The 71,045-nt window shown below is 43.3% G+C and overlaps 2 protein-coding genes and 3 long non-coding RNA genes across 21 annotated transcripts; 3 read left to right on the top strand and 2 right to left on the bottom strand.

The window, feature by feature from the left end:
* Nucleotides 1-20,840: 20,840 nt before the first annotated feature.
* LOC308458682 lies at nucleotides 20,841-24,217 on the bottom strand. The gene is made up of 2 exons (XR_013977619.1): nucleotides 24,025-24,217; nucleotides 20,841-21,207 (listed from the first exon to the last, which is right to left on the bottom strand). It is a non-coding gene; the product is annotated as an uncharacterized lncRNA (long non-coding RNA).
* On the top strand, nucleotides 24,209-44,478 carry HNRNPA3 (heterogeneous nuclear ribonucleoprotein A3). Of its 17 annotated transcripts, XM_080971618.1 has the most exons (16): nucleotides 24,209-24,441; nucleotides 28,522-28,621; nucleotides 33,991-34,113; nucleotides 34,283-34,429; nucleotides 34,587-34,797; nucleotides 36,020-36,109; nucleotides 36,191-36,283; nucleotides 36,379-36,462; nucleotides 37,897-38,046; nucleotides 39,425-39,550; nucleotides 39,635-39,709; nucleotides 39,796-42,566; nucleotides 42,651-42,715; nucleotides 43,467-43,530; nucleotides 43,993-44,064; nucleotides 44,337-44,478. In XM_080971618.1, the coding sequence occupies exons 1-11, from the start codon at nucleotides 24,224-24,226 to the stop codon at nucleotides 39,688-39,690; spliced, it is 1,398 nt and encodes a 465-aa protein (XP_080827744.1). In that variant the 5' UTR covers nucleotides 24,209-24,223; the 3' UTR covers nucleotides 39,691-39,709; nucleotides 39,796-42,566; nucleotides 42,651-42,715; nucleotides 43,467-43,530; nucleotides 43,993-44,064; nucleotides 44,337-44,478. The 17 variants fall into 17 exon arrangements, with proteins under 17 accessions (XP_080827744.1, XP_080827733.1, XP_080827747.1 ...); XM_080971607.1 differs by lacking the exon at nucleotides 39,796-42,566; XM_080971621.1 differs by lacking the exon at nucleotides 43,993-44,064.
* A 1,559-nt stretch (nucleotides 44,479-46,037) lies between these two features.
* NFE2L2 (NFE2 like bZIP transcription factor 2) lies at nucleotides 46,038-70,450 on the bottom strand. Its single transcript, XM_080971160.1, has 5 exons — nucleotides 70,221-70,450; nucleotides 52,046-52,315; nucleotides 51,384-51,476; nucleotides 50,397-50,594; nucleotides 46,038-47,930 (listed from the first exon to the last, which is right to left on the bottom strand). The coding sequence occupies exons 1-5, from the start codon at nucleotides 70,239-70,241 to the stop codon at nucleotides 46,734-46,736; spliced, it is 1,779 nt and encodes a 592-aa protein (XP_080827286.1). The 5' UTR covers nucleotides 70,242-70,450; the 3' UTR covers nucleotides 46,038-46,733.
* On the top strand, nucleotides 47,937-50,068 carry LOC308458667. The gene is made up of 3 exons (XR_013977616.1): nucleotides 47,937-49,063; nucleotides 49,157-49,800; nucleotides 50,012-50,068. It is a non-coding gene; the product is annotated as an uncharacterized lncRNA (long non-coding RNA).
* LOC308458709 lies at nucleotides 64,835-65,742 on the top strand. The gene is made up of 2 exons (XR_013977627.1): nucleotides 64,835-65,375; nucleotides 65,620-65,742. It is a non-coding gene; the product is annotated as an uncharacterized lncRNA (long non-coding RNA).
* Nucleotides 70,451-71,045: the final 595 nt, after the last annotated feature.

Genomic DNA, 71,045 nt, shown 5'->3' with positions numbered 1-71,045 from the left:
CAAGTCCCAGGTTGAATCCCTGACATGTATCCTGCCCCTCCTTTGAAGACTTCCAGCAGTATGGATGAGAATCATCCCATTTTATCCTCGTCACAATCCTTTGAGGTGGGAGGGAGTGACAAGGCCACCAGCCACTGAACGGGTATCATAGCTAATCAGAGATTCGAACCCAGATTTCTTATATTCCAAGGGCAGCTCTAACATACAGAATAACCCCCATAATCTATAGCAGGGATGGGAGGAACCTGTGGCCCTCTGGTTGACTGGCCATATATGGTGGCCCAGCAGGGGATCAGTAAACATGCTTCTTTTGCTTGCTTGGGACTGCAAAACCAAGGGGTTGCCAAGCCACAGTGCATCTCTGGAAGTCAACAGTCACTTCCTGGAGGTCAGCGTTTCGTGGGAGAGATTCAAGCAAAAACCAGAAAATAAGGAAATTAATGTGGGTTAAAGTGCTATGTGGGGATGCGGGTGGCGCTGTGGGTTAAACCACAGAGCCTAGGACTTGCCGATCAGAAGGTTGGTGGTTCGAATCCCTGCCGTGGGGTGAGCTCCCGTTGCTCAGTCCCTGCTTCTGCCAACCTAGCAGTTCAAAAGCATGTCAAAGTGCAAGTAGATAAAGAGGTACCGCTCCAGCAGGAAAGTAAATGGCGTTTCCGTGTGCTGCTCTGGTTGGCCAGAAGCGGCTTAGTCATGCTGGCCACATGACCCGGAAGCTGTATGCCGGCTCCCTCGGCCAATAAAGCGAGATGAGCACCGCAACCCCAGAATCGGTCACGACTGGACCTAACGGTCAGGGGTTCCTTTACCTTTACCTTAAAGTGCTCTGTGAACCTACAGAACTAATCCACTGAGGTAGGTTAGCCTTTAAATGCAAAGTATTTCTCCCCCATCGTTTGACGGCAATGCTGGTGACTTCTTTTATAATAAAAACTTCTATGTTGGTACAAGTCTATGTAAGAGCCCAGTTAACATATTACTTCCCCTCTGGCAAAAAAATGAATGGCATTGACAGCTAATTCAGCCATTACTTTTTAATGGTTTAATTTTTATAATCACTCCCATAATACAACACCTTAGTCACAAACCCTTAAAAGGGAAATTAAAATGGAAATGGCCTGCGTTGTAACATTCACCCCTTTTTGCAGCCCACAGAATATTGTTGGATTCCAGTTTTCCCATCCACCCCAACCAACATGGCCACTTGTCAAGTGTGGTGGGATATGAAGACCCACAACTTCTAGAAGGCCATAAGTTTCCCACCTATGAACTGTTGTATAGTCTTCTAACAAAGAGGCTGACTTATTTCTGACCTTCACACTCAAAGCAATATAAAGGCTGCAAAGCGCCACATGTTGTTGAATTTCAAGGTGCCCCATCTGTATTGGCCTTCCATCAACTTTTGAAAATGCACCCGTTTGCACAGGGGGTGGCGCTGTTGTCTAAACCACTGAGCCTCTTGGGCTTGCCAGTGGGAAGGTCAGCAGTTCAAATCCCCGCAATGGAATGAGCTCCCATTGCTCTGTCCCAGCTCCTGCCAACCTAGCAGTTCGAAAGCATGCCAGTGCAAATAGATAAATAGGTACCGCTGCGACGGGAAGGTAAACGGCGTTTCCGTGCACTCTGGTTTCTGTCACAGTGTCCTGTTGTGCCAGCAGTGGTTTAGTCATGCTGGTCACATGACCTGGAAAGCTGTCTGTAGACAAACACCGGCTCCCTCAGCATACAAATTAATATAGCTATCTTGACCCAATGAGCCCCTCCCTGCTCTCACACCTCACACACATGCTTACAAAACTCACTGCAGCCAAAGGAAATCAACCAACCAATCAACCTGGACTCGCCAACCTCTCTCACCACCAATGAAAACATATAAATGAAAAGAAAGAGAACTTAGCCACGTGACGCTTATACAGAAACCTTGCACACACACTGTGTAAAAAATGAAAGGATACTACCCCAACCTTCTCTCTCACAGACACACTTTTGAACTCTCAACCTAAGTTCCCAGTTTTAATTGCTGTGATATTTTATTGTGTATTTTCATTACGGATGTTCATATCTTAATGTCTGTCTAATCATTTGTAAACCACTTAGAAATCTCTTTTAGCATTTAGCAGTTTAGAAATTAAGAAATAGTAGTAGTAATCATAGTAATAGTAATAGTAATTATTATTATTATTATTATTATTATTATTATTATTCCAAAATTCCTAGTCACTTGCATCGGAGGGCATGTTTGTTATCGGAAATCCAGCACGTCCAGTAGATTAAGAGCTGCCTTTTAAATGTGTGTTCATGTCATGTGCTGATATCCTACAATATATAAATTCTCCCACCCAGCCATTATAGGATGCTATGTTCAGCATGGTGCAAATGCACCAATGGGAGTGGCAGGTTGGCTCTGCTGTCACATTTGCACCATGCCAACCTTTGTTGCCACCTGTCAGGGACCGGCTGGACGATGAGGAGTGGTGGGAGGTTCCAGCTAGAGAACCCCCTAGGGAAGCTTCAGAAGAGGAAGGCTCAGGGCCAGGGGAGTGGTGGTGGGACACAGAAGACACGTCAGAGGATGATGAGGGTGGGCAGACTGGTTGGACGCTGAACAAGGCTTAAGTGAAAGGAAGAAGAGGCAGAAAGCACTGCAGATGCAGGACAGGCCGTTGAAAAGGGGGTGGGGGCTGAGGCTGCAACAGGTTCATAGGAGCCAGCTGGTCCTACTGTATTCAGCTGCCCTCCTCTCTTGTCTTCAAGGGCACAGAGCAAAGAGTATGTAGCAGAGCAAGGAGTACAGAGAGCCCCTCCCGGATGGAGTTTAAGACTGCTGGGAAAACAGCAGGCCGGGGAGGCCCAAATCATCAGTTCTGGCCACTACTTCACCAGGGCCAGTCTTGCCCATAGGTTCCTCTGTTTGTATTCTGTTTCCTTGAATAAAAATATCAACTTTGCTGCTCCTCTCTGAGTCTCCATCCTGAGCTGCTGTTGAACCAGCCCTGACACCACCTCATTTCTACCTCCCGGCACGCAGCGGCAGTGACTTGACTGACGGGAGGTCAGGGGAATGCAACCCCCACACCATCCACTGCTGGTTTAGTCACATGTCGTAGCTGACTTGTTGGAGTGGAAAACAAAATAAAGCTTCCCTTCTCTTATTTTCAGACATGGCCTATAGCAGGGGTCTGCAAGGTTTACCTTGCCTGGGCCAGTTCACTCTAGTGGAGATTCCTCTGTAGGCTGGATCGTGTGCACGCCTGTGATTTTCGGCATCTGTGCAGGCGCAGGCACAATTTCCAGCGCCGCAGAAGCAAGTCCCCACGCTTCTGCGCTGTGCTGGTTTAGCGCAGCACACAGACTCACCGAGTGGGTGGCTCAGTTCTGGGGTGGCTCATGGGCCGGTTAAACAACCCCTGTGGGCCACGTGTGGCCCATGGGCCTTAGGTGGCCGACCCCTGGTCTATAGTTTCCTATATGCAGCCACCTTTCAGTAACGCAAACACTGGTTCTGATCACTCCAGAAATTAGAAACCAAAAGGCAAAGGGAAATATTCCCAAACCCTACCAAAGCTGGGGAAGCTTTTGAACCCCAGTCTCCTCAAGTGACATTCCCATGCAAATGCCATTTGTTCTCCCTGACAGAACTCAGGATATACAAAATGGAAATATTTTCGTTTCCGCTTGTTGCAAGCTGGAAATAAATAGGGCAGCGGGTCAGCCAACCCACTAAAGCAGAATAATAGCTGATTGAGCTCTATTAAAGTCAATGAGACTTAGACTGGTTTAAACCCAAGTATTTCAGCTTAATTGGGTTGCGAACTGGACTGATAGTTGTTTGGTGTGCGTGTTCCTAGTGATGTGATATCATCACCGGCCTGTGAAATGTCGAAAAAGCAGCTGCTTCTGGGTTTGGACCCCTGTTTTGTGGCCTGAAAGCAGGATATGGCGAAAATAGGGCAGGTGGGTACCAGAATGGGTCACAGAGAAATGATGCAGGATAGATTTCCCAGTCATTCAAGCCAGCACCGCTACCCGCTCAAAGCTGAATTTAAGTCAAGAAGCACTTTTGCTCACATAAGGAATTAAAAGCAGGGTTTTTAAGGAATAGCTGCCTATTTCCCCCGTCAACACTTTTCTTTTGATGCCTGTTAGAGGAAGGGTTGTCATATTAAAAACGCATTAACTAAACCAGCTAAAACCATAAGGCTTTGTATTTGATGGGACTCCATAAGAATACACACACACACACACACACACACATACAATGAAAACTTATTAGGCATCAGAAGAAATCTGTCAAGCCTTCCCCTCCTCCTGCACGGGGCCATGTACATCAGTTATACGGCACATGTAAATTAATTCTAGTTCTATTACAGCTTTCAAAAAGGAAGGAAGACTCCGTTCTCCCTTCTTTGCTTTCTAGCTCTACATAACATTTCTTGCTTCTTAATGCAGGTTTTGCTGAAAAATACTGTGCCATCTTTACAGAGAACAGGTGCTTTTTCAAATCCTATTTAACATAACATTCAGTGCTCTTTTTCAGCTCAACAAGGTGGCAGAGAGGAGGAAACACTATTGTCCAAGAAATTTGGGATTTCCTTTTAAAAAAAAAATGTACCAGGGCAATGTGGAATTCTGGGAGGGAACATGTGGTATTCTCTCAGTTGAGACTTTGTTACCAATTTGGAAGCATCCATTGTATTACTACAGCAGTGTTATTGAGCTAGTTTTATTAAGGCAAATTTATAGCAATGTTAGAAATTAATACCACTCTTATTTCCACCACAGCCTGGCTTTATTGAATGCCATGGGGCATATTAATCAGTAAAGCCAAGCAGTGCATGAAATAAAAGTATAAATTAACCTGTAACATGAATGTAAAAATGGGGTTTAATAAAAGAGAAATAAATAACACTTTAATGATAATTAAGCAGCCTGGCCTAACCATGCGTAGAGTGTAATAATGCTGAAAACAACCCACTGATACACATTTAAAATGAAGTTTAAAGCCATGACACAAACAAAAAAAAAAATAAGAATGAAATCCAAAGTTCAGAAAAAGGTTTGAATCATTTCACATTCAACCACTGAGGCATATAAAAGAAAATATGCCCTCCATGTTCAGGAGCAACATGTACGGTAGTACTTCAGATTGCGGGTCTTCCTTCTATGACTACCGGTCAGTAACAGAATTGACCGGGAGTATTCTGAGCTATTCCCACAAATAAAAGACCAATCATGGAATATTTCCTCATGGCTTTCTTAAGGCACCTCTATCCCGCTTTTCATCTGCAGCTCACAAAATACGTTTTTTAAAACTTCATCCTATATAAACCTGCCTGGGATGGTGCTTTATGGATCTTTTTCAAAGGCCCTTTTACGTATTTTTCCACCTTTGGAAGTAAAACAAGACCAGGTGAGAGACTAGGGAAATACCTTTCCCTGTAGCGGCATCTTAGCTATGGAACGCCATCCTCAGGAATGTTTACCTGGCACCAGGTTTGCGCACTAAGTGGAAGCACTTCTTTCCCCAGTTTTAGTGCTCCTGCTGCTTTTATGGAATTTTATTAATCTGCAGAGGTTTGTTTGTTTATTTATTTATTTAGAACTTTTATAATCCACCCTTCATCTGAAGGTCCCAGGGCGGAGAATACATACACATTAAAACTAATTAATTCACTGCAAAGGATATTTCAACGGCAGTATAACCAGTGCTATTTTTCTAGGAAATGAGGTGCCAGAACTCGCCATGACTGCCCTCCCTTGTTCTCTTAGAATGTCAAAGGTGCCCACCTGAAAGGTGCTGGAACCAAGTTCCGGTGAGTTCCACCTAAAAAAAAAAAAAGCCCATCATAAAAATCACAAAATATATTGTAAATATTTACTTGAATCTGATTTTAGAGTGCCTTAACTGTTTTCCAGATGTGTAGCTACCTTAGTCTGTTCTAGGAAAAACAAAAAGTCTTGTGGCCCCTTAACTACTAAGAAATGCACTATGCTCTCCAGATGTTTTTGGCCTACAACTCCCATGATCCCTAGCTAGCATGACCAGTGGTCAGGGATGATGGGAATTGTAGTCTCAAAACATCTGGTGGGCCGAGGTTGAGGAAGCCTGGCTGTGATCCACAAACTCTTATGCCATAGTTAATTTGGGCACTTCCGGAGATTGGGACTTAATATTTCAAACAGGACGTTCTAGATAGTGCAAGCAAGTTGTTGGCAACAGTTTGCCTAGGCGTGAGATATAGGCCATGATTACGGTTGCTATATTTCAAGAAGTAAAAATCCGGACCCCCCCCCCCCCAATTTTGGGGAAAGCCCAAAATTCTATGGACATATGACGTATATTGGTTTCTTCAGCATTTTCACAATATGCACACAGTCGGAATATTCTGGACAAATTTAAAATAAGTTGGGATGGGCCTGGGGGCTGCTGAGTGACTGTCCATGTGCGTGCGAATTGGGGTGGAGTGGGGTTCCTTTATACCCTGCAGAGATCTCTCCACCTGTCATATGGTGCTTGTGAAGAGAAGAATCACACTCTACATTTTTAATGGCTTCAATCTGTTTCTTAAATTTATCAGGTGCAAAAACATGTATGCCAAGCACACAGAATATAAAGGGATGTGTGTGTGTGTTTGTGTAGCAATAACTACAATCTCTTCAAAGCCATTTGTACCTATAATTGAGATACCATTTTTTAAAGCGCATTTTGTTTGTTTGGATCAGCTCTTTTAGATAAATGCCTATTTATTTCTATGGCCCCGTTGAAACTAATTAAAGTATCACCTTCGTAATTCTTAATAAGGCAATCAGGGCCTAAATTTCAAGGCTTGCCTTTAGGTACGGGTTGTAAAGTTGCTGCTGACAGGTATCTTAAGGCTTGTTTTTAAAATGCAGCCGTCATATATTCCAAGTCTGAACGCAAACAAAAGCCCAGTGCGTGAACATTTGACCCAAACCTTCCGTTATAAAACAACATGTGAGCTCCCTCTTCTGGACTCCCAGGAGAAGTTGAGTGACAAAAATCCCAACAAAACAATTTTCACTTGCCTGCTCATCGCAAACAAAAAGTGTAGTGTAAAGATGATGAGCAGCCAGTACCTGCTGAATTCTGGCTGTGTTAAAAAGCTTGAAGTCTTCCTCTAAAAAAAGAAGCTAAAATGCTACTCCGAAACAACCGTACAATTATTAATGGCACTATTGTGAGGAAAAAAGTATAGACGCTTTTAAAAAGGGAATTAAAAGATAGTGCAGCAAGTTGTATCTTGGGCTGTTATAAAGGTAACGTACTCGTGCTGTTTAAGTTCGCCATGTCTGCTACTTTTGATGGAGCTGTGTTACCTCATGACTGGCTTTTCAAAGTACATCTTGGGTTCCGTGGAAGCCGTTCAGGATCTGACTCCAGAGAAAATGTAATGATACTAAACAGGAGGCAGCCTTCACATTTAGTCAAGTGAGGTCCCAGTACTCTTTGATGCTGTTCACTGGGAGTTCTGTCAGCTAATGAGTCAAGCCATCTGCAGCTATTTCCTGACAGATGTGGCAAACCATACCGAGTTGCATCTCTTAATGGGGAACGCCGCAAAAAAAACCTCCAGCTCTTCCCTCCAGATTATAGGGCAGGCTATTTAACCATCAGATGAAGCAGTTTTCCCTAGTGCACAGTTTATTAGGCTTTTTGTGTGTGTCACAAAGTCTTCCCCACTCAGAATTCCTGGTACCATCACTGTCAAGGCCATCCACCGAGTGGTAGAAGGATCAAAGGATCGGAATGTGTGTTTTACCTGTGTGTGGCACCAAACCTACTATCCACCAACAACAGACAACAAACTGGTCTAGGAAGCTGAAATATACGAAGAGTCGAGTAGTAATTTCATGTTCTTTATTTCAGCTCATAGGAACAGTGATTACATTTTCCCCCAAACCTCAGGCTTTATATACATTATTTACACAATGAGTACCGTCTGATTGGTTGATTATGTTTCCCTCCTGGAGCCTGATTGGGCTGCCAGTTGTTGAATCCTAGTATCCTACTGGCCTAATAGGCTGATTAACTTCCTCCTGCTCCTGCAGGCCAATCAGGTTGTTGCATTCTAGGATCCTACCTGCCTATTGTTCTAGGATCCAAGCTTAGTACATAACAGAAGTCCTCCTCAGCCGGCATCTGGATGAGCAAATTGCTACCTGCCATCCGCAGTCTGTGAAATGGGAACAATGCAGGCAAACACAGGTTTCGTTGTTGTTTACGAAAATAAAAGCAACACCGTCTGAAAAGCGCTTAAGCTGCCGTTCACATCTTCATGGAAGCCAATGAAAATGCTGATTTTCATGGCTGCAAAATGAGTGCTTTGCACACCGAAGGAGTTGGGGCTATCATGAATGATAACCAGCCTCAATTATTCTCATAGCAGACCCACTGAAATCAATGGCCACACTATAATTAGAGTAGGTGATGTTCTCTGGAGCGTTGCTTAGGCAGTGTTCGTGTGATCATTGTTTGAATACATGAATACATGAGCTACAATCCATATCTATCCTGTAGTTTCTTGAGAGACACCACTGTTCACTGTTTCTCCAACCAGCTTCCATCTGTTTGAGAAACATCAGATGCATTCACTTTGCTGTGAAACAGAGGAGTGCGCATTTGAGGCAGCCACTGTGCATGCGTGGACGACAGCACATGCGCGGACGACAGCTTTGTGAATAGGAGTTGAGAGGGTTGCAGATGCAGGGAAACCAAACAGGCAAGGTGCATTAGGTGAAGACATCCACACCCCTTCTCCGGTGTGTACAATATGAGTTGAAACACAGTGGGGGGAATGATACTGCTGCATTTTAAGTCGTGTGCCTCCTCCATGTGCGGTCCGGAGGGTGGCAACACAAGGGCCTTCTCTGTAGTGGCTGCCTGTTTGTGGAATGAAGAAGATGAAGAAGAAGGAGAAGAGTTTGGATTTTATATCCCGCTTTATCACTACCCTAAGGAGTCTCAAAGCCACTAACAGTCTCTTTTCCCTTCCTCCACCACAACAAACACTCTGTGAGGTGAGTGAGGCTGGGAAACTTCAGAGAAGTGTGACTGGCCCAAGGTCACCCAGCAGCTGCATGTGGAGGAGCGGGGAAGCGAACCCAGTTCACCAGATTACAAGTCCACTGCTCTTAACCACTACACCACACTGACTTTCCCCAGGAAGGTTCACCCTGCTGCCTTCACTCTCTGCTTTTAGGCACCAGGCAAAAAAGTTCCTCTTCAACCAGGCCTTGGGCTGATTAATATTCTACAGCCTTTTAAATGTGTCTGTGGGAAGGGGGAGGGGGTATTGTTTTGCTGTTTTGTTTTACTTATTTACTTGCTTTTATCCTGTATTTTATTCAGTGAACCGCTCTGAGATCTTATGAGGAAGGGCAGCAGGGCAGTATAGAAAACAAACAAACAAACAAACAAACAAACAGATTGTACATAGTCTTATCTTGCTTTACCAACCATAGCAAGATGTTTAAAACATTTAAAAGCATTGTGTGAAAACTCCAAACAATGCAATGTGCTTCGTGAAGTGTAAATGACCGGACTTCCTTCAGCGCAAAGAATTTTATCCCTTACAAATATCTGTCTCCTGGTATCTGAAATCTCATCAAGGGCCCTAGGGGATCCAAGCTTTGCTCCTCATCTACCCCACCAAAGGGGGGGAAACCCTCAACAGCAACCATTGTTTTATTTTAATTTTTTTAATACCCCGGAATAATGCCGCGCATCCTCGTGTGTTTTCTCTTCGTCTCATTGAACCAGCGAAAAGACTGCGCCAGCTCTGCTTGCTGCTGGTAGCTGTCACTAACACTCAATCTGTCTTCACAAAATGTTATTGCAAGTGCGTTCATCTGGGGTGTCCTTATTCGCGACAGCTGACCTTCATAGGTACATGTGACATTTAAAGAAAAGTTCTGCTTTACAGCCTTCCCTGTGCTTTTGGTTATAAATTACTTGTAGAGTATCAGTAATAATAATTGATTCCAGCCAGTAAGTAATAGAGTTATAAACAGCTCCCACTATTTAACGAAAGTAATGCCTCAGTCCCTGGCCTTATTTATTAGTATTCGGGAGCTCACCACAGCTCCTCTAAAATCAGTTATTGCTTAATTAAACTAGAAAAGATGACCTGCCGATGACTCTTTGTTCTTTCCGCAAAATACCAGCAGTGTAATTTCAGTTTTTCCTGCATGTTTATTTTTCAAGCACGACCCAAATACAGTACTGAAGTGTAAACAAACGTCAGGTAGATGAGAAAAGTGTGTATTTTCCCCCTTTGAAGCTTTAGATCTTTATTTCCACTCAATGTACTATCTGTTTAAAAAAAAAAAAATAGCCACTGCAGACATTTCCATTTTATTAGCTACTTTATAGCTCTCCTTATGTTCACAAGTGAATCAGTTCGAGAGATGGGATAGATACACTCTCAAAGAGGAAATATTCTCAATGACTTTTTAAAAAGCACCATGTTAAAACTTACTGCATTTCACCGGAAATGCAATATATCTCGTGAAGTGCTACAGTAGTTACATGTTTGGAATATACAGCAAGCAATGTCCACAGACATAAAACCAGAAATGAAAAGACCTCACCAGTAAATGCTCTGATGTATGAGGCAATCTCTCCATCAAATAACGGCATGAAGATTTCAAATAAATAATCCCCAATTAAATCCTATCACAAGAGAAAAAGGAAAAGGATGGCAGGCACCAGATTTCGCTCCGCTCTCCCCCACCCCACCCTCTGGTACAATGTAGTGATAACTGACAAATAAAACTTAATGCCACATTATCATGATGCAAATAAAAACGTACTGTATTCTTATATAAATGTCAAGGTTGTGATTGTAGCTCTGTATATCATTTCTCCGCCACTAGCTGGCACCCTCGCTTTAAAAATGCCATACACTTCCTTGAATCCGCTTTTGGATTTTACTAATTAGGAAGCAAGAGACAGTGTTTTGTGGAGGCAACAGACAGTCAAGAAAACATCTGGGGTGAAACAAGCTGAAAGTTTATATTCGTGGGGTTGGCTGCTAAGCAAAGGGGCCTAGTGTCTAATGGGCCGTGTTCATTAATCAGAATCCAAGTGTTCTGGAAAATATTAGGACTTAATCCTTGGTGGATCAGGAAGCCGTGCATATAGCAACCAGGGAATGTAGACAATACTGATATGGAATCAAATTATTACTATCACAAATTATACACAGACAGTGAATGTTTTATATTTACTGAAAGGGGGGGGGGCTGATTTAACAAACATTCTCTCTCTCTCTCTCTCTCTCTCTCTCTCTCTCGTGTGTGTGTGTGTGTGTGTGTGTGAGAGAGAGAGAGAGAGAGAGAGAGAGAGAGAGAGAGAGAGAGAGAAATTTTGCTCTGCTAATTGCTACCTGGCTACCTTTGTTCCCTGGAGCCCAGGTGACAGCTGCCCCAAGAGGCTATTCTGTTGCTCCTCTTTTCCCCAGGCTACATTTTGTTGCCATCAACTGGCTCAGGTAGGATTGCACAGCTGTGCTTTCCAATGCTTGTTCCAGAACCTTCTCTAAAGCACAAGCCATGTAGGGTTCAGAGAAATCAGCCAGAGCAAGGACATCATTCAGCCATTCCCTTAAAAGAGTCGTCGACAAAATAGATCCAAATCGTGACAAATTGCACGTTGATCATGTTGGGACAATGAAAGCACAAGAAATGACACCAACTGGCCCGAAATTCCACTGAAACGAAATTGTCGTGCATTTAAGGGCAAAATCACTCTGTCCCGTGTGGCAACGTCAAGATTTCCGCATTGTGTTGTAAGGTCAGCAATACACCTTGAGATGCTCTTTTGGTACCTAGGAGTTATTTATTAATCTAAAAGCTTTTGGTAGAATGTTCCAAAGCAGAATTTAAAACTTATATTGGTCATCATGCAATATAAAAAACATACATTTAAATAATACTTGCTTCTTCTCATATTGCCTATGTCTACAGCCACTAATTAGTGCATGAAGATATTGAGTTGGATCCAGACTTCCCGCGACTCAAATTTGGAAAAAGCTGCTTCTTTCTTCTTCTTTTTTCAAGTTAGCTTTCTTCACAGTTTGGCTTTGACCTGTCAGCTGCATAGAGAACAGCTAGCCCTAAAAAGGTTGCTTGAAATACAAGTGTGGGGCTCTTTGTTTTTCCTTTGCTTCAGTTCAGATTCCAGGCACCGTACCCATTTCGTTTCCAATACAAACTGCCCATTTAATTGCACTGTGAGTTTTACGATATGTGCCCCAGGCAGCATTCTTTATAGGAAGTGCCTCTGTGTTTATATAGACATGCGGGGTGTGCTCACACAAAGCAAAGCCAGAAAAATCTTCCTTGAAGAGCGATAAGTTTTTTCACAGCTATATCATTTCAGAAATGCTGATAGGCCAGAGGAGCAGAGGTGTGGTTGTCTTTTTGTTTCAATCAAATCAATATACAGTGGTACCTCAGGTTAAGAACTTAATTCATTCTGGAGGTCCGTTCTTAACCTGAAACTGTTCTTAACCTGAGGTACCACTTTAGCTAATGTGGCCTCCTGCTGCCACCAGCGCACAATTTCTGTTCTCATCCTGAGGTAAAGTTCTTAACTCGAGGTACTACTTCTGAGTTAGTGGAGTTTGTAACCTGAAGCGTCTGTAACCTGAAGCATCTGTAACCCGAGGTACCACTGTAGCTTGGTTGGTTAGAACGTGGCGCGGATAACGCCAAGGTTGAAGGTTTGATCCCCGTATGGGACAACAGCATATTCCTGCATTGCAGAGGGTTGGACTAGATGATCCTCAGGGTCCCTTCCAACTCGACAATCCTACACAAGGTTTTTCCCCCTTTAGGCTCCTTGAGTTCCCCTTCCCTCCTTTCGTACTACAAATGTGTACACAGTGCCAACTTAAAAGGCTGGTGGGTCGTTCTTCTACTCAATTTGGATTGAAGCTGGGGAGGGTGGGGCAGGACGTGCATTGAAACACACTATTTCCTAATAAAGAATGGGGGAAATCTATAAGTTACCTTGGAGACCACTGTAAACCATTGAGCTCCTTAGCAGGATTTAAATAACACTTGTAATGTAACAAGAACTAGGAGTAAATGGGACATTTTTAAAAAATTGTTGTTGTTTAGTCGTTTAGTCGTGTCCGACTCTTCGTGACCCCATGGACCAGAGCACGCCAGGCACTTCTGTCTTCCACTGCCTCCCGCAGTTTGGTCAAACTCATGTTGGTAGCTTTGAGAACACTGTCCAACCATCTCGTCCTCTGTCGTCCCCTTCTCCTTGTGCCCTCCATCTTTCCCAACATCAGGGTCTTTTCCAGGGAGTCTTCTCTTCTCATGAGGTGGCCAAAGTATTGGAGCCTCAGCTTCAGGATCTGTCCTTCCAGGGCTGAAAGTAAAATCTCTCACTGCCTCCATTTCTTCCCCTTCTATTTGCCAGGAGGTGATGGGACCAGTGGCCCTGATTGGAGTGACTTAAAATATGCAGCAGAAAAGGATTAGTGAGGGAACCCGTGGAGGGGAAGTCCAGAGATTTGGTTGATTCTTTGCTTGTTTATATTTTTATTATTGATGATTTTGAATGCAAATTTTAATTTGTAAAACTAAATAAAAATTATTTTTAAAAAAACACCTCTGGAGAACTGCCACTAGTCGTTATCAACAGGACTGGACTAAATTAGGGTTGCCATATTTCAAAAAGTGAAAATCTGGCCACAAAAATTGTTGAGCTTCTCGGGGGGAGGGGGTTGTTGAGCTTTTTCATTTTACAATTTGCCAGAAAAATCTACACTTCTGACATGGGTTGCACCCGGGTTTTCCCGGACATTTTTGCTAATTTCCGGAAATTCCGCCTGGATTCTATTTCCGGCGGACGAATCCCGGCTATGTCCAGGGAATTCCAGATGCATGCCAGCCCTAGTTAAATGAACCGCCATGGCTCTGACTCCATTTAAAGCAGCTGCCTGTGTTCTTAGGCCTAGGAGGCTTTGGGAGGCTTTGAGTAGATTCAATATCAGGAAATACTGGTGGTGCTAGAGGTCTCCCTAATCTGAATTAAAGGACTGAGGGAGATCCCAGGTAGGAGGAGCGTGTTCCAACTGGACTTCATTCAGTGCTAAAGTTCCAGTGATGCTGATAAACCACAACAAAGGGGTGAGAAGACAGGAGACTCCTGAGCACACAGGAGAGGGTGGTGACAAGTTCTGGTCTGATGCCACATCTCACAGCGGCATCACAAATAGCTCCAAGGGAGCATCTGATTGGCCACTGTGTGAGAACAGGATGCTGGACTAGCTGGGCCACTGGAGAGATCCAGTGTGGTGTAGTGGTTAAGAGCGGTGGACTTGTAATCTGGTGAACCAAGTTCGCGTCTCTTCTCCTCCACATGCAGCTGCTGGGTGACCTTGGGCCAGTCACACTTCTCTGAAGTCTCTCAGCCCCACTCACCTCACAGAGTGTTTGTTGTGGGGGAGGAAGGGAAAGGAGAATGTTAGCCGCTTTGAGACTCCTTCGGATAGTGATAAAGCAGGATATCAAATCCAAACTACTCTTTTTCTTCTTCTTCTTCTTCTTCTTCTTCTTCTTCTTCTTCTTCTTCTCCTCCTCCTCCTCCTGTTCTGGCATTCTTAGCTTGCTCCAAACAAAGGTTGTGCAAGGCTGCGCATGGAACAGTTGTGGGTTGTTTCTTCTGCCAAGGAACCTAGGCTGAACTTTTCAGGGCAACAGATAAGAACTCATTCATTCATTAACTAGCTACTTGTTTGATCCTGCCTTTCTTCATCGAGTAGCCTTTACATGTCAGGTAAAAGGTAAAGGACGCCTGGGCGGTTAAGTCCTGTCAAAGGCGACTGTGGGGTTGTGGCGCTCATCTTGCTTTCAGTCCGAGGGAGCCAGCGTTTGTCCACAGACAGCATTCCGGGTCATGTGGCAAGCAGGACTAAACTGCTTCTGGTGTGACGGAAACCAGTGCGCACGGAAATGCCATTTACCTTCCCACCACTGCAGTGCCCATTTATCTACTTGCATGGTATGCTTTCAAACTGCTAGGTTGGTAAAAGCTGGGACAGTGCAACGGTTGCTCACCCCTTGCGTGCGCATGTTCAAACCGCCAACCTTTGGATCGGCAAGCCCAAGAGGCTCAGTGGTTTAGACCACAGAGTCATCCGCGTCAATGTCTCCTCTTAAGCAATAAGGTTCACGCAATATTCAGAGTTAAAACCACGGTGTATCAATTGCATTAACCTTGCAGTTCAGCTCTCCCACAGAAAGGCAAATTAAAATGAACTTCCCAAAATGGAAAACAATTTTTAAAATGGGGAAAAAACACCTTTGTTTTGCTTCCTGCTTTGTGGCTCCCATTGGCAGTGTCGGACTTTGGGCTTTAAAATTTCAGTGGCGCCCTGTGTGACACCCAAACTCAGACCCCCACCCAGCCTCTCACCTTCATTTTTACAGCACCCTCTGCAGCACCCTCTTGGCTTGACGCCTAGTGCAGGCAAACCAATCACGCTCCCCTAAATCCACCTCTGTTGTTGATGGAGCAATGCCAGCAGTCAGAGTTCAACTTTATTCACTGGTGCAATTGGCAAACACAGTTGAGGATCAGTTGGTTGAACTCATTGTTAATGAAGGGTTACAGCTCTGTTTGCTTCTAAAACAAGCAAGGCAAGTCCATTTTCCTGTGCCTGGCAGCAACCATCAGAGGCACTGACCTGCTGGGCAGGATACAATGAGCTTCTGCTTTCCCACTCTGCCAAACCAGAATTATGGCATCAGTGACCTGGACTTCTGCTCTCAACTCAGGGTTCGTCCACACTTCCACTTGTTCTGTGCCTAGAAAGCACAGGGCTGAGTGGTTTTCTGCTTAAACTATGCTTTCTTGGCAAGTGTCCAAGTGGTTTTGCCTCTCCTCCACTGCTTTCTCCTGGAAAACGTCAATCCAGAGAAAACCCAGCAGACATTTGCTCCGATTCAGCAGTCAATAGCAGGGGTGGGGGGTTTCCCAGAGGAAAGCAGCAGTGTGGATGAGTCCTCAAGCAGGCTGATGCTCATTGGAACTGATAGGGTGGGAGGCAGGGAGCCCAACAGTAGGTGGCGCCAGAGCCAATGATAGGCAGTGCCAGCTATCTCTAGCTTTGTCTCCAACCTACTCCCAACAGTGTGACAACACTGAGACTAAGGAGGAGGAAGCTGACAGGCTGTGCTGTCCCATGAACTGTTTGTAAGAAATGGAGCAGGCAGGTGGTGTGGGGCTGAGAGAGGGCAGACTGGGGTTGGGGGGCAGTGCCCCATTTGTCCCAATGCACCAGGCCCCTTTTACTCCAACTGATGTAGCTGGAGAAAGACGATACTTTTAAAGAGAGCTGGAGGAAGTATGAGAGGGACTTCATATTGCATGGGGAGCCCACAGGTTTCTTTTGCCCCACTGTTACTTCTAGCCTTTTCCTGAAATACCAAGAAAAACAGCCAAGAAATTTTAGCAGAAGGGAACGTAGGGTGAATGTACACACTGCGCATGACATTCCAGTGTGGTGTAGTGGTTAAGAGCGGTAGACTCGTAATCTGGGGAACCGGGTTCACTTCCCTGCTCCTCCACATGCAGCTGCTGGGTGACCTTGGGCCAGTCACACTTCTCTGAAGTCTCTCAGCCCCACTCACCTCACAGAGTGTTTGTTGTGGGGGAGGAAGGGAAAGGAGAGTGTTGTCCACTTTGAGACTCCTTCAGGTAGTGATAAAGCGGGATATCAAATCCAAACTCTTCTTCTTTTTCATTCAAACCACTTTCAAGACACAGGGTGAGGGGAAAATGGGTTGGATCCACAGGTGGAAGTGGTTTTTATTCAGCAGAAGCACCTATGAAGGTGAGAAAGGAGGAGAGACCATGGGGTTGCGGCACTCATCTCACTTTCAGGCCGAGGGTGCAGGCGTTTGTCCACAGACAGCTTTCCGGGTCATGTGGCCAGTATGACTAAACTAATTCTGTCACAACAGGACGCCGTGACGGAAACCAGAGTGCATGGAAATGCCATTTACCTTCCCACTGCAGCGATACCTATTTATCTACTTGCACTGGTGTGCTTTCGAACTGCTAAGAGCTGAGACAGAACGACGGAAGCTCACCATCATCGAGCAGATTCAAACTGCTGACCTTCTGATCAGCAAGCCCAAGAGACTCAGTGGTTTAGACCACAGCGCCACCCACGTCCCCATGTATACCTAAGTGGACTTTTTGCTGGTATGCTTCAGCCCCTGCCTGACCACCAAAGTGACTCTCGGACCCCCAAAGGCTAGCCTTCAACAAAGGATTAACCTTCATTACAGATCTGTAGTTTGAATCAAGCAAAGCTTACCTTGAACCTGAACTTTTCAGGGGTATTTTCACTTTCTCCAAGATCCCTCCCAACTCAAACACTATGTGCTTGCAATGGAACTCTTTATCCTGGGTTTCCCCATGTTCGGCAGACACTTTTGAGAGGTTTCATTTGGTATGGGACCTCTATGTTTGACAGCACTTCAACAAGGATTGTCATGCCAGTCAAAGGACTCAATTCAGCCATGGATTCAATTCCATCTAAAACAGCCAATGCATTTGGTCCCATTGATTTCAGTGGGAGAGTCCAAGGTTGGCTGGGTCATCATGACCCATATTGAAATACATATTTGATATTCAGTGTGTTTTCTACACTTAAAAACTCTCATCACTGCATGGCACCTGAATTACAAGCGTATTTTGATTGTTTTGCTTAACTTCATATGTTTAAGAACATGTAGAAAACTATTCCACAGCTTCAGTTGCTCAACCTTTTCCTTCCCAAACAAAAGAATCTGTTTTATCTATTTCGTCTAGCTAAAGTTGATCTGCACTTGTTTACCACAAAAGGTGAATGTTACCTCTATAAGGCAGCACCAATCTGAAGGCTATTTCAGCTCCATGAAAGCACATCTCAAAATTAATCATTCAGGTATTATTCCATTTTGTGTGTTATACAGTTGACCTTAACTTAGATGTTTGTTTGTGTAAACTGCTTATATTACTATCCTCCTCATTAGTGTAAGAATATGATTAATCATACAGTCTATGAAAGCAGGAGAACTCAAATCATGTGTGTCCTGAAGGCAGGAAATGTCATCAGGTTATATATTGCCATAAATATTTGTAGTACTCAGCAGTTTCCAACTGTGCCTGTTGCAATGTGACCTACGATATTAAGCACTCGGGTGTGCGTTACTGAGCAGAAACATGAATGTATCAATGACACACCAGTGAATATCCCTTTTAACATGCACATCACTGATCAGACTCCCGTCAGTGTCTGTATTTAATGAATTCAGCTCTTGACAGAAGTGCTTCTCATTTACTCCTACAAAGGTATTATGTTTTATGCTTAAATTCTCACTTCTCATTTGACACAATCTCAAGTAGAGCTCAACTGTGTAAGGCATGTCACACATTAGTGGCAAATGGGCTATTAATTTGAGTATTATATTTTTACCCCTGGAGGAATACTGAGGCCTTTTTTTATGTATTTATAATTTTCTTCCATCGTGCCTCATTTTACCTGATTTAATATTTGATTATTTGATTTGTGTTGGGCATCCCTTAGAGGACTAGGTTAACAGGAAACTAATCCATGTAAATAATAATCACAATGCTTTCAGTTAAACAGTGGTGAGAACAAATTGTTTGTCCACACAGCGGGAAGTCCTCTTAATTCTCTTCCAGCCCCACCAGCAACAAGCAGTGATTGTTGAGACCCTATGGCAGCATGGGGTGGTGGTTAGAACAGTCTTCTCCAGCTTAGTCCCCGCCAGATATTTAAGACTACATCTTCCATCTGCCCCAACCAGCATGGTCAATAGTCAGGGATAACAGTTCAGTCCAAAACACCTGGAGGTCACCAGACAAAGGAAGGCTAGATCTGAGTGTTGGACAGAAGAGACCTGGCTTCAAATCCCCACCCAGTCATGAAGTCCACTGGGTGTCCATAGACCAGTCACCATCTATCTCAGCCTAGCTAACTTCATAGGTTGCTGTGAGAATGGGAGAGAGAATCACTGATATCACCTGAAGTTCTTTGGAGGAATGTGTGTGTGTGTGTGATCATGGAGGAAGATATGGTGCATGAAATATATCTGAACATGACTTTTCAGTTATGCTCCCTACATCTAACAGGCTTACTGACTCTCTTATTTGATTTAGAACTGTATATCTATCACACAAGTCGTGCTGGAATAGATATGAACAGGTTTTTCCTCAACATCTAGGTGTATAATATATTGACCAGGTACTGGATAATGTAGTTCTATATTTTCAGTTCACTTTTCCAGCAGGGCAGGCTGAACATCTCTTAACTTCTTCCAATCTTTTTCTGCAAGTATATTTTGAAGTGGTTGCAATGAGTCTCATTGTGTCCTCAAAAAATAGGTGGATTAACTGGGTTACTTTTTGAACTGAATATGCACAACTTTGTCATGAATACCAGTTTGTGTTCAAGGGAGATATAGCGTGCTAAACATAAACCCATTCCATGGGCGATGAAGAGTTTGTGTCACCGGCACTCAGAATGGTAGGGCAAATGCCTTGGAGGCATCAATCAAAGTTGATGCCAGGATTGCGGTCTTCTAATTTTAAGGGTTCATGTTTTTAAGGGCCAGCACTGCAACTACCATTGCCTCCTCTGAAATGCCTTGCTATATCAGGGCGCGGTGCTGGCTTGGTTATGGTAGCTGAGCTGCCGTTTATTCCACCCCCCCCCCCAAAAAAGGGTGCAGAGCTGAGACCCCCACCAAGCTAGGAGGCTATAGCACACATTTCCTCTGCTGCCAGCCACCCCATCACAGAGCAAGCTCATGGACGTGGGGAGCTGCCTATGAGAAGGGTACTGTGTTGGAGAGAGCAGCTTGCCTGAGACTCCCTCAAACCTGCCCTGTAGGGATTATCATCACTGTAGTCATGGACCAAAATTTCTGAAGGCTCTCACAGGGCTCTCGCTGCTTGCACACTTCAGCAGCTTATATAGTGCAGGGAGCTGTGATGTCAGTATCTGGTAGGATGTGCAGTGGGCTGGTGTGATGCGATGTTTTCTTGTCCCCATGTGCAGATTAACTCAATCTATACATTGTTAACATGGGCAAGCATCGTCTTCTCGGTGATTTGTGTGTGCCGGTGGTATTGCCATGGATACTCGGGAAGCAGCTGTTAGGGCTGCTACGCTCTCTTGTTTTGTGTTTCTGTCGTTTTCTTCTCCTCCGTTTTCCTGCTCAGTGAAAGCCAGCCATCACCATGGCAGAACTCGAAAGCTGCCTGTCTAGTCCTACTGGACTGGCATAAATCATAGTACCCCGGTTTAAAGGGGCTATATAGCTTGCAATTGTATAATTAGACCAAAGAATTAGCAGCGTTTACAAGTAATCATTGCTGGTTGTTCGATGAATGCCTGCCAATGTGCTTAAGAAATTGCTGGGGCTAATAGAAAAAGTGATATTTGTTCTGTTTAGAAGCCAGAAAATGGCAACTCAGACCAACAACATATATTTAAATTCAGCCTGAGAGAGTTGGCTGTTATTGGCTGAACACAGACCCCATGGTGTTTGCTAGCAACCACTCCCACAATCAGATCTGCATTGCAGTCATGGAAGGAAAACGATCTATTTTTTTTTCTACCTTGCTCATCAGGGGTTCTAAGAAGCAAGTCAGAAAGGACACATTCACATCTCTCTAGTTTTGATCTTCAGAGCAAATAATTTAAAAATTAAATATGCATCAAATAATGCAGCTATGTCTCATTAAAATTCTCAAATTAATAATCACAGGAAACCTTACATTCACATTGCAGATTTATTCATCAAACAAAGGGACTTCAAAGAGAAAGAGTGACTGTAGAATTAGAAGTCATTATCACAAAGAGCAACAAACTGAATTAGTTATCCTTAAATAAAATATGGAAACATCTCAACTTCCATTCTCTGCTTCCTCTGGCCAAACAGACCATATTTTATGGTCCAGTCCTAAAATTTCTCCCGTCTGTAACTGAGTGCACAGGATGGGTTGAACCAAATCACAACAGCAAAACAAACAAAACAGAAAACAAAATAAACACACCATCTTGCATACTGATGTTGTGGTTATGTTTTGACAGCTCAAATATTTGGAATTTAATGTCTTGTCTCCTTGCCTTCACTTACATATATCTGAAAATTAAAAAACAGTTATGAGAAAAGAGAAACAATCTCATTTGTATTTGCTAATCTTGCATATTATTGAAGAATTACAAGCAACCACGTCAGGTTTTTTGCAGGCACACGTCATGTGTGAAATTACTGCAATGTACCTGCATGTGCAACCATCATTTATTAGTTTCCTTTTTAAGATATTTACATACTGCCCTTCACTATATTTATAAACAAGAAAAAAACAACTACAAAATAAACAAAAGCATTAACATCATTCTCACAAGTTACATAAACAGCATAACTTAAAAACACCATTAAAATGGCTTAACCTATTAGCCACTAAAAACCTGGTGGAAAAGGTGGGTTTTCAACAGGCATATGAAAGAACAGAGTTGTGGGAAGGTAATTCCAAAGATGCGAAACCACCACTGAAAAAGACCTTCCACAGGTCGCTGCACTCAGCAGGTCCTTTAATACAAGAATCACTAGGAAAGTCTCTTCCACTGATTTTAGTATGTGGGCAGGTGGATGGATATAGGAGAAAGCGTTTTCTCAGATATTTGGGGTCCAGCCCGTTCAGGGCTTTAGATATCAACTTAAGTCCTTCAGTTAGGCCCAGAAGATAGCTGGCAACCAGTTGCTTCTGTCTGAGAATGGGTGTTATATACACAACAACCCCGCTACTCATATCAATATTCTCACCATCGCATTCTGCGTTAGTTGCAAATTCTGGAGAGCCTTTAAGAGTTGGAAGACCCATATAAAGTGTATTATAAAAGTCCATTCTGGAGGTTATCAGGGTGTGGATAACTGTAGTCAGGCTATTCCTGCCCAAAAAAAGCTGTAGCTGATGGACCAACCTAAGCAGCTGCTGAGGTCGCCTTAGCTTCAAGTGACAATGATAGCTCTAGACTGAACTCCCAAACCACACCCTTGCTCTTCAGTAAGTACAATACCATCCAGAACATGTTGTCTGACCAAATCCCAGACATGGTAACCCCCAAAGCACAGAGCTTCTATCTTGGTTGGATTCAACTTCCATTTCTTGATCCACATCCAGTTCAATACCACTTCCAGGCACTAATGCAGGACCTTCACTTTGACAGGGTTGGTGAGCAACCCAAGTAGGGACAGCAGCCCCTACCATATTTATACATGTGTTTTATATGCCAACTACATCTTTAGTCTCCTGCTTTCAGAGACTGCTGCCAATGAAAGTTTGTGCGCAAAAGGCTGTAGTTTTTGCAAAGAAGGAAGCTCCACCCAAATCATTTTTTAAAATTATCATATTTGCATACTGTCCTTTATCTGAAGATTACAGGGTGGTTCACCACATAAAAATACGCTGAATTGGGCTAGATGAAACACATTTGAGCCATTTTTTATTTTATTTTATTGCTTTTGCCATTTTTGCAACGTCAGTACAGATGAGAATTCAAATGGAAATGTTAATGTGCATGAAAGCCAATGCAGATTTAGATGGAGGTTCCACTCACAAGGTGTCACCAGGGCCGTCTTACCCATAGGCAGTAGGGTGCGGGGCACCCGGGCGCCGGGCTCTCAGGGCGCTAGGCCAAGAGTCCGGGGCCCGAGAGTTGAGTCTGGGGAAGAGCCCGCCTGTTGGTTGGGCTCTCCTGCTGCGGGCGGCTCTGCGCCACGGGTTTGGGGACAACCAAGCCAGTGAGATGCTGAGGCGGCCGGCCAGCTCCACCCTCCTGCATGCCTGGGACTGGGCAACCAGGATGGGGACGCACCAGGCGGATCTTTGCACCCCGGCACTGCATATGCTTAAGACAGCCTTGGGTGTCACAACACTTTTGGGACAACCATGCTTATTTAGCTATAGGATTCGAAGTGTTTGTGTTCCTACCTCTCCACTCTAACAACCCTTAGGAGAATTAGATCAAAGCTACAAAGTATTAAGCATGGAGATGGAGGGGGGGGGGAATTGATCTATTTTGACAGAATATGAATTGGATGATACATTTTAACGCCATGTAATTTTGTACATGGGCATAGCCAGGAATTCTGTTTGTGGGGGGCAGGCTATTGTTAAGGGGAGACAGAACCTCAGATTTGTATTGATTTAAGGGAGGCAGCTGCACCCCCACAGCTTCGCCCATAATTTTGTACACCTCGAAATTGTGTTTTTTGGTATAAAGTTTACAGGTTTCTAGTCCAGACAGGGGTTAGCATTGCAGAGGAACCGGCCAGGCCCAGCGACTCTGGAGGGCCCCCGGCCAGCTGAAGCACCCCAAGGAGAGGGTAGCATCTCTTGGGTGGTGGGAGACCCTCCTCCGCGCTGCAACCGCATGCCTTCTCCTCAAGACAACTCCGGGGCAAAAGCGGCACAACAAAGCAGCTGCTGCTGCTGCTCGCGTGCCCACGAAAAACAGGCAAGTTCGCGGCTGCAAAACACTTGCAAGTAAACAGCTGCCGCTGCTTCGAATCGTTACTCTGGGAGGCGCCATGGCTGGGTCTCCCAGAGCAGCGGGGGGGGGGGGGATGGAAGCGGCGGCGGCGGCCTCTTGCTCAGCTGCGCTTATTACGTTATTATAGGGTTCTCGAAGCTACTAACATGAGTTTGACCAAACTGCGGAAGGCAGTGGAAGACAGGAGTGCATGGCGTGCTGTGGCCCATGGGGTCACGACGAGTCGGACACGACTAAACAACTACAACCATTATATTATGATGTTATTTGTTGGGAGCCATCAGGGCCGAACGAAGCAGCAGCTCGGTTGAGCAACCTTCCTCCTCTCTTTAAATTGTATTAATAAAGGTGTGTGGGTTTTTTGTGTGTTACAAAAGCGCATCCATCGCCTATATTTCCAGACCTTTCTACAGATCAATTATATATTCGAAGTGAGTGGCCTTAATGCAGCGTCCCCGTCCCCGCTTCAGACGTTGTTGAACTACAACTCCCATCGTCCCTGGCCGCTGGGCCAAATCTGGCGGGAATGGGCGAGTTCAACAACAACTGGCGCCCCCACCGCGAGGCTCCTGCGTTCCTGAGGTAAAGAGGCAAGAGAGGCTATGCGGGTGCGCGCGCGCACCCCGGCCCGCCTACGCGCGCTTTCCCTCGCAGCCACGTCAGCTGTCACTTCCCCCCCCCACCCGCCACACACGTCAGCCCTCCCTTTCCCACTCGCCGCCGTCGCCGCGCGCGCGCGATCCCGTCCCGCGTGCCAGCGCGCTCTTTGTCTTGGCCGCGGCGGCGCCGTTGGGGAGGACTGGGCTGAGGCAAAGGGAAGGTGGGTGGTGGTGATGGTGGTGACAGACCTTCCCTCCCACCCACAACCGGGAATCGGCCCTCACTCGTGGTCAGGCACGAGCACGAAACACGGCTTTCACCCCCCCTCCCCCCCCCGCGTCTCGAGCGCCCTCATTAAACGCTCCGCAATCGTGCACGCGCGCCCGCCTCCCCTCCCCCCTCCCGCTAAACGCCCGTTTATTTGCTGTTCTCCCTCCCGCCCCCGCGAGCCCGCCTTCCTCTCACGTGCCCCGCTTTTCCTCTGACCCGCCCCGCCCACCCTCTTCCTCTCGGCTCCATATTGAGGCTGAAGGAGGCTAAATCCAGTCACAAAATGGAGGTAACGTTTGTCGGCGGCGCCGCCGCGCGGGAAGGCAGGCCGGCAGGGAGAGGGTCCTGCAACGGCGGTTGCGGAGCGGGCGTGAGAGTGGGTGGGTGGGGGTTGCCGAGGGAGCGGGCGCGTGGCGCGGCGTATGAGGGGCTCGCGGGAGGGATAGCGATTGGCTGGCTCGGCTCCTGGCCTTCTCCCCATCCACCTCCCCCCCCCCTTCCAACCACCTCGGTTCTTGCTTTATCCAGCTGCAAACAGCTAATTATCCGAAATGGCGCGAGAGGGCGGCGGCGGCGGCAGTTGGGCGGGAGAGGCTTCTGTTGGGCGCCATTGTAACCCTGTGGAGAAAGAGGCTCGAGTTTGAGCGAGAGGAGCCGCAGGAGGCCCTTTCCTAAGTTGAACCCAACCCAAAATCCTTCCCTCACCTCTATAGTAGGCTTGAATATATATATATATATATATATGCAAATTACAACCCGTGACTTGATCCAAGTGCCTATCACTCGATGGTCTCGCCGGTTCTCATTCGACTTCCCGAGCCACTTGTGCAGCTTTCGCCTTTTTAAAGTTTAAAAGCAGTAAGGTATAACCTTTCGAGTAAAATCCCACTGACTTGAGCGCGACGACGAAACACATCCTGAGAACCTGGCTGAGGAAACCCCCCCCCCAAAAAAAATGTATTAGAATTTACTATATCTTTTAGCTGCATAACCTGTGTGTGTTTTTTTAAATGAAAATAAAATAGTTAACAAAAAAAAAAGCACCCAGTTCCTCCTACACAGCAGCAGAACAGCTAAGACTAACTGCCTCCCGTAAATCAATTACTCGGGTGCTTTCAGTTCTAATAATATTATGGGATATCTTGCACTTGTCCACGTGGCCCAATGGTGCTTGAGATGAAAACACGTTCTCTTCCCCCACCCCAATAGTTCTGAATAACTGGTGGTTTGACGTTGATTTTGAATTGTAGCTGTTCCTAATTCTGTCTGTCTTGCTGGGTATTTTGGTGGCTGTCACTAAAGCCAGTGACTAGAGTTTTCTGGTTCATGCAAACAACCAGGCCTTCAAATGCCTCTTTAATAACATTATCTAGCTAATTATCTTTCTCTGGCAGTTTGATCAGAAGCCTGGCAGCTGAATTCTGAACGAAAGTAATGGATTCAACGCCCCATTGAGTTATTACAGTTTTGTAGATGAGTCCCCTTTATAAATTCATTCTATCCTATGCTTTTTGATAGAATTACTTGCGAGAAAGCTCCATAAGGTCCCAATTTAATTTTTATTATATCCATTCTGTAACCAAAAAATCAACATAAGGATGTGAATAAAATATCTTTTTAAGATTGGATGTGAGAAGACTTTCCAGACCTTGAAATCTTAAATTAGATTTAATTAAAACTGAACCTGATTGTGTAGCTTCAATGAAAGTCCTCCTCAAACCAATGCTGAACTAAAGTATAACAAGCATTTTTGTATGATGACATGCCAAATAATATTTTGCAAGTCTGGAGACAACTATCCATGATTAAAACCTGTGCACATGTAGACTTGAAATGTCAAACACATGTTGCTTCAAAAAAACTATAACAATGTTGTGCTCTACATTGCATTCTGGTTTTTGTTTTTTAAAATTTCTAGCTGACATACAGATTTTATCTGTTATCCTGTTAAGCTTCAGAAACACTTGATCAGGCACCCCCAACCTTCGGCCCTCCAGATGTTTTGGACTACAGTTCCCATCATCCCTGACCACTGGTCCTGTTAGCTAGGGATCATGGGAGTTGTGTTCCAAAACATCTGGAGGGCCACAGGTTGGGGGTGCCTGCTCTTGATGGTATAACACTTGCTGTTTTGTACATGAAAATTAGAAATAACCTTCTGAAACATCTAAGTATTGTTTATGTGACTTAGCAGTCTTGCCTAATCCTGTTTACCTGTAGCAGGAAAAGGGCTTTGTATTGTACCTGTAACAAGAACTATATGCTGTTCATGATACTAATGTTCTCCTTGGCCTTCTTGCTGAAACCAGCTATGCAGGGTGTATTGGGGCTTGCTTTTTTGCACTGTTTCAGGGTTTGCATTCTCTCTATAGCTTTGCTTATCTAAGCTGAGTGTTAGGGACCTGGGTCATAGAATTGTAGAGTTGGAAGGGACCCCAAGTGTGAGGTGTTTAACCTTTTCAGTAGAAGCTACTGTCTGTCTTGAGTTATAAAAGGATTCAGAGAAGGCCTCTTGAATTTCTTGCTTTAATTGGCCATTTCTTTCTTCCATTATTTTAATGTAACTCTGGTTTGGCAACAGCTGTCCCCTGCAAAAAAGCAAAATTTAGAAGGATAAATGTCCCTGCTCAGCATAACAGGTGAGGGCTGATATTTTGGACCAAAACTACACCTGCTCTGCATACAAATAAATGGAGTAAGAATCTTTAGGACATAATTGCTAGATTTGACCTAATAGCACAGCCCCTCAGCTTGCAATAGTAGCGTAATTGCAATGAACTACATTGCAGGGTTGTTGTAAGCCACTTCTGTCCAACTTGGGCTGTATGCACCACCCGTACCCACCCTGTTTTGCAACACCACCAGACCACACTGCAGGGTTGTTGAAAACAATGCAGCCTGCAATTATGAGGAGTGAAACACTGGAGGGTTGTCCTAAATCACTCCCCCAGCCAGCCCCTCTCCAACCTGAATTATGGGGAGAATTGCATTGGCAGAGCTATTTAATTAAATGTAGTGTTTCACGGGAGATAAGATATGAGGCTAGAAAGATAAGCAGTGCCTCTGTTTGCTGGCACTTTGAAAGGCAATGCACATGCTAGTGCCCGAAACTGGGGGCTTCTCTGTTGAATTGTTATGGGATTTTTAAATTATTGCTTCTCTGTGGGAAGCAGGAAATGGCGCATCTAGGCAACAACATGGCCATCGCTGTGAGATAGGTATCTGAATCTGTATCAAGGATCAGAACTGCGGGTTCAGTGATACCCCAGCTGTAAGCAGGGCAACAAGGACGTCAATCCTTCCCACCCCTTTCTTTAAGCCGCTGGCCTAGTAAGAAAGGCCGCCTCTGCTTCAAGGACCCGGATGTCTCGCAGGAACGAGAGGCGCCAGGTTTGAAGGCAAAGTAGCTGTGACATAAGCCTTGCATGGAGAGGCAGGTTTGGTGGACTCAAACAACACAATGAGGGGGAGAGGCGGAAGAGCCAAGGCGCTGGCATAGGGGTGAGAGAAAGGGCGCTGGCTGGCTGTTAAAGGGAGACTGGGCTCTGATTCCTTCCCGCTCCTCCATCAGGCCTTCCTTCAGTCAGTGGACTATAGGGGTTGAAGCACAGAGACCTGCCTTTAAGCTAATCTCGGGTACTCTAAAGCATGTTTACACACATCTGAACAGTGTCTGATTGGCTTGCTATTGAATTGGCTTCCACAATAAATAAAGATACTGTCGCTTTTTAAAATAGTAATATATTTCCAGTGATACTGTCAGGTTATATGCCTGGCTGACCTATTCAGGCATTTGTTCCCCTTTTTTGCTAGCTACTGCTTTGCAATTCAGGGTGCAAACAGATGAGTTCCATATTTCAGGATAAATGGCTTGAGATTAAAGACATTGTTTCATTCTCTCATACAGTACCATCCCTTTAAAGTGGCTCCCATATGCTTGCTTCACTAAAATAAGCCATTTATTTGTATGAGAGTAAGAAAGTAAAAACTTTTAGGAACGGGTAAATTACTCGTGCTACTTGTTATCTAGGTTAAAAGGAGCAACTGAGTCAGAACGCTCTCCAAAAATGGCGTGTAAAGATGAGAGAGAGGCTGAAGATTACAAGAGGAGGGGAAGAAGATCTTCACAGGTGGAATACTTTATTTTTTCCTAGTTCTGTTACATGGGTAAACAGAGAATTCTTGCTTTCTGCTGCTTTGGTAACACTGTGTTTGCTCAGACGCTACGTTACATTCTTCTCTTCTGCTTGGCTCTTACGCATGTATTATGCTTTTCATTCACCACACTAGTTGGTGATTTCTATAATAGCTTCTAACTTAATACTTATGCATGTTGAGAATGTTACTATGAAGTCTTGAACTGGAAAACCAGCAGTGCTGCGTCTATAATGGTATAAAAGTGATCAAATTCTATGAACAGGCATTTTACTAAGCTTTTAATGGTTCTCCAGAAATACAATATACAGAAATGAGCAAGGACTGAGTATTGCCTGTTGATTAGGATCTAGAAATTTCAGACTGCATCCATTGTTGGATACGCCTTCATAAAAAGATACTCAGTATAGAAAACTAGTGTCTTGGGGTAAGGTGTTCAATAGTCTTCAAAGCAGAGGAGCAATACGTCAGATAAGGTCATGTCTGCAATCTTAAGGTGTGTCAGACCAAACATAGGTTTACCATATGACTGAGAACAAGGCCAGATGCTGCCAGGAGTGGGGGTGATCAATTTCTGAACCGGTTGTAGTGGGCAATATTTTAGAGATAGCAATAAAGCTGTTTTTGAGAACCCATATATTTCCCTTCTCCAATCCCCCCCATGACTTCTTACAAACTCTGAATGGTGGCTTGTAATGATGTATGGGGTTATGGTTTTAGTTTTGTGTTGTATAATTGTAGAGTTCCAAGAAACCACAAGATCTTACTGTGAGGTAGCACCATCCACCGACTGCACACAGATGAATGGAATGCATAAGATCTAAAGACATCCTGTTTGTGAAAGGCAGGAGGAACAAGGGAGAGCTAGCTGCCATTTTGCAATGAGTCCATCATGACAAAGGCCCTGCTTTATGGGAACTTACCAGAAGTTTAGGTTTTTTCTAGCTGCCCTCATCTTTTCTTTTCTTTTTATAATAATTTTTTATTAAAGTTTAAAACAACAAAAAACAAAAAAAAACACACACAAAAAAATACAAAACTTAACAATAGAAACACAAAACACAACAATTAAAAACAAACTCTCTTTTCCATTTCCAATTTTACATTACTTATTTTCTAGACTTCCTCAAACCTCCCTCCTTTGTATTCCAGTCCACATTATTTGTCCAGCAGTTTCTTTTCCACTTTTTTAATCCCAATCTTTAATTTAATAAAATGTTAAAATATATAACTTCAACTTTTTTAAACCTAATCCTTGATCTTAATATCATATAACTTTAAAGTTTCCCCTTTTAAAATCAAATTTCCCTTTCTTTAAACTTCTTTAATCTTAATCTTTAATCTTAATCTATCCTTAACTTTAACCTGTGCAGCTGGAAACCACTTATTTTCAGTCCAACATCACTCTAACATTCCTTAATTTTGCAGTGTTTCTGAAGATAGTCTTTGAATTTCTTCCAGTCTTCCTCCATCGACTCTTCTCCCTGGTCACGGATTCTACCAGTCATTTCCGCCAATTCCATATAGTCCATAAGTTTCATCTGCCATTCCTCCAGCGTGGGAAGTTCTTGTGTCTTCCAATACTTTGCGATGAGTATTCTTGCTGCTGTTGTTGCATACATAAAGAAAGTTCTATCCTTTTTTAACACCATTTGGCCGACTATGCCCAGGAGAAAGGCCTCTGGTTTCTTAGGGAAGGTATACTTAAATACCTTTTTTAATTCATTATATATCATTTCCCAGAAAACCTTAATCTTTGGGCACGTCCACCAAAGGTGAAAAAATGTACCTTCAGTTTCTTTACATTTCCAACATTTGTTATCGGGCAAGTGATAGATTTTCGCAAGCTTGACTGGGGTTATGTACCACCTGTATATCATTTTCATAATATTCTCTCTTAAGGCATTACATGCCGTAAATTTCATACCTGTGGTCCATAACTGTTCCCAGTCAGCAAACTTAATGTTATGTCCTACGTCCTGTGCCCATTTAATCATAGCCGATTTTACCGTTTCATCTTGAGTATTCCATTTCAGCAGCAAGTTATACATTCTTGACAAATTCTTAGTATTGGGTTCTAACAATTCTGTTTCTAATTTGGATCTTTCCACCTGGAAGCCAATTTTCCTGTCCGATTTAAATACCTCCATTATTTGATAATAATGAAGCCAGTCTCGCACTTTGTTTTTTAGTTTTTCAAAACTCTGCAATTTCAGTCTATCTCCGTCTTGTTCCAAAATTTCCCAATATTTCGGCCATTTGACCTCCATATTGACCCTTTTCAAGGCTTTCGCTTCCATTGGTGACAGCCACCTTGGGGATAGCTGCCCTCATCTTTTGGCAAGGGAGATGTGGAGCCCGTTCCTTGCTCTCTAGCTTGGATCTGGGGAGGGTATCATCCCCATAAGAGTTCTGAACATAAGAAGAAGGAAGATCCCAACCTTGCTCTCCCGACTCCAAGCATGAATGTTTGGTTGTGGGTGACTTAGATGTAAGGAACACCTTGGATGCTTGCTGTCAAAGCAGCTCTGAAGAGAAATGTTGGGGTGGGACACTTCAGTAGTAGAAATCAAGAGCTTCAAAGAGCCTCAAGACGCCACCTAAGTAAGGAGGTTGAGGATGGCCATTTTGTCAAATCTTGCATCTGGAGGTCCAGCAGGAGATCAGAGACTAAGGCTGTAGTCCTGCACAATTTAAGCCCCACTGAAAACATTGGGACTTGCTTCCTGGTAAACACGCATGTTTCACAGGAAAGGAGACTGGATGACCACAAAGCTTCAGCTTGGCCACCAAAGACAACCAAAATTTGTGACCTTCTGTCTTCCGGTTTGGACCAATTTATACCATGTCCATTTGGCAACCAGCTTCCATAATTCAGGTTTTGCCTAGAAGCCCCCTAGTATTCCAGAATAGTTGCCATAAAAACCATGATATGAAAGATTAAAGTCTTGTAGAATTGGTGATGTGAGCTATGCTTTTCTGCTCAACTGTGTTAGCTAGGCATACATTTCTCCACTAATAATTAGGAATGCTGTGGGCGTCTGTTAAGAAGGCTGTTGCAGAACATTGTATTTGTTTCTCTGAAAACGTGGCTGTTAAGCCTCTTGTGTAGGGACAAAATAAAATATAATTTAGGGAAATCTGTTACTTAGTTTGGAGTCACCCCAGAAGAATCAATAGCTTAATTCAGAGAAATGTACTACTTTCAAGGAGCGATGGTTAAAAATACTGTTGATATTGGGGAGTTCCTGCAGCATCTAACCCGCTTCTGAGGGAGAAAGTAAACACATTGTAAAGTGAGAGTGTAGTATATAAAAAAGAAAAGGAAACATTTATATTTTTCTGTTCCTTGGAATTATAGCTCTTCTGTTTGAAGAATTTAACATTAGGCTTTCATTTAGTCTCTCATATGCATTACCTGTAATAAAACATGTAATTTCTACCTGCAAACTAAGGCACCTGAGGTTTCAGCTTAAAAGAGGAACCATAGGCAAATGAACCACCATTACCAGTGCCCAGCTGGGATTGTATGAGCAGGGGAGACGTGAGGGCAGAGCAGCATTCTTGTGCTTCTTCATCCTTCCCTGAGGTTTTATTTTCATGCCCCGTAAAATTCATTACACCAGTTGCAGAGCTGTCAGTCACCTCCCTGGTTTGGGTGTGTGTGTAGAGGAACTGGGAAGGGTATGGAACTGTTGGAGCTATAGCCTTCCCCTAGCAGGGACATAATTTTATAAATAATAGCTCTCAACACATTATTTATGCAACCTTAATGCGAAGTTCCTTGGGTGCTCGTCACAAAACGGTTCCCATGGGGGCACGACATAGCAAAGCTGATACAATGGAGTTTGCAGCATAACACAAAATGGTTGCCACATCTAAAAGAGCAGGAAAAAGATGACCACAGAATGAGGCAGGCATGCCCCTCATCAGTCTCTGCTGTGCTCAGTCACGGAGAGAAACTCTGTTTGAAAGGGAAGGGAGGGGTGAGTGTCCAGCCCTGGCATCTAATGAAATGTGTAATGGCAGTGGGGCGGGGGTGTTCAATGTAGGAGAGACTGAGCCAGTGTAAAGAAGAACTGAGCAGAAAGAACAAAGAGTCTCTCAAGCATTGTGGATTTTTTAGAGGATGTTTCTTAAGACCTTTTGCGGGTGCCATTGGAAATACTGGAAGGCACCCTAGGCTCCATGAGTACCACATTGGTGGTCCCTGCCTTGGTACATTAAGTGTAAATGATAAAGTGATATCATAAAATGGGTAAGAACATCTTGTTCCTTATGTTTATTAGAATTGAAATACTTCATCTACTCTTTGGAATGATTAGGACTCATCTATATGGGGACAAATCCTGTGTCTCCTGAAACTTTTTCAGTTATGCCATGCACAGAGGACACCTTTGTTTTGTAGTGCAATGGTGTGTTTCTGAGCCATAAGCAATGCAGTTGGCTATTTAAAAAATGCAGCAACATTCTTATTCTATTGTGTGCAGATTATTCTGAACTTTAAAAAGTTAAGTAGGACTGGATGCTGCTCTCTCGTGTTGTGTAGCCTAAAGTTTTGTTCTTCCTGCAAAAAATAAATAAATCTGGGGGTTGAGATGTTAGGCGTGGTAAGTAGAAAATTATAAGTACCGTTAGTTGATGTGTTTAGTGATTAGCCAACTTTTGCTAGAGTTGTCTATCCTCTGAAGTTCACGACATGGCATTAAAGGTTTTTGGTTTGTTACTCCTTTTAACTTAACTTGAAATAGTCAACATTTCTTTATATGCACAGACCAAAGACATCAGTTGATGAAAGTGTTAGATTCTTCGTTGAAGTTTATGTCTTTATCCTAGCTGCCTCTAGCACACTAACAGCACAGACTTTTGCATGCCTGCTCCAAAATCCCATTGAGTCTAGTGGGACTTAATTTCATGTAAATGTGTAGAGGGTTGTACTTAAGACAGGCTTGAGGGTAAGCACTGTTGAACATGATGGGATTCCTTTTCCATAAACTTGCCTAGAACGCATTGGATGGCTACTTTACTGAGTAAACATGCACTGAATGAGGCTGTAAGAACTGTTTATACACTATGTAACAAAATCATGGATTTGCACCCAATCTGTTTTGCACCCTTTAAACTTGTTTATGTAGAAGTAAGTGTACCGAGAGCCAATTGAGTTTATTATTTATTTAAATATTTGCAGACCTCACTTTTCATTAAAAAATACAGCAAAACAGTATAATAGTACCTAATTGTAGTGAAGTGTGATAAAGACAGTAAGTTACTGTGAATTGTGTGGGTGGACTTCGCTGCAATAACACAAATCTCGTACAGCATATTGAAACTTATCTTCTTTCAGGGCTACGATCCTAAAGAACCCGAACAGTTGAGAAAACTGTTTATTGGTGGCCTGAGCTTTGAAACTACAGATGATAGTTTAAGAGAACATTTTGAAAAATGGGGCACACTTACAGATTGTGTGGTAAGTGATCATAACAATCAGCTTACTGTTAACAATGTTATGTGTGCTTACTTGGAAGAAAGTTTCACTGTTTCCAGTGGGGCTTACTCCTTGGTAAGTATGCACAGGTTTGCAGCATTCACAAAAGTCAGTGCCTAAATTATTGTTATATGCTTTAACTTTCTTGAAGGTGATGAGAGACCCACAGACGAAACGTTCCCGAGGCTTTGGCTTTGTGACCTATTCTTGTGTGGAAGAAGTAGATGCTGCTATGGCAGCCCGACCACATAAGGTTGATGGGCGTGTGGTGGAACCAAAGAGAGCTGTTTCTAGAGAAGTAAGTGAATATTTAAGTATATATACTGAATTTGTCAAACCTTAATTGTAGGAACTTTTTAATCATTTGCAAATCTTTTTGTAAGACAATTGTAAGTATTTAGGCATGGCACCATCTTGGAAGGTTGAGATACAAAATGTAACTTGTTACTTTGTAGGATTCTGTGAAACCTGGTGCTCATTTAACAGTGAAAAAAATATTTGTGGGAGGAATTAAAGAAGACACAGAAGACTATAATTTAAGAGATTACTTTGAAAAATACGGCAAAATTGAAACCATAGAAGTAATGGAAGACAGACAAAGTGGAAAGAAAAGAGGGTTTGCCTTTGTAACGTTTGATGATCATGATACAGTCGACAAAATTGTTGGTATGTAACGCTTTCCTTTTGTGCAGCCTTTTTATATTTCTTTCAAGCTACCGATGGATGGAACTTTCTCCTAGTGAACAAAAAAATTACTGTAAGAACTAGACTTCCTATTTGCTTTCTTACTAAATTGAATATATTTTAAAAGATTACCCTTTTAAAGCTCAATATAGTGCTGGGGGGGGTGGATGCTTTTCTCTCCTGAACTTTTTTGTGTGATGGCTTTCCTACAATTTTAAACCATGAGCAGCATGATTTGCCCCTAACCTCTCTTCAATCCCCCTCCCCTGCCTGAATCTTTCTAACATGTCCTTGTAGTTACGTGCCTAGCTGAGAAAGACAGTCCAGTTTCCAGCCTGTACTGTTTGTTGTTGTTGTTGTTTTACTCAATCAATCCAGTTCCCTTGCTGGGACCCTTGTAAGGATCTAGCTGGCTGTCTACCTGTCCCTATTCCTCCCCCCTCCCACTTGGTTTGGTCACATGCTCTCTCTCCTGCAAGTAAGAATTTCATGCTACACCCCCAGGTTTCAAGCATCCTTCACACTAATTGAGTAAGCTTAAGAGCCAGGTACAACAGACTTGCTAACTGCTTTAAAATATAGCCTGGACAATGCTAGGATCCTAAAGAACCTTGGGTCCAAAGCAAGCACATTCTTGGAAATCCAGCAGGAAAATGAGCGCACCTGGGTTGAGTGGGAAGAGTCCAACGCAAATGACCATCAGGTACCACACTATGGAGGACATGATCGGCTAAAATCGGAAAGGGGAAGCTTTTTTATTTTATTATGGTCTTTCCTACTGTTTCCCTATCATTCAAGCACTGCTTGGATTCCATGAGTCATTTGTTCTCTGAGGAGGTCTTTTCCCCTTGAATTTTTCCTTCTCCTACTCCCCCCAAATAATTTCTAGGCTCCAGAGATGTTCCTTCCTTATGAAGAGGTGAGATGAGAGGGATGCTGAGCATCCATTTTATGATATATTCTGCCACAAAGATCTAGGAAACAAACTTCATTGCCCACTGTTTTCCTGACTTCCTTTCTTTGGCTCTTTGTGCTATGTGTCTTTTGTTTTATGGTATTTTTAGAGTTTCCTTTCCTGATTATAAGGAGGAAATAAAACTAAATAATACTGCTGCTCCTGTGAAAATATCTTCTGAATAATATGGCATAAGTGCTTATTCAATTGTGTGCATTTTTATAATGATCATTTCAAAACTTCTTTTAGTTCAGAAATACCACACTATAAATGGACATAACTGTGAAGTGAAGAAAGCTCTCTCCAAGCAAGAAATGCAGACGGCAACTGCACAGAGAAGTGAGTTTGTTACATAATAGCACAGCCTGTGGCGATAATTGCCTACAAGCATTTTAATAATTCACTCTCTTTATTCTTTAGGTCGTGGAAGCAGTTCAGGCAACTTCATGGGCCGTGGGAACTTTGGAGGCAGTGGTGGCAGTTATGGCAGAGGAGGAAGTTTTGGTGGCAGAGGTAAACATCTGTTCTTGCTTCTCCACCCCCTTCCAAAAATACTACCCTGAATTACAGTGCATCACTGTATCTTACACTTTTTGTTCTGATTTTAGGTGGTTACGGTGGCGGAAGTGGTGGTGGTGGTGGCAGCAGAGGAAGTTACGGGAGTGGTGATGGATACAATGGCTTTGGTGATGGTAAGAATAACATTGCTAATACCAGTTCAATTATACTTGTGGGGGAGGGGCGTCAGTCCCTTAGATCTGCTTGAAGTATCTTAATGTGAGAAAAGTGAAAGGGAAGCTGACAACTTGTGGACAATCTAGGTATTACAAGAAATTGGGTTCTCTTAAGTCATGATTAACGTATCCCATGGGACTAAAAAAAAGCACCCTTATATCAGACTTGTCCAGGGCAGCTGATGGCAGGTTGTCCATCATTTAGATTCAGGTAGGTAGCCGTGTTGGTCTGACACAGTCAAAATAAATAAATAAAATGTCCAGTAGCACCTTAGAGACCAACTAAGTTTGTTCTGAGTATAAGCTTTCATGTGCATGCACACTTCTTCAGATACATCATTTAATTAGCCAGTGGTAGGTCTTGGAATGCAGCATTCCAATAAAGGCAATAGGACTGAGACAAGCCAGGATCCACTGATCCCAAACTGGTCTCACTGCTGTCATGTGATGCTGTCAGGCCCAATTGCCTTTCCAGCCTGGAATGTCTCCCCACCCCACCTTCCACTTTGGCCACAAAGAGTGGCAGGGCTGCAGATGCATTTTCCCTGTCATTCCACAAAGCCCTGCCATCTGGAAGGACAGTTGATGGTGCCCCAGTCTGGATCTAATCCAGGGTCATGAATCCTAAGTTCCTGTGAACAAAATTCTGCTCATGGGAGTGCCCCCACCCCTGGGGGCAGGGAAGGAAGTCCCCTAAAGTGCTCCAGGTAGTTGGGGAATCTCCAGTAAAAGTTGCATAGAGGTGGCACAGAAGGCTACTGGTGAAATTGGCAAACACTTCCCCCTTCCGCTCGCTCTTTCTATTAGTAAGAGCTTCCACTGGATCAGATTCTCTTCTGTAAACGGACAAGCAACTCAGGATCTAAACATTATTTTTAGATTTGTGAAATGTATGTAACCTATTAAGAGACTTTGGAATTGCGTTATTGACTGCAGCCAAAATATAGTTGGGTGTGCACAAAGCCTTCTCAGAGCAGGGTAAATAACCAAAATATGGGTGATCTTCAAGCTGCTTGAATGACCCATGACAGATAGAGCCTCTGGTCCTCTCACTTGGAATATTTCGCAGTTTCCAGTAATCAAGTGATAAATCATGCTCAGTGGCAACCAGTCTTCATCCATGGACATGAAATGGTTTCCATTGATTGTAAACAGCAAATTGTGGCTACAAATCCTTAGACAGTCGTGGCTAGGTCATTGATTTTATTTGGACTTCTCCATTGGGATGACTTGATTGGTAGCTATTACCAAGTCGTAATACGCCTTTCGTAGTAGTTGGCCTCCATGCAGTATTGGTGATTTTTTGGATACTGCTTTACAGTTCCCAGTTACTTTTGTGTTTAGATCATGTCGTTTCATAACAAAACATTCACATTCCTGTCCCTTTTATTGATCTTTCTCAAGGTGGGAACTATGGAGGTAGTCCTGGGTACGGCGGCAGAGGAGGTTATGGTGGCAGCCCGACCTATGGAACCCCAGGTGGTGGATATGGCGGAGGAGGTGGAGGCTATGATGGTTACAATGAAGGGGGGAGCTTCGGTGGTAAGAATCCTGAAGTACATTGTGTTGATCCATCTGTTCTGCTCATGTTTGATAACAAGCTTGAGGCCTTTAGCTTGTCACTGTTTTTAAAATGTTGTGCAGTGTAAACTTCAGCCAAAAATGAAAACCACTTCCAAATTCTAAACCCTTGAAATCACAGTGGTATGAAAGATATATGGGAAAGCTTCATGGTTCCCCGCCCCCCAGGCCAGGTTTATAGGATGTCTTCTTTAAACTATAGAGTTGCACTGGTAACAAGACTCCAGAGCAGGGGATCTATAGAAAGAGGGCTTACTTTCACACCTGAGCAACCTTCCAGTGGCTACATGTCAGTGGTGGAGAGAGCCCAAGGCAAAAGTGTGCAAAGGAAAGTACCCCTGTAGTTTTCTGCACATGCCCTTCTCTATCCCCCAGCCAGGGGCAAAGAGCTCATTGACACATTCCAGCCAGGCAGAACCCTCAAGAAAGGTAGAAAGGAGGGCTAGTGAGCAGTGTGACCTGGGCTGAGTCCCAAGGGCTGGATAGAGAGGCCTGAAGGACTGTATTTTGTGCCCAGGTATGAAGTTCCCCACCATTGCTTCATACAAACATTCATTAAGCCTTAAAACCTAAGAAGAGAACAACTACAACTTTCTAGTTAGCTAGTTCCATTGCCCAGAATTTATTTAAGAATCTTTATGTTAATGTAATCTACAAACTTTCCCTCTATTACCTGAAACTCCTTGAGAATCATTTACTGTTGTTGTTTTCTTTCTGCCTCTGCATTTTGTGCTGGCATTGGAGTGTAGAGGAAAGAGTCCAATCCATCTGTTCAGTGCTCAGATCTGGGGAACTTTGGATCTGTGCTAGTGAATGCCTTTCAGTGTGGATTGGAATACTAGTCTCATTTTCTGGGACTGGACTACTGTCCGATAATCATTTTTTTGAAAAAGAATAATAATCTTGTTCATACTTCTCTCAAGAAACTTTGAACTTGGTTAAGTTAACACAGCAGAATTTTAAGTATCTAGAGTTATTAATGCGGTTAATTAAAATAACAGGAACCCTTAATGATTTAGCAAAGGAGTGAGCATTTTTTATTTCTCCAATATAACAAAGGTTGGCAAGAACTGAACAGGAAATAAATTTTTGCATGTGTATTTTGAATGTTCTTGGGAACAATTGCAGTTACTCAGCCTAGCCATGATTATGTCCAGTTAGCTGAAATCCCATTATGTGCATACAGTAAATCTGGAGTTATGAAACACGTGTTGTATACTAAAGTGTATTTTGTGCTGGGTAGGTGAGTTAATGTGAATGAATTGTAGTGCACTTGAAATGTACTTCTCAAATAATTCTTGACCTGATAAACACAAACCTTACATGTTATTATTCTCAGGCAACTATGGTGGAAGTGGAAACTATAATGACTTTGGCAATTATAGTGGACAACAGGCCTCAAGCTATGGACCCATGAAAGGAGGTAGCAGTTTCAGTGGCAGAAGCTCAGGCAGTCCCTATGGTGGTAAGTACAACTTACTAAAGTACATATGTGTCTGTTACGCTCCTAAAGAATATTTATTTCAACAGACCATGTTCCCATTTTTAGGTGGCTATGGATCAGGAGGAGGAGGTGGTGGTGGCTATGGTGGAAGAAGATTCTAAAAATTGTAACAGAATAAGGGTAGGTATGCTACAAATACTTGTTGTATATGAAGACTATACAACGTTTCACTGAGAGTAATCCTTTTCTTATCCTATATTCAACAGGCTACACAGTTCTTAGGAGAGAGCGAGGAGTTGTCAGGAAAGCTGCAGGTTACTTTGAGACAGTCGTCCCAAATGCATTAGAGGAACTGTAAAATCTGCCACAGAAGGAGCGATGAACCATAGTCAGAAAAAGTTACTGCAGCTTAAACAGGAAACCCTTCTTAAGGACTGTCATAGCCACAGTTTGCAAAGAGTGCAGCTATTGATTTAATGCAATGTAGTGTTTAGATGTACATTCCTGACTTTTTTTTTAATTTGTTGTTTGTAGCTTTGTCTTTTCTTCATAAATCAGGTATATTGCCCTGTAAATTTGTGGTAGTGGTGGTAGTGGTACCAGGAATTAAAAATAATTAAGGAACTTTTAATTTTTTCCAATATTTGTGTAGTTCAGTTTTTTCTTACTGAAACTTCTTTAAATAAAGAAATGTAGTTTTAGGGTATATTCTTGCTAGGAAAAAAATCAGTGCATTATAATCTGTATTAATTTAAACTATAGAAATGCTGAATCGTTTAAGAACCTTAGTTTTCTGCATATGTAACCGAACGAAATGAGTTGCACATGCAAAGGGAGAGAAGAGATGTTTGCATTAAAGCTTGTTTAGCTGTATAACTAGGAGTGAGTCATTTAAACTAGTGCTTGTGAATGATAAAAAGCTTTACTTTCAAATGAAAATTCCAGATACTTCTGGCTTGTGCATATCTTAATTTGTAGCCTTTGTTTCTTAGCCTAAGACTTATAAGTAAATAAGCATTGAAAGAGATATTTTAAAGCTTTATTCAGTTTGCCTCCCATTTCATTGGTATATACAGGAACTACATTAAGCATTGGCAGAACAGGTTTATTACTGTTGAGGCTTAACACCCCACCCCCAACCTCAAACAGATTTAAGTGTGTGTGCACACACTCTTTTGAATTAAAACTTTGAAACCAATGACCTGGGTCTGTTACTTAGCTTAATTGTATAACTTCATTTGTATATATTTCTTCCCTCAAAACATGGATTCTTCTGTAATGGTCAATACTTCCTACTTTGTGTATTTCTGCATGCTCTCTTATCTGAAACAAGCTTACAGCACAGGCACAATCCCTTCAAGTTCCTTGCAATTGAGTATAAATATTCTGACCTATGAACAAACCCAACACATTTCACACACTTTCTAATGCCTTGATTGTAGGCCTTGAAGGTGGTGTGAAAACCAAATGGTTCACAATCTAGTAGCAGGAAATATCTGGGCTGAACATGATACGTATTTGTCACTAAAAGGAGTATTGTGGGCTATAAATCCATACTTTTATGCATCAGAATCGTGTGGTCAAAACTTGATAAAATTCATAAGCAGGGGTGTGTGGTCTACTCCTTCACTTACCCAAATTTGTGTACAGCCATGTTCCCAGGCTATCCTTCTCAACCTGATCAGACTTCTCTTTTAACTATTGCCAGAGCAGTGCTTTCTGTCAGTACACATCCAGAAGAGTAGGGCACAGTGAGTAGAAGAAACTCAGACACTTGCCAGTATGATGCTGGATATTTTCTTCTGTTACTACTTCTCTAGGCCAATGAACAGTATCAGGTAAACAATTCCAGTATAGGAATGGATTATCAGACACTATAAAACTTTGCTCTAAAATTGTTGTAGGTTCAACCAAATGTGTATGTTGGGCTTGTACAAGGCATACAGTGGTGGTGGTTGTATAGAATTCTATGGTTAAATCTCAAAAAGTACAAGTGTGCTTAAACAAGGGTCAAGCACTGATACAGCCCTGAAGTGCTATACAGTGGTACCTCGAGTTACAAACATTTCAGGTTACAAACTCTGCTTACCTGGAAGAATTACCTCGAGTTGAGAACTTTGCCCCAGGATGAGAACGGAAATCGTGTGCCGGCGGCACAGCGGCAGCAAGAGGCCCCATTAGCGAAAGCACGCCTCTAGTTAAGAACACTTTCAGGTTAAGAACGGACCGCGGAACGAATTAAGTTTGTAACTCGAGGTACCACTGTAATATCATAATGGCATATATTAAGGTGGGAATTGGGTAGTTGGCCAACAGGAAACAAGTGTTCTATAATCCAATAGGCAAAACGTGTAGAAGGGCATCATTTTAGTATTGTGAAATGGAATCCTCCCATTACTAAGCTGCATATGCAGATTTCTTCTTAAAAGAGTAGAGTAGATGTAAACCACCCCTTTCAGGCCTACTGTTGATTGTAGGGGCAGAACCTAGAGGATGAGTTTTTCTGTTCTTGCGGGAGAGGGTGGGACCTTGATGGCACACAGTGGGGGGAGGGGGAACCAATTTTATAGTGTGTTAATCTGTTCTGCTATTCCTAATCATGCAATCTGTAAGTTGCCAGTTGTTGGTGCCAGTGACTTAGACCTAGTTCTCTGATGTGGAGAAGTGTAAGCAGAGGACAGCAATTAACCAGCTCTAAAGACTTTAGGATGTACCTCTTAGCCAAAGTGTGGATCAAAGGAGACTCAGACAGGACTTCCTGCAGCCTATTGTGTATGTGGACCAGTCAGCATATTTAAAGAATGACAAGGCAGCGACAGCACCAGCTTCAACTTCCAGAAAAGTGAAAGCATAAAATACTATGCTGATAGTGAGCAGCTTTCCAAAAGCTAGTTAAAACTGCCTATCACTGCTGAAATATCGAAGAAAGTCTAGCAAGAGTTCTTCACCAGTTGGAACCTCCTTGAGTCATAGCTACTTGAGTTCACCCAGTCATAGGTCTAGCATTTAGACCTGAAAGGAAGGGGAATGAGAATAGGTAAGGTTTGTCTCTAACACTTTTAACGAATTAAAAGAGCTACTCTTTCCTGAACAAGGTAAGAAAAATCTCTTTGACTTGCAGATTGTTGAAGAAACTTATGCTTGACCAGATGTGGATTTCTTGCCTGCTGGAAAACCTGTGGCTTGGTAAGACTCTAGTACAATATAAAACATTGATGTGCCCATGACTGTATTCTTGGCTTTGAAAATCCAGCTTCTGTGATAAGAAGGAATTATGCAAAAACAAGGTGAGTGCCAGTACTTAATCATTGTACTTCCATACTATGAAATGTGAGCAGTGCAGCATTACAATTTAAATTCTCATCTGACTGATGTATAGGGAAGCTATAACTGGTGACTTTTAGCACTGATACACCTTTAGAAAATGTTTCATGTTATTTTAGTAACAAAAGAATCCTAAAAGGTAGGTCAGTGTTATCCAGATTGCTTAAAAGAGGCTGAAGTGTAGTAGCTTGTCTGATGAACTGCTTGCTGAAGCAAGATTTTATCTGGGATTTAGCCTTGCACATAGTGAAATGGTTTCTACTAGATTACATCTTTTGATAGTAATTTCCCACAACTTAAATGATAAGTAGATTTTTAAAATAAAAACTGTATTTCATGTTCATTAGTACACAGGTAACTCCCCGTTTCCGCAGGAGTTGCATTCTGGGTCAAAGCACACATCAGTGGAGTGTGTATAAGCCTGCCCCCAGCCCTCCTTTTTCCAGGTCCAAAAGGACTTGTGCGTCAGTTGGATGTGCCTAAAATGATCACTGCCTATAATTGGATTTGGGCAAATCCAATGCATAAAGTCAACCTGAATTCTGTCCACCTTTTCACACCTGTTGGAACTGCAGATTTTCTGTTGGTAATATTATTAATTACTGAATTTCAGACAAGAAAATAATTTTCTCTGGAAGTTGAGTACCTGGTGTCCCTACCAAATAATTGGTTTTCAGGTAACCTAAATCTTTAAGAATGGCTTCTTAGTACTGTATCTTGGTTGGGTTTTTCCTGCATAATGTCCCATTAGTCTTGAATTTGACATATCTCGATAAATACATAGAATTCTGTCTTGCCTTATTCTCCATCTGTGCTAGGTCTGCATGCTAATGGATGTAGGATCATGGTTCCGTATCTTCTTGCCCTGTTGGGGACCCAGGATTTTGTCAGCATCACATTCTCACTCCTATTCAACCATGAACTTTGGCAGGGAACATTTAGAATTGTTGACTTCTCCCGTCTTCAGACACACATGTCAAATGTAGTGCAAATGTTTAATGGGAGAGCACACAGTGCTACAAGGCCATGTCTCTTAATTTGCCTCTCCTGCTGCACTAGACATTGCAGTTTGCTGCTGCCGTTGCCCAGCACCGGAGTGGCAAACAGCAGCTCTACTCATTTTCTCTTTTCTAAAATAGGGACTCAGCCAAGCTGCTTGTGTGCTCATTTTGCACCTTTCCGCCCAACACACAACAGAACGTAGATTTGGGGTGAGTGTATGTGCTTCTGTTTCCTTCCTCCTCTAGTAGGAGGGTGCCAGCTCTGTTCCTAGGAAAGGAAGTCCTGAATCCTAGGTGAACTTGCTTACGTACTGTCCCAAAGCTGTCTCAGCTGCATGTTTGGTGAGGTGTTTAGAAGATTTGGGGAGAGAGGAAGTGCTAGCAGAGCAGTGTTCTTCAATAACTAGTTGGTGAAGCTGGGATACTCCTTTGCCTTAACATTCTTAATGTGCTAAATTTGCATTTTCTCTTCTACTCTGCAGGGTAGAACAAAGACAACCATCTCCACAAGTTGAAAGATGATGTGAAATACGCCGATAGCCTATGATAGGTGAAAGTGATTGAATTGTGTCATCTCCCACTCACCTTGTTCAAACACTTACAATAAAGTGTCATAAATTATGAGAGTTGGCCAATCTTTCCAATTGTATGTGGCTATTAGACCTTCATTTCTACATCACTGCCCGTCCATTTATTAAATATTTCCTTCCAGCTTCCACAATGTTAAAATCGAAGAGTTTTGAATTACTCAGGTGAATATTGGTAACCTTCCTTTAGTTGTATGGACTACACATCCCTGGATACATTACAGCAGATTTGGCTAGCCTGATTTAACTCTAAATAAATCTCAGCCTTTAAAAGGGGGGGGGGGGAAATCCCTGACAAAATTTTATGAAATCTTTTTTCACATAATAAAAAGTTAATTCAGGGCTCAGCAAGGCAGTGTCCTGATGGGGGTTGCTGTAGAGAGATCTACATGTATTTTGTGTAGTTGGAAATGTTCTGGAATACAATATTGCATGTTTATAATAATATGAATGACATGCATTTGTGTCACTCATGCTTTCCCCTGCAAAAATGTGTGTAGCAACCGAGAAAGACTTTGTGTAGGGTGAGTAGGCAATACTATGAACAGCCATCATAACTAATGTTACATACATACTGTTTTCTAATTAGTAACAGGTTTCTGAATACAAAATGGCCCTAAAGCTAAAGAAATTACAGCACTACTTTTAAAGGTTTAAAAGGGTGCTTGAAATCCATGAAACTGAAATACACTTTGCATTTAAATAATAATAATCATGAGTAGCTATAGCTGTAATTTGAAGTTTGGATGCCTATACAGTCATCCTACATGTACTTACTTTGGCTTTTTCAAAACTACTTCAAAACAGTTAGTGTTTTTTATTCTAATACAGTATCAAACCAGAGGTAATAGCTGGATATTAGGTAAGGAATGTTATTTCCGGTGAGATTAACTAACTACTGCCATTTCCAATGATAGTTTGAGCTGCTGCACTGTTTGTTCTTCTTAATAAAATCTGTATCCTGTACTCCCATTTCATAATGGGTGACCAACTTTCAGTGTAGGGATATTGCCCAACATGGCCAAACCCATGACTTTTGAGATTTAAGAGTCTTGTGCCATACCAACAGAACTGTTTCACATTTTCTTCTTACCAGTTAGACTCATTGTAGCAGTGGTCTCTTCCAAGTCTATGATCGTGTAAGTAGGCTTCCCTTTCCTAAAAACTGCTCCAAAGGGTTGACAGACCCTCTGGAACAGATTTTGGGGGCATGCAGTAGTCAATAAGGGCAAGAAGGAAACATTCCACTAAGTAAAAAGCTGTTGCACGGTGAGACAAGTTGGATGTCTCGCCCACTAGATTTTGAGCAGGGATGTCCAGGTTGATCGTGATCTACTGGTAGATTCACCGCGAGGTTTTGGTAGATCTCCCTAAAAAAAGCTCAGCAACTTTGACCCGAACCCCCACAAAACGGGGCTTTTCTCCTTCCTAAAAAAAGCTCAACAACTGAACCCCTCCATCCAGTCCAGGGGGTAGATCATTGCCAGATTTTAATTCTGAAAGTAGATCAGGAGTTGGCCACCCTTGCTCTACAGGTATATTAGCCCAAGTTGAAACCCTTGTGGTAAGGCCACATTCTAATGAAACAATCTAGGCCAAGAGTATATGCTGTTTATTTTTTAATGTACAAAATCTAAAAATTAGCATTACTTGGAGCATACATTTGTATGCAAAGCAAAATTTCAGCTTTAAGGACACAATTCAGCCCCAAATTAAGCATATTGATACTCCATTCCTTTCAATGAAAGAACAGTTTTAATTCTTGTAATGAGTGTTCAGTTATTTTGGCTGGGCTGAGCCCTAACAATACTCCTTTAGTATGTGTGTTTACTAACACTACATTCAATCTCATATTAAAGCAAAGCAAGTAAAAATTTTCAAGGAACTGCAAACATTTCATTGATATTTTATCAAACAATATTCATGAAAACAAGATTGGTCTTGTAAGTAATTAGGATTAAAAGTCTTAAATCACCCTTGATATACAGTTAGGTAAAACAAATTATAGGAACAGTATATAAATAAGAAATTTTGAAATATTTACACTAGAACAGGAACTAGTTGAGTTGCTACTATATAAAAAAGGAACTAGTGTCTTATAAAAGTACTACCCATTGTGCATACATTTGCCTTACACCGATTTTAAGTGTATTCATATAGTTTACTCTAAAGAGACATTTGTGTAAAGTCACTTGGGGAGGAAAGGAAATATTTTGCATCCTAGGAAGTCCTAGGAGTAGAAAATACAAATTGAAAAAATAGTTGTTGAGAGAACATTAGTCTCCCTGATCTTCATATTTTAGTCTCTGGCTTCTTGCTCTTAGGAATAAGAAAGATGGTGCCATCTCTTGTTTGCTGCAGTGAGTAATCATTAAGTGAATAAGGCTTGCCATCTTCATCCCGAAGCATGCGGAAGACTTCGACGTACAGGGTGCTCAGCTGCTTTTTCAGCAGTTGCAAACTCTTGTCGTTTTCTGCTTTCTCTTTGAGGAGCTTCTCTTTCTCATCCTTGAGATAACCTAAGTCATGCTCCAGCTCGGTTATGTTTTCCAGTTTCCTTTTGCGGCAGTTCTGAGCAGCCACTTTGTTCTTGCCTCGCCTTCGTATGTCACGAATCAGAGTCAGCTGTGCCTCATTGAACTGCTCCTTGGACATCATTTCGTTGAAGTCATCCACAGGGAGATTGATTATTTTTTCAACGGGGAAAGGGATACACAGAGCCTTTGCCCTAAGCTCATCTCTGCTGAAATGAGCATCAAGTTGGCTGGAGGACTTGTCCTTCACAAACGGAGCTTCAGCATGACCAGGGTTTTCAGGCAATTCTTTTTTGGGTACGCTTGTGAACTGCAATTCAGGATTTGAGACACCCTGTCCTGGGGATGGAGACAGCGGAGCATAGAACTGAAATGAATGCATTTTAGCATTGCTCTGTGGCACGCTTCCAGGAGCACTATCCATCTCTTCCATTTCAGAATCACTGTATCCAAATCCTGTATCTCTAGAGATGGAAGATGACCCAACAGAATGAGTGGGAGATGTTGTGCTGGGACTCGCATTCAGCGAAATGCCAGAATCAGAATCGTTGCATTCTGGGGCATTTCCTGAAAGGTCGCGGTTAAAAGCTTTGCACTGAGCAAACTCTGAAAGATCGATAGGTTCGTTTAAAAAGCCAGCAATTGCCTGGTCCACAAAATTTGGCGGTGGGGGAGACGTGTTCATATTCACACCAACAAAGGAAGAGTAGAAATCCTCAGAAAAATCAGTGCTTGTGCATGATGTGTTGTTTTGGCTAAGATCTTCTGGCAGTAGCATGCTAGAAAAGGAAGCTTCCAGAGGGCTCAGGTACTCTGGACTGCAGTTAGCAACTTCTTTCTCCATAGCAGGTAATGAATCGTAAAAGCTAAAGTTCATATCGGCCTCTGCTGATGCGTTTTCCAAGCATGCATTTGGGGTTACTTCAACCAGGTTATCATTCTGAATGTTAAGGCACTATAAGGAAATAGGAGAGAGAAGTTCAGCAATGATATATACACATGGTGAAGTTTTACCGTGTGACAGTTAACACCTAGCAAACTCTAGCCAGTCGATGCATTTCTTGTGCTTTGGAAGTGATACATTTGGCTGTCGTCCCTTTTTTCTATTGCTTCTGTATACCAAACGGGGCCAGAAGAGCTGGCAATACAAAACAGGAATTAGGGGAGAAATGGAGGCAACTGCAAACACTCCCTTTTAGCCTGTGTAAACTTCTACGATGTGAATAATTGGGATAAAGGGAAAGGGAGGGGCACCTGAGACTTCGGAAACTATAGCATGCAGCATTTTGCTTTTTCAGTCACCTGTTGCCTTTCACTATACAGAAGTTGCGTTCTACAAAGAAAGGGGGAGGATGTGCCTAGTCCCTTGGCTGGTTTGGACGCACTTATATCTGATGAGTCCGACAAATAAATTGTTGCAGGCAATCTTCCCTCAAGTAAACACTTCTGTATTAGGAATTTGCATCTTCCTGGCATTCACACTAAGTTTTTTGCCTTTGGTAAAATGCTGCAATCCCCCCCTCCAAGCTACCGTGCATGGGATACCTATGAAATATAACTGTTCATGTGTCTTGCACAGTTAAAAGACCTGCTGGGCAGCAATAATCCCCCAGCCTCTGTGCCATTTACATTCCTGCCCCCACCTTTTAAAAAGTTGCTTTAATTTCCTTGGTAGTTGTGGAAGTCACTGTTGCTTTGGAGTACACACACAGTTTTTTAAAAACTGCATGCTTTCTCTTCCATGTCTACTGTCTTAACATTCCATGGGCTGGATAAAGCTGAGAAAGGGCTTCAGAGAAGTCTTCAGCTGTTTATCCAAAGAGGTAAATGGAAACAGAAGCGTAGCTATACCTTGGTAGAAATGCTAATTACTCCATTCATTGTGCAAATTGCATGTTCCGTAGAGAAAAGTGCTACATATTGAACTGGGGTTTCTGTTCAGCTTCTTGGAAGTGAAAAACAAACGCTATTTCCCTCCTTGCTGTACAGACCCTAGGAAAACCAGTAAAGCAAGCCTTACTAGGTGAGAGTAAGCCCCAAGCTCAGTGGAACTAAATTTACATGAACTCACTAGGCCCGGCACCTCCGGTCAACAACACAGCTGTCAACTTTTCCCTTTTCTTGCGAGGAATCCTATTCGGAATAAGGGAATTTCCCTTTAAAAAAGGGAAACGTTGACAGCTATCTTAAGTCAGGTGCTTTGATGACCCAGCCATGCCACTATTCACTGTTCTCCCTGCCAAGCTCCCAGATGCTTTTCAGCAATGGGCAGCAGTGCTGCTTTTATCAATCACCAGTTTTCCATCAGGCAGCGGCTGCCCACCATCTTGGTTACACAATATGTAGGACACCAGCCCGTTGAGCTATAAAATTTAGATCTGTTGGCCAGGGCATTGCATTTTGGGTAACACAAGATGGTGGCCTGCTAGAATGGATCAGAGTCAAGCCTAGGCACAATTCAAAAAAAGTAGCACAGCCCCACGGAAGCATGTTTCGGAGGCCTGCCAGAAGTACTACTTGGTCCTGGTTAGTTGGGTTGGGGGCACCAGCATACCGAGAAAAGACCCCACCCCAAGTCCGGTGCCAGCCCTGAGACTCAAGATTTGTATTGTAAGGCTAGAAACTCAACACAAACGTCTCGAGCAGAGCAGGCGTTGCTTTTGAATAAAAAGCATGCAAAGGTTTGGACTGAAAGGGAAACTGCCGATACGGGCAAACATTTTGCTTTTCATGTTCTAAAAAATACTGATTGATGAGTAAACGTAATTGAACCTTTCAAGCTGCTACCTTCAACCTCATAAACCTAAGATTTTGTAAATACAGTGGTACCTCAGGTTAAGTACTTAATTCGTTCAGGAGGTCCATTCTTAACCTGAAGCACCACTTTCGCTAATGGGGCCTCCCGCTGCCACTGCGCCACTACCGTGCGATTTCTGTTCCCATCCTGAAGCAAAGTTCTTAACCTGAAGCACTATTTCTGGGTTAGCGGAGTGTGTAACTTGAAGCGTCTGTAACCTGAGGTACCACTGTATACAGTAGTTGCAAGACGACAGGAGGACCCACCGTCCAAGGGCAAAAATGTCAAAAGTGTGGCCTTTTTTAGTATACAGTGGTACCTCGGGTTACATACACTTCAGGTTACAGACTCTGCTAACCCAGAAATAGTGCTTCAGGTTAAGAACTTTGCTTCAGGATGAGAACAGAAATCGTGCTTCAGTGGCGTGGCGGCAGCGGGAGGCCCCATTAGCTAAAGTGGTGTTTCAGGTTAAGAACGGACCTCCGGAACGAATTAAGTACTTAACCCGAGGTACCACTGTAAATATTTGCCCCCAGTATCTGGCTACTTATTGAAGTGTTATTTAATAGTAATAATAAATTTGATTATTTAGTATTTCGTTCAAGTGCTGACTGCTGCTGTTACCTGCAGCTCTGGAATAGACAGCAGTTCTTCCCAAACTTGTTCTATGTCTTGTGTGGTCTCAGCATCTACCGCTGTTGACTCTGGAATGGTAGACTGAAGGAGAGCCGGATCAAGTGGGATCATCCGATCAGATTCAACAAAGACCTGGTTGCTGTCCATCTCAGAAGGTGCCGCTGGCAGAAATTCAGCAGAGGGAACCTGGAATACCAGGCAACAGATTTATTTATTTTTTGGTCAGTTATGCTTGAAACCCGCTGGTTCTTGGGTTGGCTGTTGGCAATGAAAGAGGTATTTCGTAGTAGGGACATAAAGTAAAGGTAAAGGGACCCCTGACCATTAGGTCCAGTCATGACCGACTCTGGGGTTGCTGCGCTCATCTCGCTTTATTGGCCGAGGGAGCCAGCGTGCAGCTTCCGGGTCATGTAGCCAGCATGAATAAGCCGCTTCTGGCAAACAGGAGCAGCACACGGAAACACCGTTTACCTTCCCGCTGGAGCGGTACCTATTTATCTACTTGCTTTCAAACTGTTTTCGAACTGCTAGGTTGGCAGGAGAGTAGGGACATAGTCAGCTGCTTTATAGCAAGTCCATCTAGCACAGTATTGTCTACACAGGCTTGCAGCAGCTTTCCAGGGTTTCAGACCACAATTTGCCTAGGCCAACCTGGACGTGTACCTCCAAAGCAGTATGTTGGTATGACAATCTGTACATTCAAATGTGTTTGTTGCATAATGCATGCCATTAGTCAGCACACTGCAATCACAGAATTTTAGAGGTGGAAGCTCCCTCAAGGATCACCTAGTCCCAAATCCCCTGCAATGCAGGAACCATTTCCCCCAGGGTGGGGGCTGAAGCCACAACCCTGAGATTAAGAGTCTCGTGCTCCACCATCTGAGCTATCCCAGCACCCGATAAAGAGACAGAAAAGGGATTTTAATTCTTGTAAAGGAGAGGCCAGATTAAAAACATCAGACTTGGGAGATTTACCTGGTCATCGGTAAACAAGAAAGTTTCTGCCAAAAGCTGCATGCAGTCATCAAAGAACAGGTCATCTGCATCTTGTTTGGAGATGTGAACGCTCTGTAGATTGAAGATAAAAAATAGCAAATATGTAATACTTCTACTATGTTCAGACAACCTGTTTCTTTATAGCTTTAGAGAGAGAGAGCGATATCTCCATGGAATTTTATTTTGAAATAAAAAAGCACAAAAAAGCACACCACAATGCAACAAGATCATTAAAGAAACAAACTCGCTGGTTGCAATCATTAATATCTCCTGGGTGTGCTTGCGGGAGGATTAGAATAAAGGACAATGTAATCTAAGAAGACTATTGAAAGACTGGCTATACAAGTTCTATGCTGGACAGATAGTAATCAGAAAATATATAGGCATCTGTACTTTCTGGAATTTCATCAGAAGTTTCAAGAGAACCCATGGAGCAATAAATGGAAACCGTAGAACTATGATAAAAACAAAATGGGATTCCTTACTTCCTGAATAAGTTTGTATATAACCATAGTCTCACAAATTGTATCAATCCCCTGCTGTTCAAATAGTTGCTCTGGAGACTTGCAGTAACATTCTTTAGGAAGGGGGGGGGGGGCAAAATGTAGATCACATGACAAGAAGTCAGGGAGGTTTTTTACCTGTGAATAATTATTGGATGTGATGGTATTTCCTGATTCAATGGCTTGAGCAGGCTGAATAGGAACAAATTCTCCTGTTTCCTCATCCAGCTGCAGCTGGTCTAGGAAGGCTTTTTCTTGCTCTTTCTGAAGCTGCTCTTGTCTCTCCCTCTCAAGCTTCTTCTGTTTTTCATACTCATATTCCTTCCGTCTTTGGCTAAAATCAAAAACTTCACGCCTTGCTCCAAGATCTATATCTTGCCTCCAGAGAATGTCGATCAGGTTCATATCCTGTGTGTGTAAAAAACAACAACAGTATAGATGATAATACTGGATCTTCAAACTTTGTTTTTTTACAGAGTTTTCAAAACAGGTGCCGTCTCATTAAAGTTGATTTAAATCAGGGTTTTCCAATCTTGGGTCTCCAGCTGTTTTTGGAGTACAAATCCCATCATCCCTAGGTAGCAGGACCAGTGGTCAGGGATGATGGGAATTGTAGTTCAAAAACAGCTGGAGAAACCCACGTTTGGGAAACTCTGCTTTAAATGGAATCAAAGGACTGTAAACTGGTGGTCTGAGACCTCTAACTGCACTCTGGGTATTCTCCATTGCATGCTGATACAAAATTCGTGATATATTTTTACTTCCTCCCTGCCCCCGCCCCCCCAAAAAGGTTAAGATGTGACTTAGTGGCATCATAATAGAGTTTCAGTCCTGAGCACTAGCTTCAGATTAATGTGGCAGTCCCCACACTGGTAGGATTTATTTGTGAGTAAACATGCACAGTAGCAACTTCTTGGCTGTAAGCACTAGTGATTGTCCCATTAAACCTAATGGGACTTCCTTGTAAGTGAAACCCACGTTGCCTGCGTTGTAAATAAGCATTACAAATTTGAAGTAATGGACCAGGGACATGCATTAATTAGCACTGACATACAGTTTCCAAAACGCAATTACAGGATTCCGTTACAGACGAAGAATATTACAGAATGCTTTAAATAAAACGTAAACATCTTAATGTGTCACGTTTCTTCTCCCCCCCCCCCAAAAAAACCCTCTTTCTTTTAGAGGTGCTGTTTATTCAAAATTGCAATGGGAAAGTTGTCTTTGAAACCTGATATTTTTTGAGCGCTTCCAGAGGGACCCGTTTATTGAGTTTTTATCAGGGGATTTGTTTGCAGGGGGTTAGACAAACTTCTCAAAACTACCAACTTGAGTTTGACCAAACTGCGGGAGGCAGTGGAAGACAGGAGTGCCTGGCATGCTCTGGTCCATGGGGTCACGAAGAGCTGGACACGACTAAACGACCAAACAACAACAGACAGCATCGGCTATTTAAATGAGCATTCATCCTGATTTGTTGGGAACCTAGTCCTAGATGGCAAAGGTAAAAAGGTAAAGGACCCCTGGACGGTTAAGTCCAGTCAAAGGCGACTATGGGGTTGCGGCGCTCACGTCCTTGCATCAAAGCACATTCCAGTGCATGGTCCTGCAAAAGTGTGGTCTTTGGGGAACGCATGTTCATTGCACACAACCTCTTAATCAACTATAGTGGCACAAGCTGAATTGGTCAGTAAGCGACTAAAACCCACCCAGAAATAGCAACAATCTGGAAGCACCCTTGGCCTTAACAGGTTTTTTAAAAAGCACGAAAACAGGAAGATCCTTTATATCATACCATTTGGTCCATCTAGCTCAGTATTGGTCATGCTGACAAGTGGCTCTCTAGAGCAGGAATCAGCAAACTTTTTCAGCAGGGGACTGGTCCAGTGTCCCTCAGACCTTGTGGGGGGCCAGACTATATTGGGGGGGGGGGTGAACGAATTCCTATGCCCCACAAATAACCCAGAGATGCATTTTAAATAAAAGGACACATTCTACTCATGTAAAAACACGCTGATTCCTGGACCGCCTGCGGGCTGGATTTAGAAGACGATTGGGCCGGATCCAGCCCCCGGGCCTTAGGTTGCCTACCCCTGCTCTAGAGTTTCATTGACAAGTCATTATCCCCATACTGCAAGTTGCAAGGGGCTATGGCCGGGAAGCAGAAGCCTTGCAGTTTTCATACTGCAGATCAGGTTCTGAGTGGGATACAACAACTCTGCAATGTTGTCTGGGTGAATTAGACCCCCTGTTGCAGGTTGAAAGCTGGGCTGAAGTTGAGATTAACTAACAACGAAAGTGCATTGTTATTCACTGCTTTTACCTCCGTACTGCATGGTGGGCAAAGACAGTAGTGCACAACAGCCCTGCAGTGTAGTGTTCTACTCTTATTGCTTAATCCCCAGTCCAGTGAAGCTTGCTCCCTATTCTGTAACACTGGTGGACCCTAACAAAAGTCTTTGTTAAACTGTGAATTTTCCCCGATTTGTGAATGGTCCGACACAACTTACTTTTCTTGTATGACTTGGAGAACATTTTAACAGGGTGTAAGGGTGAGCTTAGGGCAAATTACCTTGTCATAAAAGTAAGCCATAAAATGCTCTTAACGTGCTTAAGACCAGCAGGATCAAAGCAGTAACTGCAGCAATATATTGCTCCCAGTACTAGCAGTTAAAGCTTCAAACACAAAGTCCATGTTGTAGGCACAAGGCAACAATGGAGTGGGGGGGGGGAGAGAGAGAGAAGCAGTTTTAACTTATTCCCTCTGCAGTTTGCTCTGTGCACCCCCTGCCTAAAAAAAACAGCTGTTCCAGAAAGTCAGGGGACCCTCTTGCTGAACACAGGACGTAGCACTGGCGGCTGCAGGGGGAATTGGCAAATATCACCTCTACTGCATCTTGGTCCATTTCACAAACAAAAGCCTTTCCATCTGCAGAAGGGCAAGTCTGGACCTGACCCACTGAATCTTAAGTTTTCAGATAATGTATTCGCTAAATAACATCTGGACTGGGATTCACATGAAGAAGAAATTGGGTGGAGAAAAGTTTCTCACAAGTAAGAATAAGAGTTCAGGGTTGCCCAAGGAAAAGCAGGAGCCCCGCAAGGTTCGAGACACAAAAGGAAAGACTTGTGGACAACACAGCATGAACTTCTGCAATTCACCATTACACAATATGAATGCTGGCTTACGATGGCTACAGCCACAAGAGCTAGATGGGACGTTCACATTCAGCATTCCTTTGGATACCTGGCGCTGGGGACAAACAGGGAAGGGTTATTGCTTTCCTGTCTGCATTTGGACGGACACTACAGGAAACAGAATTCTGGACCAGATGGGCCATTGATCTGCTCCAACAAAGTGATTGTAATATTCCTGCGTGTCCATGGCTATATTCACCAAATTCCAGGCTTTCCCTCTAACGTCTATCTAATTAAAGTATATTTTAAACCTCTTCCACGGAGATGCCAAATTTCACTAGGAAAGGGGTAAAAACAAAGAGAAGAGGAAAGAGTTATTACGGCTGTCCACAGTAAGGGTTTGGTCCCTCCAGACTGCCATGGTAGAACGAACTAATTAAGTCTGGCAATAATGGAGGATGCTGCAATATGGCAGGGCTTCATTAAAGGCCAGTAGTTTACCAGCTGCTCACCCTCTTCTCTCATGGCAGATTTGAAAACGGCTCCTTCATCTCTGAGCATTTGCAATATGTTCTGGATAAAAACGGCAGGATCCGGATTTGAGATTCCGTTTCTAAGTTGCTCGTCTTTTTCAGAGTGCCATTGTCTGGGCTGCTGCCTCTGCCAAAGCGAGATGCGCAGATCAAGTGCCTATCGGCAGTCCTCAGCATGTCAGATTAACTACATGTCTTTCCCAAGTTTGCTTTGAGCTGCGACCAGAGCCGTCTTTCCCAAAGGGCTTAGTGGTGCGTCGCGCCAGGGCGCCAGCCTCTCAGGGGTGCCCCAGCAAGTGGGGGAGCTGCGCGGCTTTGTCGGCGGCCTCCCCTTTCCCTGCACACCCGCCAGCTGCACCCCGCCAACCATAAGGCTGGTGCGCAGCTATGGCCACCCCAACACTATCCGTGGTAATTTGGGGGCGCTGGGTAGATATTTGCACCCCAGCGCCACATCTGCTAAAGACAGCCCTGACTGCGACAGTAGAAATGAATAGAAAACAATCGTACTGAAAACAGCATTCACAAAGCAGCGTGGCTTTAAAGCCGTAGCCACGACGACAGCTGCTTTTGAAATAGAGAGGACTTGTTGGCATGAAAGTTATTGCACAGCCTGTTTAGAGTAGTTGGGAGGGCGGGGAATAAGCCAAATCTATGCAAAATGAGATGAGAGCAACTCCCTTTTAAATGCTTTATATCTTACATTACATTACATGGCAGGGAGTTGGACTAGGTGACTCTCGGCGTCCCTTCCAAATGGACGATTCTACGATTCTGATTTTACGATGCAGTGACTTTTTCATTAACTGGAATATGCTTAATATGATAATTTGCAGGCGCTCTGTTTCATTAATTTTAAATAAAGCTTCCACACACACCCCATCAAAAAAGTATTTAAGGCTACGTTCCAATTAGATTGATTTCTACAAATTTATGTTCATAAATATTTCTTAAGGTTCCTGTAAATGCTTGCATCGGCTGCCAAGTTCAGATGAATGTCAAAATGTGGCTGAATGTGTTGATAATTCTACACAAGATTAATAAAGAGTACATAACACATAACACATGTCTCGCTAACCACATCCTTCAGAAAAATTTACTGCTGATAAAAAACAACGCAATGGTCTATCATGTGACTTGCTCCATAAGAAGACTTTTGTTCTCGTTTTTCGTTGTGCAAGTTCCCACATTATGTCAGAGGAAATAGCTGTTTGGGCAGATCCAAGAAAGGGGAATGCCCAAGGAAAAGGACTAGGCTTTCAACACCTGTGAAAGCAAGTGTTTTGGATAAGAAGGGTTTTCAACTAAAACCTGTTTCCCCCCCGTAACTCGGGAACACCCCTTATGTAGTTCACTACTGTCCATACAACACTGGTAATCAAAATGTACGTTGTTTTTAATCGTGATGGGAACCAACTAACACTTGCAGTGAACAATAATTTGGTTATTAAGTAGTTTAACGATAGTCTCAGCGGGGCTTGATTAATAAGTATTACTATTTTACATTTTTATCCTGCCCTTGTTCCAAGGAGCTCAGAGTGGTGACCGCGGGTGGTATTCACCTAAACAATGGTGCAAGCAAAACAATTTCTGCTTGCACAATGAGTCTTTCCTCCCATCCTACTCTGCCACCCGAAATCTGCACCAAAAGCTGAGGGGAAGCACAACTATTTGACGTTTAGAAGACATCTGAAGGCAGCCCTGTTTAGGGAAGTTTTTAATGACTGATGTTTAAATGTATTTCTAATCTTTTGTTGGAAGCCGCCCAGGGTGGCTGGTGAGCCCCAGCCAGATGGGTGGGGTATAAAATTATTATTAGGGGGAAGGGGGGAGTCCCATTGTGCATGCAGAAATCAGTTTGCTAACTCAGTTATTCAGTTGAATACCACCCCGTGGTCCCTTTCTTCTTTTGCACTTACAACAACCATATTGAGGTAGGTTTAGAGATAAAGACTGGCCTAAGGTTTCCCAGTGAACTTGATGACTGATTGGGGATTTGAGTGTCCACAACTGCCATCCAACAGTCTAACTCAGTGTTTCCCAAACTTGGGTTCCCACCAGTTTTTGGACTACAACTCCCATCATCCCTAGCTAGCAAGACCAGTGGTCGGGGATGATGGGAACTGTAGTCCAAAAAAACAACTGGAGACCAAAGTCTGGGAAACGTTGGTCTAACTCAGGCATCCCCAAACTCGGTCCTCCAGATGTTTTGGGACTACAACTCCCACCATCCCTAGCTAGCAGGACCAGTGGTCAGGGGTGATGAGAATTCTAGCCCCAAAATATCTGGAGGGCTGAGTTTGGGGGTGCCTGGTCTAACTATTATACCACCCCAAGTCTCCATAATGGCCTGTGCAGGATTGGGAAATGGTGGGCTCAGGTCTTTATTTCTCAGAGCACAGATATTAATGTGCTTAAAACAACTACAGTGGAACCTCGGTTCTTGAACATAATCTGTTCTGGAAGACCATTCGTGTTCTGAAATGTTTGAGAACCGAAAACTCGCTTTGGAAGCCTCAGTTCAATTGAGAACATTCAATTGAGAAAAACACGCAGCGGAAGGGGCTCGACTTCTGAGGCATGTTCGAAAATGGAAGCATTTACTTCCGGGTTTTCGGCATTCGGCTTCCAAGATGCTTGAAAACCAAGGTACCACTGTATAAGGTCCGTTCAAGTACAGGTAGGAAACACAGGCATTTATGCTAGTATCAGGGGTTAGTTTGTCTGAGCGCTCAGGCTTGGGAGCTGTTCTTGGCACCAGCCTGAGCCCAGGAATCTTTGAAACAGCAAGAAATAAAATTGCCCCATGGCATGCACAGAGTGCCTTTGCCTCACCACTGAGTAATCGCTACCTCTCCCCCCACACTCACGCTTACAAGACCAGAGCTACCTAGGCAAATGATATGGCTTCCCAGCAGGCTTAGGGATGAAGCCCTCTCTTTTTCGAAATCAAATGCTGACTGGCATTTGGTGTTTTTACTCATTTACTGATACGCTTTTCCAGAGCCTGTTCCGAGCCACATTGCTAAGCCTAGTCTGGACTTATAAAAGGCAGTTTTAATAAGATAAACATAAATGTTAAACAATTCACATTAAGCAGCCATCTGGACCCCAACGGAAAATTTCATGTTTTAGGTTTACATATCAGCATTTGCCATCTGGGTAGTCAGTTATAGATTTTATGTGAAACTCTCCGTGTGCGTTGTAAAGTTTGGCTATTAACTCTTATTGCGCTTTAGCAAACATATTTGCATCAGGATAAACAAAAGGAGCAAGGCAAGGGCCCCATATTTAGAATTTTATATTAGGTGTATATAACAAAAGCGTTCTGTGGTCCAAATATGTTTTAAATCCCTGCCAGGAGGCCTTAAAAATAAATTAATTATAAAAGATCTTTACAGGAAAGCGTGCAATGAAATTTGGGGGGCAAAAGGAAAACAGGGTTTTTCAAACTTGAGTGCCACCAACTCTCTGGCTTGAACGAGTTTATCTTAATAGTGATGATGATACGCGCTCTACTGCATTGTGACCCTAATGAAAACCAACTGACCAAAGTGGGGCAGAAGCAGCTCCTTCAAATTTAAAACAAAAATGAAGTAAGCATATATATTTATCTCATGCCTATGAAGGAAGGCATGTAAGATCTTGAGGTGAGTGGAAGAATCCCTCAGAATCATATGTCTTAAAACAGCCTCAAAAGCCAATCACATCGTTTACCTCAGAAAGAAGGTAACTGAGCCAAGTCAGAAGGGTTCCTCACTTTTTTAAAAAAATAAACAGGTCTTGTTTTAGTGGCACTGGATGAGCTGTATGGTTCTGGCAATAAGTGTTGCTGTCACTACCCATGATTTGGACTGTCATTATGCCTCAGTTTTATTTAAGAGTAAAGCCAATAGCTTATTTCCCCCTTGTTCTCTTTCTAATTCTTTCTCACTTTGCTAGCCAGAACCCAGAGGCACCTGCCCACGCAGCCATTTTGAAACTATCCAAACAAAAGGCTTCAGGGAAAAGGGGTAACTGAAGAATATATGCTTTTATACCATCGTGGGATGAGGTTTGCTTTTCACCAGATTGAATACCACCCCCCTCCCCTGAATATTTTAAATTCCACGTGACCTACTTTCCTTATAATAAACAAATTTTTGAATAACTGCCTACGGTTTTCATTCTGCTGCACTTGAACACTATTTTGCTACATCTGCTAGGAAATGGCATATTTTTGGATGCAAACCGACGCCCTCGAGCTTAAAATCAGCGAGTCCGTGCATATCTAACTTTCTGTTTATATGCAAAAATGGAAATGAGGTATCCCAGCATTCACATCTAAACATTGTGGGAGTAGGAAGTGTACATGCATGCAAGGAACCTATAAACGCAAGTATTCCGGTTTACCTTACATAGTACACAGTCCTTGCCTCTCTCTAAGCGCACCCTACGATTAAAGAGACTGATCTGCAAACCTTCCCACCCAATCTTGCATCAGTTGTGAGTAAAAGCTCAAAACTACAAGGATGAGGAAGGGGCAGTCTAGAGCTACTTGCAGCAGCTTTGCTCCTCGATAAAAGTCATTTTGATCGTGTTATTTTATTCATCAAAATAAGTTTACATGGCTGGCTTGGCCCTCGCTATCATATTCCTTGAGTGGTTTTTAGCTCGTAATGCCCAATAGGCCTCATCACAAATTATATATGCAATGTTCTCAATTGGAAGTTATGTATCACGACCAGCTCTGGATTACCCAACAATTCTGAGTGCTTCAATATTTTTTTTTTAAAAGGGGGGGCATAAGACACATGCTCCAATGGTTTTAACTCAAATATTTTCTGAGAATTCAAGAGGCACATAACAAAATTATAACTAGGTGGCTAAGATAATTTTCATCTGGTGGGAATGCTTCCATAAAACATTCATGAAAGAACCTTTCTCACTGAAACACCAGCTTTTTTGAAATGCCATTTTTTAACTGTACCTGGTGTAAGTGTTCCATTAAAAAGCTATCACTCAATTCAGAATAGGAAGCTTGAAAACCTAAACATTTTATCGGAAGAGAATCGGTTCAATACCCAACTACTGGCATTTTTCCAAGTTGCTGTGTGTTTTATAAAAAACAGAGTTTGTGAAGCACCCTTATTTTCTCCATCATCACTGCTGCTGCCGCTGAAGACGACTATCAGCTGTAGCAGGAAAGCCAAAACTTGCTCCTAAATTTTCCATCACTGTTGGTCTTTCCCTGAAAGACCTTTAACTCACAGGAGCAAAAGGGAGAGGTCAAATCTCTCGAACTGCAATGAAGAATTGTTTTGCACGGCAATTCTTCTATTTGCCACAATTTTGTACTAAACTGTCGTAACGGTCTGATGCAACGATAACTTCTTTAAACACTTGAGCATGCCAATGGAAAGGTGGGACAATTCAACAAATATCTACATGCGTACATCTCTTCAACCAGTGATACATACATTCTGGGTTACAGTAGCATCACCAGGATGTGGAAAAATATTTAGAAATATTTATTTATGGTGATACAGTTTACCTTTCTAAAAGTAGCATTTGATATGTGTGATATTTAGACGGACTGTACTTGGGTGCAATGCTAAACTGTGACAGGTTTGTGATCACATTTGGGTATCACTACACTGCAGTTTAGCGTGACATGCACGAGACCAAGGCAAAGCTTGGGCACACTTGGATGATGGGAGTTGTAGTCCATCAGAGGGACCCAAGCTTGCAGAACATTGGTACCGAGGACTGCAAAAGATTGGGGACTTGCTGAAAGTTGGGTGCTCCACCATACGCAAATGCAAGGCCCCCACTGGATGCAACCCCATGTTCTTTCTCATTTTAGATGTTTGCAATGTCTGTCCTTGGCACAGACAACCCCAGTATTTGCTGTTCCGCCATGGTCTTCCACATGCCCTTATATACGACCCATTTCCTTCCTGCACGCCTTAAAATGAGCTTCTGAAACCTGCAGAGCTAGCCTGGCCAGAGGCAATAAATCAAAGGAAGTGCTTTCTTCACAGGCAATAAGGGGTCTATCATCTCGCCTTGAACTGTATTTAAAACCGCATTTACTGACGGGGTCCAGACAGCGGCTTCCCATATACCAGAGCGTTCCAAACTTTTCATGTCCGTGACACATTTTTTAGACATGCATCGTTTCACGACACAGTAATTCAGTTTTACTAGCAAACCAGAAGTTACACTAACCCCTTTCCAGCCCCAGGAGGAACACACCTACACACTGCACAACAACACACTAACGTGTCACGACACACGGTTTGGAAAGCTCTGCCATATACCAATTTACTGCAAGAAGTGTTAGTAAGGAAGCAGTATCGAGCTGCACAAGGTTCTTCCACAACAGCCACATTTAGGGACAGCGATCCTGCAAGACCCCAAGTTCATTTGGACCAGCAGCAAATACCTATCGGTTTGCCCAGGCGCTGAGGTCCAGCGCCGAGGGCCTTCTGGCGGTTCCCTCATTGCAAGAAGCAAAGCTACAGGGAACCAGGCAGAGGGCCTTTTCGGTAGTGGCGCCCGCCCTGTGGAATGCCCTTCCATCAGATGTCAAAGCGATAAACAACTACCTAACATTTAGAAGACATCTGAAGGCAGCCCTGTTCAGGGAAGTTTTTAATGTGTGACATTTTAATGTATTTTTTAATCTTTGTTGGAAGCCGCCCAGATGGGCGGGGTACAAATATTAATATTATTATTATTATTATTATTATTATTATTATTATTATTTGCACACACACACTCCATGTAGCTTTTCAATGTCAAGCATACGGAACAAGCCTGTTCAACACCGAGAAACCCTGGTTTCAGTCAACAAAGCAGATCTGCAGAAACAAAGGAAAGTGTGTTTGAATTAGCTGTCTGTGTTTAAACTAAACAGAGACCCATATCAGAGGTGACTGCGATATGATAGTCCAAATGTGGTGATTTGCGTCAGGTGTTGCCTGAGCATCCTTTGGGTTTCCGGCTTGATTTTTAGCATGTTTTCAAACTTTCTTCCATTTTAGAAAACTGAGATGCTGTAATCAGGCTCTGTATGCTCCAGGATCAAAGTCAGGGCGGTCTTAAGCATATCCGGCGCCGTGGTGCAAATATCCCGCCCGCCCGCCCCACCCCGTTTCCCAGAGTTGTTGACCTTTTCCCAAGCCTCTGCGGGGATCGCTCTCCTCCCGCGGAGGCTTGAGAAGGAAGCTGCATGCCCGCCAGCCATATAGTTGATGGGGCACAGCTGGTAGGCGTGCAGGGAAAGGGGAGGGCACCGGCAAAGCCGCGCAGCTCCCCCACTCACTGGGGCGCCCCGGGGAGGCCAGCGCCCTGGCGTGACACGCCAGTAAGCCCTATAGGAAAGACGGCTCGGATCAAAGTACACTACAATTGCCTTAAAACTATGAACTGTGTCGGAATGAAATTTCATAACATTGTGGATTATTCTCTATTCTTATACTACACAAGGTTCTATTTTCTTTCTTGTAAGCCAATTCAATTGCTTATCTTATTAAAACAAGCATGTAATAAAACTATTAAGCTGTGCAGTTCTGTTTTCTCGGCTATCTGGACTCTGGCTTTCTAGGTCCTGTTAGCATTTTTTTCTACGTGCAGGCAACGCTTGCCTGATTATGCTCTGCTATAAAACCGGTCAGTTGCATAAACAGTACAGAAATGTTTCCAAGAGACTGTTAATCTTGCTGCACTTTTAGTGCTCCTAACTACAATTCAAACATTTCAGTATACTTTCTCGTGCAAAAATGAAAAATTATTATGCAGTCATTCCAAGTTTTCAAAGGGCCTTCTAAACTCGAAGAAATAGGCTGCTTTGGGATGGAATGCGATAACTGGGGCCAAAACAAAGTTTAACTAGGCTGTTAATCTGTGGTCTACTTTTTCATTTTGGCCGAAGTGCAAAACACGCCTACAAAAGATTAATGTCTAATCAGTGCCAACAGACTGTTGCTCAGGCCTGCATATCACGAAGGTCCTGCATATACACTGCATGGCCATTTTCTTTATGGCAAAGCAGTATGGAGAGGAAGAGATTTCAAAAAGAGAAACAGCAATGGCTACTTTAACCTTTATCTCTCCCCTGCTTCTCCTGCAGGACTACAAACATTGCAAACCCATGTCTGGAACCCAGGGGATAAGAGGGGCAATTGAGAACAGATGAGAAATAGGCTGAAAAACAGGTAATCTTCATCCCAAATCATTCTCTGCCCCATATTGCTTTGGGGAAGTTCATATTGTCTGCTACAGTACTTCAAACTTTGTTCTGAAGGCTGTAATCATATATATATTTAATTTTATTTATTTATTAAATTTGTATACCACCCCTCATCCAAAGATCTCAAAGAGGTTCACAGCATAAAAATACAAAGCTGTAACACAAAATAACCCTCATACTATTCTTCCTGGTAACTGAGGTGCCCCATTGAAATCCTTATGCTATATAAAAAAGCAAAAAGAGTTTTCCCACAAGGTCAGTATGGGAAATATCCAAAATAGGATATTGCCTAACAAGTGAACAGCAATACTTTATGTTATTATTTTAAAATATGTGGTTGTTGTTTTTAAGAAAAGGAAAAGAAATTAGTTTATTTCCTCATTGCACAAGCTGCTGAAAGAGCTGTATATTTCTGTGTCTTGAGGGAGAAACTTCATACAAGGAGAATTGCTGGTAATATTTACAGTTACACTGTTAGAAGAGGCAAAAATTAACAGCAAAATCAATTTTTTGAAATAAGTCAATTTTAAACAGTTACACCCCTCTGTCCCTTTACCCTTGGTACCCGGTGGATCCTGACTTCAAGAAAAGTCTCATTCCAAAACCAAAGCAGCTGCCTTGAGGGGAAATAAATGATTGCACAACTCCCAACTTCTTTCTGGCTTTCAGAGCACCGAAGTTTGCACGCTATAAAGAACAGAAAGGGCCCTTTTAGGGAAACTATGACAGGCAACTGCCACATTTCATTAAGTCCAAAAGGAGAATGTAGACAGTATCCTTCAAAAATAAGTAGTTCCATGTTACAGACACCCAACAAATTACTCGCATTTGCAATTTGATCAGGTGTTGTCAAAACCGTAATGAATACGAACACAATTTTTCTAAATCTATTCAAGTATTTCATTTCCTCGGTCAAGATCTCCAAAGCTGCAGTAGGAATGCCATTTCTACATGTGCCTTAGAAACGGGGGAAGATAATATACTCTCTCTTTTTTTGCACAGAGCCACCAAATGATCTAATTTAATGTGTTACACCTCCTCCATATACCACCTTAAACTATTACAAACAAAAGATTTGAGCTTTCAATCATACCCTGCAACGTCTCTTATTTCCTACACCCCATATTTTACTAGCCTGATTAAGAGCTTTGCTGGAAGAATGCTCATTTCTTTCAGAATTTTTTAGATAGATCAAAAATAGTAATGGTATGATGCCACAGTTGCTTTTGGATTCTGTCTCTCCCCCCCCCCCCCAAAAAAAAAAATGGAAGAAGTTTCTAGGCCAACACTGATACCTGCACTTCTGCTTAGGAAAAAAAATTAAGACTGGTTTTGAAATTAGACATGCCTTACCAAGTTTGCTTTTGGCGTTATATCAGATTGCCTTATGAGTGTTGGGGACGGGAAACGAAGGGGTAAGATAAAGTAAATGGGACTTGTTCCTCAAGATGAAATCATTTTCCTTATTGCGCCAACAAAACAGGGTTGCAACATTTACACAGCCATCCTATGTTTGTACTCAGGAGGAAGCCACAGTGAGTTCAATGGGACTTACTCCCAGGTAAATAGGTACAGTGGTACCTCGGGTTAAGTATTTAATTCATTCTGGAGGTCTTTTCTTAACCTGAAACTGTTCTTAACCTGAAGCACCACTTTAGCTAATGGGGCCTCCTGCTGCCACCGCGCCGCCAGAGCATGATTTCTGTTCTCATCCTGAAGCAAAGTTCTTAACCTGAAGCACTATTTCTGGGTTAGCGAAGTCTGTAACCTGAAGCGTATGTAACCTGAAGCATATGTAACCCAAGGTACCACTGTATACGATTGCTCCCTTAATCAGTGAATTGGTTAATTTCAGAACTTTTACTCAAATACAGAGAAGCCTCAAATAATCAGGGAGCAGACTTAATGATTTTCTTTTTGACTAACAGTATATTTTTTTTAATATAAACTTTCACAAAATCTTAAGATGGCTGCTTCCCATCTGCAAAGAGCCATTCTCCCTGCTCTCATACGGGAAATGCTTTCCTACTACATTGAGCAAGTGCATTACCAAAAAAAATACAGAAAATATACTTCTTGATTTACCCATCTACTGATTGAGAGAGGAAAAACCAGGAGGATTAATCAATTAAATCGACTTTAATCAGGTTGCAGCTCTCATCACTGACTTACAACAACATTTCAGATTTGAGTGCTGAACCAAGGTACTAACTAACTTTCCCAACATCACCCTGCGATAGTAAGTCTTAAGTAAGGCTGAATCTCAGAGATAGTGCTGCTGCTGCTACTGCTACTGAACGTTCTTGTCTTTTTCTCTCCTCCACAGCAGTTGGCATGCTTTCATGCTTCCCGAACCTCTGTTATGTATCTCCCTTTGAAACCACTTGTAACAGCACTGTGCCCCCAGCAGCCCAATACCAGATTTTGCGAGGTTAAACTAGTGCGGTAGTAGTTATCCGAAGCTTACAGAGGTTGTGTTGGTGATGGTGATGATGTAGCAAACACGACATAAAAATAAACATAAAACACAAACACGAAAAACAGATTTCACTTAATTTCGATAAAGCTAGAACGACCAGAAGCAAAGGAGAACAGGACTCCTGAACCTTCACCAATATTTTTGTTGCAGTGGCATGCAAAATTGCAAAATTGCCTTCAAAGCAAAGTAGCCTGACAAGTTGTTTGCTTGGTGCAGCCACTGCCGAAACACCTTTTCTGAAGTGGCCCCCTTCAGCAGGGAATCATGTACACTGGCCCTTAATCTATTTTTTTATTTTTATTTTTTTGCAAGAGGCACTTGAGAGCAAGTACAGTACAGTACTGACATTTAAGTTTGAACTTAATGGAGATTAAAGGCTGGAGGTGCCCACAGAAAGCCTCACACACCTTTGCCACAGACCCCTTTCTGGAGCCTTCCAAAACCTCAAAAGGACACTTGTTTTCTTGTAGTTGTGATATCTGCATGCCAAATCCTCCATTCTGCCTAGAGAACTGACTTTCAAAATGCCTTAAAAAATACTTAGATGGCGATATAGATCCATTTGTGCCTGTACAGTGCCCCAAAGCCACAGAACCCTACACAAGCGTTGCAACCTTTGCACTTGTAGATATGCAGATAATTAACAGTCCTGTAAAATGTAAGGCCGAGCCCTGACAGACCAGAAGGTGGGGGAAGGAAGAGGGTGATTATGAAAGAGATGTCGAGAGATGCCAAGGGAATTTTTTTTAAAAAAAATGCTCTTGTCTTTCGCCCTCTCCTGCTTGCGGTGCCAATCGAAGGTACATCACCCAGAGCCACGAATATACCATGCCCTGAGCTTCAGGAGTTCACACACAGCAAAACACTTTCATACCACGGCACCATTTGTTTCCACCCTGGGAAAACAAGAGGGCAGTTGCTTCTTCGCTGCTCCCGTTTTTAAAAAGCAAACACAGAAGAGGTGCTGTGTTAGTCTGAAGTTGTCTGCTCCTGGAAACAGTTAAGTTGCATCAGTAACCATGCATTTCAAGCTTTCTTGCACCACTCTACACAGTCCTGGAGAATGTTGGAACTGTATTTTGTGGAGGGTGATGGGAATTGTAGCTCCGTGAGGTCAACCCCCAGGATTCTTTGGGAGGAATCCATAACTGTTAAAAAGTGGTGCAAGAGTGCTTTTTAATGTATGGTGTGCATGTGGCCTTAGAAAAAACACACACACTGTGCAAACCTATACATATCTACTCAGAAGCCAGTCCTACGGAGTTCAATGAGGCTTACTCCCAAGGCCTAGTGATATTATACAAGTCCAAACCTGCCACAACTTTCACTCCGTGAATGAAGAATTATGTAACATCATGCACTGTGTGTATGGAAACCAGGGAGAGGTATGCGTGCACTTTTCCTTTTGTTACCGTCAACAAGAGTATCTCGAAAATAGAAATAAATTTCCAAGACTCGGGACAGCTTTGAACGTGTGTAAAAAAACCCCAAGAAACAACTATTTTGGGTGTGGTGCAGTGCTTGGCAAAACTGCAAGTTTTGTTGCATACGCACCCTTACACTTAAAAGTATGTTGCTTCCCCCCAACGATTCTCGGGAACGGTAGTTTCTTGGGGGCTCTGAGGATGGTGGTTCTGTAAACTACAGTTCCCGTGATGATTGGAGTGGGGGTGCTTTGAATTTGTGGTGCATATGCAGCCAGTCTGAGGCCTCATCCAGGAATCTATTATCAGCAGAAGTGAAATGGTGGGTTTTAGCTAGGGAGAGGAGCTTTTCAGAGATGGTACCCGTGCATCCCAGACTCGCCAACACTTTCCTCATTTTGATGGCAGATTAAGACATTTTCATTTCCCAAGGCTTTATGCCATTAGACTGTATTGCTGTTTGCATGGAACTCTGCTGTTTAAATATTTCTTCTACAATAAGGTGGTTGGGTTTTTTTGAAAAATGCTTCTAGATGACCCTCATGGTCCCTTCCAACTTTACAATTCCAAACAATTTATTTTTCTGTGATTTCTGTGCACGCGCGCAAAATTGTTTGTTTTATTTGTTGTAAGTGGATTTTGGTATTTTAACAGTTAAGTAGCACTGAAGTACGTTAAATAAATACCCAAAGCATTTGCTAACGGTTATTTTGAGTACTAGCACTGGTAACTCTGGTATGGGCTACAATCCCGTAACCAGTGTGCAAGTCCCATGGAACATATTGAGGCTTACTTTTGAGTAAACAAGCACAGGATTGTGCTGCTAAGTTAATTCGCCACTGAAAAGCAGCTTACAGCTTCCTTTTTTAGTGGCATGATGTTAAGTCTAAGCATGTTCCTAGAAACTACCAAAAACGCACACTTCATGTTTGCACACATACACTATGGCCAAACACCACACAAAGAACCAGATCCCAAGATGGGAAGCCATGTTTTAATAGAAAACATCTGAAAACACCACAGTGCACGCCTCCTTCCAGACCCATGTCACCACAGCAAAATAAACAAGTGAGTTGTATTCATAGGTGACAATTTACACATTCCCCTTCCACATTGAAAAATTATACCATCAGCAACAGTCCACTTTTAAATGGCTCAGGACTGCAGTATCTCCCCCCATACGAATCAACCCAGACCCTGTGATCAACATCTGAGGCCCTTCTTCATGTGCCCCCTCCATGAGATCAAAAAAGCAGCAACACAAGAAGGGGCCTTTTCTGCATTGGCTCCCCGCTTGTGGAATGCTCGCCCCTGGGAAACTCGCCTGGGTCCTTCATTATATATCTTTAGGTGCCAGGCAAAAACATTCCTCTTCTCCCAGGCCTTTGCCTCATTAAATAATCTATGGTGCTTTAAATTGGGGGGGGGGGGGCAGGAACGTTTTTTTACTATGGTATATATTTTGGAGGGTTTTATACTGTAAATCGCCTTGTGATCCTCAGATGAAGGGAGGTATAGAAATTTTAATAATTAAAAAATAGTAATAATAGGCCAGTAAAGCGAGATGAGCGCCACAACCCCAGAGTCATCTGCGACTGGACCTAATGGTCAGGGGTCCCTTTACCTTTAAAGGGGACCAAATGACCACAGGCAGGGGGGGGGGCCCTACAGTCAACTCAAGTGTTTCCTCCCCTCCTCCCTTCTTCTCCATAGATCTCCTTCAAATAATTTAGGAATCAAAGCTTCTAGCCCAAGCCTCCAAAAGTGTTCTTGTTTTCAAGATTTCAAGACTCAAGCCGTTTCAGAACCCATCATAGCTGTCAACTTTTCCCTTGTCTTATGAGGAATCCTATTCGGAATAAGGGAATTTCTCTTTAAAAAAGGGAAACCTTGACAGCTATGGAACCCATCCGGGGTGCGCTATCTCCTTATCCCAAATTCGCAGGGCCCGTGGTGCACACACACACACACACACCCCGCCGACGAGAGCAGCGCTCTGCACATGCCCAGAAGCACTGCTTTCTTTTTACAAATTTGCACTCTGCCCCAGATTGGTGGTCCAGGTTTCGTTTTTGATTTTCGGGCAGGTCCCAGGCTCAGGGGGAGAAGAAACAAAGCCCCCGGGTGAGTCCCGTGGGTCTTTCCAACTTAAAGCACCCGACCGCCCGCCAGCAGCTACCCCGGCCTCGCCGTCGGGGATGGCTGCGCCCGCCGGTGAGTCAGCGCGCTCGTGTGCGCTGCGTCACGGAGGACGGGGCGGGCCGGCGCCGAAGCGAAGCCGGCAGCTGACAGCCGCCCTCGCAAGCGGGGAAGTGGGTGGCGCCGGCTGCCTTCGCCCCGCCCCGAGCCGACGGGAGGAGAACGCGCAACGAGGCCTGGCTCGCCCCTCCCACGCCCCTTAGGGACCTGCGATGGGGAAGGGGCTGCCCCTTAGGGACCCTCTCCTTGCTCAGCCCGGTGCCGTCGCAAGGAAGGCGGGGGAGGGGGGCGTTGCGGGTCTCACCTGCGGCGCCTCCACCTCCATAGTGCCGAGAAGGAGGTTGGCGCAGCGGGCCAGGCTCCCGGGGCGGCTGGGTTGGGCAGCGCTCGGCTTCTTCCCCGACGGATGGACGGACGGGCGCGCTTGGGAAGCTTCTGCTGGCTCGGCCGTCCGCTCCGTCGCGCTTCCCCGCTGTCCCCTTCTCTGCCCGCCCCGCGCTGCCGGGAAAGTCTCCGCCGCCTGTCCTGCTCCGCCCCGCCTTCTCCCGAGCCACTCACGGGCCCCGGGAGGAGCAGGAGGAAGGCGGGCGGAGAGGACGGCCCCTTCTGCTCCGTGGAGCGCAGCCAGGCTTGGGGGAAGGCAGGCGGGCGCGCCGGTGGCGAGATAAGCTCAGCAGGCGCGGCGGGAGGAAAACAAACCCCAGGCCGGCCGGTTTCAAGGAGAGGAAAGTTCCTTCCTTGCTCTCCAGTGCCGGATTGACGTATAAACTAAACAAGTGTAGCTTAGGGCCTCACTCTTGGGGCCCCCAAAAAATTTAAAGGAAGAAAAAAACTGGATGTAATTTCCAAAATATAAGATAATAAAACCTACATACAGCAACTGTGTTTTGTGTTGTGTAAGCTCCTATGATGTAAGTCATAGGCCCCGCCTGCAAGCCTGCTCCCTAAAATATCACTGGTTTGCTCATTTCTCTATATAGGGTGCCTACATTCTGCATGTGCAAATGGCTTTAGATACATATTAGTTCCATATATTACCATATAGCATATATTCAGCACAAAAAACAGCGGCAATTTGTTGTTGACAAAGGACAGCTGGACATATAAATGGCCCCATTACCTTCAGTAG

The sequence above is a fragment of the Podarcis pityusensis genome, assembly GCF_964106645.2.
Source record: "Podarcis pityusensis genome assembly, chromosome: 1".
NCBI classification, from domain to species: domain Eukaryota; kingdom Metazoa; phylum Chordata; class Lepidosauria; order Squamata; family Lacertidae; genus Podarcis; species Podarcis pityusensis.
This window is presented reverse-complemented; position numbering and strand designations above follow the sequence as displayed.

Coding starts and splice junctions, on each gene's coding strand:
- HNRNPA3 (XM_080971608.1), top strand. CDS start 24,224: ATGCGGGTGCGCGCGCGCACCCCGGCCCGCCTACGCGCGCTTTCCCTC. Junction 24,442..28,521: donor TGGGCTGAGGCAAAGGGAAG/GTGGGTGGTGGT, acceptor CTTGTTATCTAG/GTTAAAAGGAGCAACTGAGT. Junction 38,047..39,424: donor TGAAGGGGGGAGCTTCGGTG/GTAAGAATCCTG, acceptor TATTATTCTCAG/GCAACTATGGTGGAAGTGGA.
- NFE2L2 (XM_080971160.1), bottom strand. CDS start 70,241: ATGGAGGTGGAGGCGCCGCAG. Junction 52,316..70,220: donor TGGAGGTGGAGGCGCCGCAG/GTGAGACCCGCA, acceptor TTACACACACAG/GATATGAACCTGATCGACAT. Junction 50,595..51,383: donor TCTTGTTTACCGATGACCAG/GTAAATCTCCCA, acceptor CTGGTATTCCAG/GTTCCCTCTGCTGAATTTCT.